At 49.5% G+C, this 54,610-nt stretch overlaps 1 protein-coding gene and 1 long non-coding RNA gene across 4 annotated transcripts; one reads left to right on the forward strand and one right to left on the reverse strand.

Annotated features, from left to right (window-relative positions):
- The first annotated feature begins 23,123 nt into the window (after nucleotides 1-23,123).
- On the forward strand, nucleotides 23,124-32,848 carry Tinagl1 (tubulointerstitial nephritis antigen like 1). 3 transcript variants are annotated; one of them, XM_048434248.3, is made up of 12 exons: nucleotides 23,124-23,275; nucleotides 23,562-24,118; nucleotides 25,019-25,082; nucleotides 28,964-29,056; nucleotides 29,270-29,384; nucleotides 30,354-30,477; nucleotides 30,579-30,729; nucleotides 30,827-31,016; nucleotides 31,108-31,153; nucleotides 31,392-31,515; nucleotides 32,108-32,153; nucleotides 32,248-32,848. In XM_048434248.3, exons 2-12 carry the CDS (start codon nucleotides 23,812-23,814, stop codon nucleotides 32,383-32,385), a joined length of 1,398 nt encoding a protein of 465 aa, XP_048290205.3. In that variant the 5' UTR covers nucleotides 23,124-23,275; nucleotides 23,562-23,811; the 3' UTR covers nucleotides 32,386-32,848. The 3 variants fall into 3 exon arrangements, with proteins under 3 accessions (XP_048290205.3, XP_048290208.3, XP_048290206.3); XM_048434251.3 differs by having other exon boundaries at nucleotides 23,178-23,275; nucleotides 23,662-24,118; XM_048434249.3 differs by having other exon boundaries at nucleotides 23,178-23,275; nucleotides 23,804-24,118.
- On the reverse strand, nucleotides 32,780-51,195 carry LOC146895193 (uncharacterized). Its single transcript, XR_015000940.2, has 2 exons — nucleotides 50,306-51,195; nucleotides 32,780-34,392 (listed from the first exon to the last, which is right to left on the reverse strand). It is a non-coding gene; the product is annotated as an uncharacterized LOC146895193 (long non-coding RNA).
- Nucleotides 51,196-54,610: the final 3,415 nt, after the last annotated feature.

A 54,610-nucleotide genomic window follows, 5' to 3' on the forward strand; every position in this document is an offset into this window, starting at 1 on the left:
TGAACCTTCTCCTCCGCTATACCTAGGAGCAGTCCTGTTTCCTTTCCTTTTCTATTGGTTTGCTTGTTAGTTTTTGTTTCACTTGGTGCCGAAACAAAGGACCAGTTATGTTCCTTTCCCTTTTATTTATTTTTCTCATTCAGCAAGAACATTCCATGTAGGGGTGGAGGAAGACAGGAAGTGGACAACGATAAAGAATGATAGGGTGTGAATTCGGAGAATGGCTGGGAAAGGCACGGTGACGGGGAGATGACGCCAATGGAGGCACCAGATAGGCAACGGCCCGGGAGAAGGCTGGCACAGAAGGGAGCAGTAGCAATAACTCGAGAATTTGGCAGGTCTGGGCTGATCCAGGAGGTCAGAGAGAAGGCTCATGAACCGCCTGCCTCAGCCGCCTGCATGCTGGGATTACAGGCATGTGCTACCACTCTGAGCCCACAATATGAGCTTTGTAAAAAAACAAACCAAACCAAAACAAACAAACAACAACAACAACAACAAAACCAAGAAAGGGAAATGTCTAACCCTTTAAAAAAAAAGCTTTCTATTTATTATTGTTACAGTTAACTGTTTCCCCAATATTACATACAGCCTGTCTTAAGAATTCCTGGAACTTAAGAATTACCTACAATCCTGATTTCTCATTCCTGAATCCCTCAATTAATATCTGCTGGGAATTTAAAGACTGAGTGTGTGTACATGCATGTGTGTGTGTGTGTTTTGAGTGTGTTCCTGTGTGTGCATGTGTGTGAGTCTGCTCATGTGTGAGTGTGTATATATACATGCGAAGACCAGAGGTAACACTGTTGTCTTTCTCCGTGTGATTTTCCACTATATTTTTTGAGACAGCATCTCTCTCTGAACCTGAGACTCATTCACTGCACTGGGCTAAACTGGCAGGCCAAAGCTCCATGGATCCACCAGTCTCTGCCCCGCCCAGTGCTGGGGTTACAAGTACAAGCCACCACCCCTGGCTCTTCTAACATAGGTACTGGGATCCAAATTCAGGTCTTTACCCACTGAGCCATCTCTCCAGCCCCTTGGGGGTCTTTTTGAACAGACCTCTGTTAACATCTGTTGAATCTGTGTTCCTCTCCCATCCCTAAGGCCACCTCTTTACTTAGCAGAATTTTGTCATCTTTTCTGACCCTGTAGGTCGGTCTCGGGCACCTATAATCTACCAAACATCTTAGTCTCTTAAAGCTGACCCTTGGGATCTTCATTCAGACTCACTATATCAGAGTCTCTGGGAGTTGAGACAGGAGACTGCATGCTTAACAAGTAGTCTGGAAGATTCTTTTTAAAACAAAAATCCAAGGACTGGAGAAATGGCTCAGCAGCAGTCAAGACTATATGCTGCTCTTGCAAAGGACCTGAACTCGGTTCCCTGAACCCATACCAGGTGACTTACAACTCCCTATAACTCCTGCTCCAGGGACATCCTATTCTGATCTCTGCAGGCACTCCACATGTGCAGTGTGTACGCACATGCGGTGCGCGCGCACACACACAAATAAAAACAAATCTTTAAAAAGTAAAAAGCAAAAACCCCTACAAATGGAATTTCATTTTTAAACATTAAATTCTATTTATTTGTTTATTTTGTCAGGAATGGGCATATACCATGACATGTATGTGGGAGGTCAAAGAACAACTTGTGGGAGTTGGTTCTCTTCTACCATCATGTGAGCGGCATGCAGCTGCTCAGGTCTGAAGACAAAGCCTGGGCACTGCCGTTTGCCCCAGATGCTCACTCTGTGTTCCTCCCAGACTCTCCCCTGTACCCAGATGCTCACTCTGTGTTCCTCCCAGACTCTCCCCTGTACCTAGATGCTCACTCTGTATTCCTCCCAGACTCTCCTCTCCCCTGTACCCAAAGAGAAACCATCCCTCCAAATTCACTTTTGCCTACGCTTTGCGTATGGTTTTGGTTTTGTACAATTTCTGTGTTAGTCACTTTCCCTGCTGGGACAAAACAAGAGCAGTTTGAGGAAGGAAGGATGTAACCTGGCTCGCAGTTCGAGGCCACCACCATCACTCGGGGAAGGCATGGGGGCAGGAGCTGGAGGCAGCTGCTCACTGCGCCTGGAGTCAGGAGGTAGGGAAAGACAGACTGCGGCTGTGCAGCTGGATTTCTCGTTTTCATTCAGTCTCGGACCCCAGCTAAGGCAATGGTGCTCCTCATATTTAGGGTGAATCTTCCCACCTCAACCCAATCTAGAAACTCCTTTGTGGACATGCCCAGAGCGCGTCTCCTAGGAGACCCTAGATGCTTCTATAGTGAAACTCTCCACGAATCCTCGCGATTCCTCTTCACCTGTTTCTTGTGGGTTCTTTTCGGACATAAATTTGTATTTTAATTTTTATGATGGGAAAGAACATGATCAGTTTTAGGACACCCTCAGCCTTCCAACCTATGGCCATCTATCCAGCCACCACAAAGGAACCACTTTTAGCCACACTTCCCAATCCCAGCTCTCTTGGCTAGTCCCTGCTGTCAGCTTGATACAACCAAGGGTGACCTGTGACCTGTCTAAATCAAGGGATTGCCTAGATCAGGTTAGTCTATGTCCGTGGGGAATAGTCTTGATTGTTGTGGGAAGGTCCAGCCCACTGTGGGCAGTGCCACCCCAGGCTTGAGTTCTTTAACAAAGCAGGTGGAGCAGGAGCATGAATCACAGAGAGGGCAAAGCCAACGCAGCGTTCCCCTGTAGTGTCTGCTCCCACCCCTGTCTCCAGGTTCTTGCCTGACTCCCCTCAGCGGTTACCTGGAAGTGTAAGCATTTCAAAACCCGTGTTTCAAAACCCTTTCATCCCCAAGTTGCTTTTGCTCAGTGGTTGCTCACAGGAACTAAGAACCAACTAGAGCGCATTTTAAACAGTCCCTGGAGAAGGCAGAGTACCAGGTCCCTCGTGATCACAAACAGAGTTGTGTTTGCTTTGATGTATCCTTGCACCTTTTTTAGCCTTCGGTTCCCTTTCTAGCTCTCTTCCTCTTCTAAATCATTTGTTAGTGAGAGCAGGCCGTTAGTCAGGATTTCCCACCATCGCTGCCAAGTGCAACCTCACCAGTGCAGGGCTTGTGTTTCCCCACCGACTTTCCTGCTTACTGGTGCATAGTTACTACAGGCTTAATCCCATTTATGGATGATTTTTTTTCCATTTTTGACAAGTCTAAGCAATGAATGCGTGTTCAGCATCAGGAAACCCTGGGATTTGTTCTCTGTCTCTCCCTCGCTCCCCCTCCCTCCTCTCTCATCGTGAATTTCTTACTGCAGATCTGAAACTGGACCTTGCTAAGGGCCTATAAATGGCATTGCTAGTTAAGACAGCAGATAAATGCTGAACTTCCTACCACTCTGCTTACCAGTCTGCACTTACATTCCCGTCAGCGATGTGCAAAAGTTCTAATTGTTCCTAAGTTAAAATTGCTATTTTTCTTTTTAGCCATTTTAGTCTTATGAAATACTAAATCATCATGCTTTTTAAAGTAATGCTTGTTGCATCATTTACATAAACTTTTTTAGGGGGACAAGGTCCTACTGTGTAGCCCAGGCTTCCTCAAATCTGCAATCCTCCAATCTCAGACCCCCGAGTGCTGGAATTCTGGGATTTGAAATATCCTAACAAAGCCGGGCGGTGGTGGCACACTCCTTAAATCCCAGCTCTCAGGAGGCAGAGGTGGGTGGATCTCTGTGAGTTCGAGACCAGCCTGGTCTACAAGAGCTAGTTCCAGGACAACTAGGGCTGTTACACAGAGAAACCCTCTCTTGAAAAACAAAACGAAGAAGAAGAAGAAGGAGGAGGAGGAGGAGGAGGAAGAGGAAGAGGAGGAGAAGGAGGGAAGGAAGGAAGGAAGGAAGGAAGGAAGGAAGGAAAGAAAGAAAGAAAGAAAGAAAGAAAGAAAGAAAGAAAGAAAGATATTGTAACAAACAACGGTGCTAATTCCTTCTCCTGCCCTGAGTGGCCATCTGTGCATTTTCTACAAAAGGTCAGACATAGTTTAAATGACTCATGGAACCCCCACAAAAACACTTCAAATAAAGGCAGGTGTTGTCTCATTGTCCTGTGATAGGAACTAGGTAGTTGGATCAGTACTACTGATGTCATGGGTTGCAATCACCTACGGGTATAGATCTGGCTGGGTCAGCTGGGATGGCCCACACAGCTGGAAGCTAGGCTTTTGATTCCCAAGTATATTAGTGTTCTCTCGAGGTACAGAGCCAAAAACACAACAACAGCAAAAATATATATTAAAAGGGATTTAGTAGGTTGACTTCACGACCTGGAATGGGCTGTGTAATAATGGCTGTCTGCACACTGGAGAGGTTCAGTCCAAGAGATCAGATGCCTCAGCAGCTCCAATCTGGTGTGGAAGACTTGGAGGACCCTGGGGAGCCGCTGGACTTCAGCTGGGAGGCGGAGAAAGTTGAGTTTGGCTGTCAGCATAGGGATTGAGCTCAGGTTGTCAGGCTTAGCAGCAAGCACTTAGACCCACGGAACCCTCTCCCTAGTCCATAATCTTAAATGTCTAGGACAAACCCCATCTACTCCTGTTCTCTCTTCTTGTTTCTGAATTAATAACTCGATTTTTCTAACATTTTGTTAAAGATTTCTGCCACTGTGTGCATGAAGGATACTGGCCCGTGGTCTGAAAATAATGGTTAGATTATGTTGAGAACTGGTCCTCCTTCAATATTCTGAGTTTGTATAAGACTGGTGGATTTTTCTTTCAGTGTTGGAATACCAGTCATGTCATTTGAGCTGGGTTGACCTTGATGGACAAAAGGCTGACTTGGGTATTCTGTTCTTCCCGTGTTGGCTATATTTCATTTAAGTTGTTTCATCATATGGCATAGTTCATCCTATTTCCTTATTATTATGTGGTGTGTGTGTGTGTGTGTGTGTGTGTGTGTGTGTGTATGGGTGTTTCCAAGGAGTCCAGAAGAGAGTGCTGGGGGCTGAAATCAGGTCCTCTACAAGAATAGCAAGTGCTCTCAACTGCTGAGCCAGCTCTCCAGCCCCCTGATTTTTTTCTCTTTTTATTCTTGTTAGAGGTTTATTTATCTTATGAGTTATATTTAAAGAACTTTAAAACTTTCTACTGGTTAATTAACTAATTCTTTATTTTATTGTTTTTTAAAGACAGGGTTTCAGACCAGGCAATGGTGGCACACACCTTTAATCCCAGCACGTGGGAGGCAGAAGCAAGTGAATCTCAGGGAGTTTGAGGCCAGCCTGGTCTACAAAGCAAGTTCCAGGACAGCCAGGACTGTTGCACAGAGAAACCCTGTCTCAAAAACCAAAACCAACCAAATAAAAAAGACAGGATTTTACTCCATAGCTCAGACTGGTCTGGAATTTATGGCAATCCTCCTGCCTCAGCCTTCTAAGTCTTGAGTTTACGGATGTGAGCCAACACATCCAGCTTTTTCCTTTTAAAGCGTATTTCCTCTTTCCACTTACTCTGTGCTTTATTTCTCCTTTTGAAGCCTTTTTATTTAACCTTTGAGACAGAGTCTCATATAGCCCAGGCTTGCCTTGACCTCCCTCCATTGCTGGGGCTGCCACTCCGCTTTCAATTTTCTCTTTCGTAATATCACCAAAGCCTGCACTACCCTGTGAGCCTGTCTTAGTTACAGCCCCTCATTTTCACATATTCCGTCTTAATTAGAAGTTCTCTCCTGACTTTGTCATGCATTATTTAACAGCTCATTGCTTAATTTACAAGTATTTAGTACTCCATTATTGTTTTCTAGTTGAACCGCATTGTGCACATAAGCTCAGTGTGTGCAGACAGTTTCTAGCCCGAGTTTGCTGACCTTCTCCATAGCTACAGAGTGCAGTCTTATGCTCATAAATCATCAGGTTGAGAATCTGCATCTGGACTCCGTCCATTGAGTCAAGGGTCTAACCCCTCTGTTCAAAATCTCTGTGTCTCTGGAGATAATCTGTTTTTTTGTTTCCTGGACACTTTTAAGATTTTCGCTTTGTGTTTAGTATTTCGTGGTTTCGCCTTGATGTGTATAGGTGCATTTTTCTTCATTAACAGATTCTGTGCAGCACTGTTTAAAGGGAGAGAGGGCAGAGTTTTCCCATGGCCCACTGTGAGCAGCCTTCCTCCCCATCAGCAATCCCGATGGGCGTGGCGCATCTATCACAACAACATAAAATACTTGGTGGGATTAATCAGACTCTTTGAATCAGGAAATTAATGTCTGGTGGGCGTGGGGGGCACTTTCTACCACTGACTTCTCCCCTTTTCCCACACTTCCAGTTAAGCCTACAACACGTGTTTCTCATTTAGTCTCCCTGTCTTATGATCTTTCTGTGTGTTATTTTAGAAGGTTCTTATTGCTGTGTGAGACAAGGGCTCACTGTGTAGCCCTGGCTGGACTAGAACCTGCTATGTAGATCAGGTTAGTCTCAAATTCACAGCAATCCTCCAAGGTGTGTGACACCATATGTGGCTCTGTGTGTGTGTGTGTGTGTGTGTGTGTGTGTGTGTGTGTGTGTATGTGTATGGGGGATGCTCACATGTAGAGATTAAAATACAATTCCATGCTCATTCCAGACTTTCCCTTCTTTTTTAAGCTATACTCCATCCACTTTAAAGATTTTTTTTGACTTTTCATTATTCTAATTATTCTATCATTTATTTCTAGAAGTTTGTTTTGGTCTATTCAAATTAACAGTCAAAGACTGGCAATAGTGGTGCACATCTTTAATCTTAGCACTCACTGTGACATGCTGTGGCTCACTGTGACATGGTGGCTCACTGTGACATGGTGGCTCACTGTGACATGCTGTGGTTCACTGTGACATGGTGGCTCACTGTGACATGGTGGCTCACTGTGACATGGTGGCTCACTGTGACATGCTGTGGTTCACTGTGACATGTGTGGCTCACTGTGACATGGTGGCTCACTGTGACATGTGTGGCTCACTGTGACATGCTGTTTCTCACTGTGACATGCTGTGGCTCACTGTGACATGGTGGCTCACTGTCACATGCTGTTTCTCACTGTGACATGCTGTTTCTCACTGTGACATGCTGTTTCTCACTGTGACATGGTGGCTCTTCTGTGTGTGTGATGAGGTTGCCATTTTATCTTCCATTTTGTGCTTTCTCTCTCATTGGTTTTAGTTTCTATTAATTTATTTATTTGGCATGTAAAGGGGCATGGATGTGTCACAGTGCACACTTGAAGGTCAGAGGCAAACATGTTGGAGCAGTTCTCTCCTTCCACCATTGAGACCCAGGAATTGAACTCAGGTTGTCACGATAATGCTGACATTTCATTCTACCGAGCTGTCTTGCTAGCCTTGCCTTATACCTTTAAAGTCTTTATTATAAAAACATTGTGTGGGGTAGTGGTGGCACACGACTTTAATCCCAGCATTTAGGAGGCTGTTGCAGGTGGATCTCTGTGAGTTTGAGGCCAGCCTGGTCTACAGAGTGAGTTCTGGGACAGCCAGAGCTACACAAAGAAATCCTAAGTCAAAAACAGAAAAAACAAACCAAAAAAAAAACAAAACAAACAAACAAACAAAAAAACCCAACAATACGTTAAACCATTGTCAGCAGAAGACATCTCTCACCAAAATTAACCAGCCCCAAAGCTCGACAAGTCGGGCTGTGTTTGTCAGCCGTCCCTTCCTCAGCCCCTAGTATCCAGCCCTTCTCTCTTTTTCCTACATGTTATCCTGTGCCCACATGTGCATCTGTTTACATATATACATATATCATGGGCTAGATTCCACATATAAGGGAGGACATGCAGTTTTTGTCTTTCTGAGAGTGTGTGACCTAGCACTATATTATATATCCTAAGTCTATCCATTTTCCTGCAGATTTTGTGTCTACACTTTGCTTTGAGACAGGATCTCACTATGTAGCTCTGATACTGTCCTGGAACTCACAGCAGTCCACCTGCCTCCGCCTCCTGAGTGCTGGGGCTACAGGCGTGTGCCGCCACACCAGGCTCCACCTTGTGCTCTGAGTTGTAGCTTGTGATCCAGGGCAGTCATCAAAACAACAGCCCCAACCTCCCAGAACCAGGAAACGTCCAATAAACGCCTTAATAAAGGAGAGCTTCCTGCTCCGTGTATGTTGGCCACCGCCTCCCTTTGCTTCTGTTCTTGGAACTCCTTGACCCTGGCTGCCCAGAACCCTGATATGCTCAACTGTCTTCTCATTTAGGAGGCGACAGGGCAGGGTTGGCAAAGAATATCATGTAGCCCAGGCTAGCTCTAACTTGCAGTATACCTGGAAGAGCAGCCTCTACAGAAATGGAGACTGGTTCCAGAGGGAAGGTCACCTGCCCAGGTCTTTCAGTCAATAAAAACCAGAAGGACTGGAGAGCTGCTCAGAATTCAAGAGCACTGGCTACTCTTCCAGAGGCCCTGGATTCAATTTCTAGTACCCACGTGGCTGTTCACAACAGTCTCTAACTCCAGGTCCAGATAATCCTCTTCTGAAACCCACCCCCTACCCCCAGGCATAGGGCACAAAAGCGCACATACATGTATGCAAGAAAAGCATCCATACTTAGAAAGCCAATAGACATGCTTTAAAAAAAAAACAAACAAAAAACAAAAAAACAGTCACGTAGTAAACGTCTAAGTGGCTTACACCGGGTCTATCTAGCCTTTTCTTTCCTAGTCCCCTGTAGTACCCTCTTGAGACTTTTTTCTCCGTACATAATGATTAAGGTGGTCCAGTCTGGGTCTCTGAAGGTCACTAGGTTCAGAAAGTCTCAGACTAGGCCTCCCTGGCTTTTGGATTCTTTGTGAGCCACAGGGCCCCACCTTCAGTTTCGCACCAGACCCGACACAGAAAGCCAGTCACGGAGAATTCCATGTCGCCCACAAGATGGCAGTGGTGTGCAGCAAGAGTCTGCAATGACTCTGCAGCCCGGGCTTGCTTCGTGGTCTTTGCTTCCCACTGCGGGAGTAAAGAGAACACGATTTAGCTTAGAATTCAAAACCTCGTTTCTCCTCCATTTTACTCCATTTGACAAACTCTGGAAACGCCTCCTCTAACACAGAGGGAAGTCATGATCTCTGCCCACCATTGAGGATCTGGGGTCTGCTAACCCTTTTCAGGCTGAGTTCCCATTGGTTCTTGTCTGTCTTTGCTCCCTATACTGTAGGGATGAACTTGCCTTCTCCATCCTCTCTTTTTATTTTTGATACAGGGTTTCACTGCAGACCGGGTGGCCTCAAACTCACGGAAGTCTGCTTGCTTCTGCCTCCCAGGTGCTGGAATTAATGGCATGCATCAACACATCAGGACCCCCCCACACTTTTTTTTTTTTTTTCAAGACAGAGTCTCACTATGTAGCCCTGGCTGTCCTGGAACTCATTCTGTGGTCCAGGCTGGTTTTGAACACACAGAGATCTTCTTGCCTCCCGAGTGCTGGGATTAAAGTCATGGGCCACCACACTCAGCTTATTTTCCCCTGAAGCCTCCCAAAGGCCCCCTCGGAGCTGCCGTCTGCTAGTCCGGGTCTCCCTGTGTCTCAGCCTGGCCATGAGTTGGCCTCTTCCCGCGGTCTAAGGGCTTCCCAGGCAGGGGAGCATTCCTCTCCACTCTGCCCCATTCTGACAGCCCAGGATCAGTAAGTTTGTGAGGAAGGAAGCTGGAGTTGGGCTGGTTTTGCGGCAGGCCTGATGGAGGTCAGAACCACTGAGAGAGCCTCCCACAGCCGCTTCTTTCTCAAAGCCCATACCTTTTGAGGTCTAGCTTTATACATGCTGCTGAGAAGATAAAGAGAAAACTTTCCAGAAAGTTCCAGGAACCACTGGATTAAAAAAAATGGAATGGCACAGGCCTGTAATCCCAGCAGGCAGAAGCAGGAGGGTCCGAAGTCTGAGGCTAGCCTGGACTACACAGGAAGCCTGTATAACCAGCTAGCCAACTAGGGGCTTACAGAGCACTTCTATAATATGCGGGAAGCCCTGAGTTCAGTCTCCCCATGCAACATCAGGCGTGTGGGCGTGTAATCCCAGAATGTGGGAGGCTGAGGCAGGAGAATCAGCAGCACAAGGATCTGGAGCAGGGGTTCAAGGGCATCCTGGGCTGCACAGTGACTTCCAGGCTAACATGGGCTACATGAGACCCTGTCTCAAAAGCAGAAATGGCATTATGAAAACACTACAAGGAAGCAGAGGTTCCTTTTCTTTAAAATTAACTTTGGAAAAGCTAGAGATGTCTCGGTGATTCAGAGCACTGGCTGCCCTTGCAGAGAACCTAGGCTTGATTCCCATTACTCACATAACGGCTCACAACCCTTTATAACCACAGCTCCAGGGGATCTGACACCCTCTTCTGGGCATAAGGCATGTATGTGGTACCCGTACTTACATTCATGTAGTCAAAACATTACATACACAAAATAAAATAAGTCTGAAAAAGTGATTTAATTTTGTAGTTAGAAAGAAAGGTCTTTCTAGGCTTCAAACTAAAACGGTTTCATTGGTTTGGGCTGGAGAGATGGCTCGGCAGTTAAGAGCACTGGGTGCTCTTCCAGAGGACCAGGGTTTGGTTCCCAGTACCCACATGGCAGTTCACAACAATCTTTCATTTCAGTTGTAGGGGATCTAATGCCCTCTCTGGCTTCCACAGACACCAGGCATGCAAATGTCACATGGATATACATACAGGCAAAAGACTCATACTTACAAAATTTAAACAAAAAAATGTAAGAACAGCAAACAAACAAACAAAAGAAAGCAATAAAACCTAAACACTAGGGTGGAAAAGCGGCTCAGTATCTGAGAGTGCAGACTTTGCAGCTATGAGGACCTGAATTCGAATCCCATTCCCAAGCAGGAAACTTAGGGCTGGCTTATGCCAGGTCTAGCCTTTTCTTCCTATCTTTCTTTCTTTCTTTCTTTCTTTCTTTCTTTCTTTCTTTCTTTCTTTCTTTCTTTCTTCTTTTCCTTCCTCTCTCTCTCTCTCTCTCTCTCTCTCTCTTTCTCTCTCTCTCTCTTCCTTCCTTCCTTCCCTCCTTTTTTTTTTTTTTGAGACAAGATTTCTCTGTGTAACAGCTCTGTCTGGAACTCACTTTGTAGACCAGGCTGGCCTCAAATTCACAGCGATCCACCTGCCTCTGCCTCTGGAGTGCTGGGACTAAAGGTGCACACCACCACTGCCCAGCCCAGGTCTAACCTTTTCTTCCCCTCTCCCTAGTAGTAAACTCTTGGAGACTTGATTTCTCCATATGTAATGAATAAATTAGCCCAGATCTGGGTCTCTGGAAGGTCTCTAGACTCAGACATTCTCGGACCAGGATTTCGTGGTCTGGAATACGTCTGTAACCTCCATGCTATGGAATTTACTGCAGCTTGCTGGCTGTGTGCCTAGCCCAAAACTATGAGCTCCGGGTTTAGGGAGAGACCCTGCCTCAAAGGAATAAGTCTCTTCCTGCCTCCTCCTCTGGCCTCTGAGTACACCTTGCACTCCAATATCTCCCCCACAAATAAACTTTTAAAATTTAAACATTAGAAAGCCATAAAGAAATGGAACTCGCTTTTATGCTCTTGAAGAAAGACTCACTCTTATGCATAAGATAATCACAAATTTAAAGTACATTTACATTCCATTTTTCTCCTATCAGACTGGCAGAAATCCAAAGTTTGATAGCATTCTTAAGCAGCATTCTCTGCTGAAGAATGTGCAGGCAGGCATGCACATCACAACTAAGGGACAGGACTGCCTTCATGAGCCCTTATGTGGGACAAGATCGCAATCTCTAGCAAAAATCTGAAAGATTTAGGGTATGGAGGCCAAATCCTGAGGTGATGCTCTTTGGCCTTCATCTCCACATGACTCCTGCACGAGGATGTGCCGTGGACACGTGAATAGAAGATTAAATTCAGCGATTAGATTCCATTACATGACCAAAGGGATCTCAAAGACAGAGCAGGTGAGGTCCCAAGTCAGTTGATGTTGAGATGCGAGAGGATCTTAGGTGGATGGAAACATGGGAGCCCCTTGGAAGCCTCAAGTTTTCGCAGCAGAAGCCATTGATATGAAGGATGAGAAGGAGCCGTTGTGATGATTCTAACTTGACTTTGAAGGGAGCAAGGACTCTGGGAGTTCCAGGCTGGTAGCCACGGCGACATCAGGAACCCAGGGTCTGTGCTTCCAGGGTGTGCCACAGGAATGAGCTGGGAGCTGCTGCCCTCCAGGGCCTCCAAACGAGAACTATGCCTTGCACGCCCCTTGGTTTTGCTCAGACCAGTCACACGACAAGGTTTTTCAGTACGGAACTCTGAGGGTTGTCTTAAAGTGCTGCATGGGGGCGGGGATTTATGCGGCAATAGAAAACCAATACAGCGCCTCTGGTCCAGCTGGGGGATTTATCCCGACAATATTCTTGTTCGCGTATGAAGCAGTGTGAGCACAATGGTTTGTTGTAGCACCGCTTATGATTCTAAAATTAACAAATGAGTCAGATGTGGTGACTCACGTCTATAGTCCCAGCGCACAGAGCGCTGAAGTGAGGACCGCTGTGAGCTTGAGGCCAGAGCGGGCTACCCCTCCAGAGCCTGTCTCCAAACACCAGCCGCATAAAAACCACCCTCCGCTCTGGGGCTGAGGGTAAAGCTCGGAGGCAAAGCGTGGGAAGCTTGTGCTGGGCTGTGGGTTCCAGCACACCACCAGACTAATGGGAACAGCTCAAATGCCCACCCTTGGGGACGTAACTATAAATTAATTCAGTGTGTATAACAGGGGGTTATGAAATGGTGTTAGGGAACCAGGGAGCCCTGGTTCACTGATGACAATCTCAGACGTGTTGCTAGCGAGATGCAGTACAGCTTGGTGCTGCTTGCTAGCTTTTCTATGGAAACGGGTGCTAGAAGCAAGCAGGCACGTTTGCACCCGAAGTGAGAATCATACCCCTAGACCGATGAGCACAACAAACAGTCACTTTTGAGGGTACATAAGCAAACCCTGAAAGAGCACAGGAATGCCAGCAGGAGGTGGGGATGAAGGATCAGAAGAAGGCAAGTGAGCCAGAGCCAGAGGAGACATTTTACTGCATGCTTTTTACACTTTTGCTTTTTTTTTTTCCCCATTGTTGACACAGGGTCTCAAGCTCTTTAGGTAGCCAAGGCTGGCCTTGAACTCCTAGATCCCTCACCTCAGTCTCCCACATGCGGCGATTATAGGCATGTACCACTGTGCTTTTGTTTTGCTTTGTTTGTTCTGTGTGGTGTGTGCGCCTGTGTCCAGGTGCTTCCCTTCAAAGGTGAGTGTGGAGGCCAAAGGCTGATTCCTCCCTCAGCTGTTCCTTATTTTTTGAGGCAGGGTCTCTCACTGAGTCCAGAGTTTGCCATTTCAGAAAACTGGCTGGCCAGCAAGCTTCCTTCCCTAAGCCCTGCCTATCTCTGCCCCATGCTGCACCACTGGGGTTACAGACATGGACCTTCACATCTGGCTCTTAGATGGTACCGGAGATTCAAACTTAGATCCTGTACTTGTGCAGTGGACACTGCCCAGTGAGCCATTCTCCAGCCGCTGGTTGTTGTTGATGTGCGTGTATGTGTGTGTGTGTGTGTGTGTGTGTGTGTGTGTGTATGGGGGAGGGGGAGATTCTGTAGCTTAGACTGGCCTTGAAAACAAGGAACCCCTCCCCCATCTCAGTCATCCACACACTAGGATTGCAGGCTTGAGTTTCTATGCCCCATTTACAGATACTTTTTGAACGATAACCCCCACTAACAGGTGGAAAATTGAAAGTCACTGTGCAAGGAAGCAGTGGGGAGCTTCCCTCCTGCTCCTTCCTGGGCCCACACTGCTCCCACCCTTTCATGTGCACGCTGATTCTGGGCTCCTGCACCCAGCCCTTGACCTCTGCCCACCCCCACCCCCACCCCACATTCTGCTCCAGAAGCTCCAGAGATAGGGCCTGTTTCTCAAATAGCTGTCTGAACAGGTCTTCTGTCTGGGACTCAGCGTTCCCTCTCTGTGAAATGGGGAGGATCATACCAAATATCTCATCAGGAATTGAGGGAGGAATGAGATAATCTGTGTGCAATGCTCAGTCTGCTGCGGGTATCCCTGGGAGATGCTTAGCATGGTCCAGTCCTCCCAGCCCCTGCAATTGCAACCAAGGGTTGAGCTTAATGAACCCTTGGATGTCCATGCTCTCTAAGCCATGGAGGGCAGAGAAGGTGCTGCTTCATTTCAGATCTGGGTTTGTGAGGCATTGATGGGGCGGGGAGACAAGTTGCTCAGTCACACTGAGGCATGGCAGTAATGCAGACAGGCCAGTACTCAGGGCTCAGATGTGCAACCAGGCCTTGGGCGGCATGTCTCTCAGCTCAGACACATCCATGTCTAAGAAGCTATGTGGGGATTTGGAAACTCTCCTTACTTTATCAGGGTCTGATGGCAGCCACAGAAAGGCTGCTGCCACCTGGCCAGGCCCCTCCACACCATCTGCATCACCGGGAGGCAGAGAGTAACACGAGTTATTGTGTCAATGGGGGTTTGTAGGAGAGTCGTGAACTGCCCGGGTGGCTAGGTCTCTGTATCCTGTTTCGGTCAGTAAGTCTGTAAGGGTATACACCTTCAGCCTCAACCTCTCAGCTGCCACCGCCCACAACCTGTCACCTTTGTCACTGCCCACAGCCTGCCACGGCTGACACTGCCCCCTACTGCCTGCCACCACCGCCACTCAGCTCCTGACCTTGAGGTTGTCCCCTCTGCACAGTGCCCGCGGGTTCCACGAAACACGAATGTTCCCAGGCTCTCTTATGCTCTTTTTATTCTTAGTTTTTACATTTACTTGTTTATCCTGTGTGTTAGTGTGTGGGGGGGGAAGTGTTGGGGAGCACACATGTGCCACAGTGCACACGTGGAGGTCAGGGGACAACTTCCAGGAATCAGTTCTCGCCTCGCACTTTTTGAGTCCTGGGGATCAAACTCGGGCTGTCAGACTGGAGAACAAAGTGCCTTTGACTGCTGAGCCAGCTCTCAGGATCCTGGACCACATACCCCGTGTCTCTTGTTTAGCTGTGTCAAGTCGGGTTCAGATACGGGAGCTTCGAGCAGACATCGGAATCTGAGTGTTTCTCTTAGCAGGAATCACACTGCTGGGTCTGTCTGCCTACCTTCTGAGGCAGCTTCCGCCCCTCTCTGCCTGGGCATCACTGCCCACCCCTGGGAGCCAGAGCTGCTGGCTGTTCAGAAAGCTGATGTGCACAGAGCACAGGGAGACCTGCGTGGGTGCGAGCAGCGTGCAAGGATCCCAGACTGTCTGCTCTAATCCTGTTTTGACTGGTGTAATCTGGTTTTAGTGGGCGTTGACGCAGGAGGTTAGCACCAACTATACTAGTTTCTGCTGTTTTCTCTGGTGGGCTCAGCTGAAGCACCCTGGAGTCTACTGCACTTTTCTGAGGTCCTGGCTAACAAGACTTGTTTTGCATTTGTGCTAAGTCAATTTTGCCAACCGCGCCTTAGAGCTAAAAATCCACATGCTCCTGTAACTGCCTTTCAGTAAGGTAACGCTGAATTTACACATGGAGAAACTGAGATACAGGGCTTCCTCTGGCTCCAGAGTGTCTGTATGATACCCCCTCACTGCAGAACGAGTAGTACATAGACACCCCGCCCCCATTCAAGGTGATTTTTCTCTTGAGAGTCTGCTGTGCAGATTGGCCACTAACTCAAGGTCTCCTGCCTCAGCTTCCTGAGTGCAGAGTGCAGGCTTCAATATCTGGCCTTGGGATGATTCAACACGTCCGAACTAGTTTATTTCCGGTGGGCTGCATTGTGCTGGTCTGTTCTTTACTTGGCCTTGATTTTGGCACATCTCAATTGACACACAAGATCTAAGGTCTCGTCCATCACTGAAGTGGGAACCGCTGGGTTAGTTTCCCAGGCTTGTTAAAATTCCACCAGCTTGGCTATTTAAGATGACAAAACCGTAGGGCCTTCTTCCTTTCTCCCCTCCTTTCTTCCTTTTCTCTTTTCTGAGACAGGGTTTCATGCAGCCCCAGGCTTGAACTCCGGATTCCCCTGCCTCCACCTCCCTAGGGTTAGAATTACCAAGTGTGCACCACCACACCCAGCTTGCAAGGGCTTTTCCCCAGCTCAGGTCACATTCTATAAGGTCAGGGGATAGGATGAGACGTGTCCTTCTGCGAGCCCCCAGTCCTTCAGGCCACGTGCGATGTTTTCTCCAAAGGGAAGAAAAGAGATGCTTCAGGGAGCGCACCCTGCCACCGGGGGCTTATGGGTTGAGATTAGGGATAAAAGGGAAAGTAACCCACATCCTCGGCGTGGGGCAGACCCTTACACTTATCAGGACTCATATGTTTGTTGATCTTCCTGGCTGGGACAACGAAGATTTCCTGGAAATGTAAGTGAGATGTGGAACCGCTCCTGTAAACAGGCATTGGAATAGTGCCAACTCCGAGGAGCCTCAGCCACAGGCTCCTGTAAACAGGCACTGGAAAGCATCAGCCCCAAGATTTGCCTGCAACGATGCATGCTGTTGATGCTGGACTTTGTGCTGCAGCGAAAGCGAGTCCAGCTGAGGGCAGTGGATAGGAGGAGTAGGACCAGGTTGAGTTGTCGGTAAGTCCGGCTACTTGGGAGGCTGAGACAAGAGAATCACAAGTTCAAGGCTGGCTCAGGCTGCAGCATGAGTTCGAGGCCAGACTGGGCACCTTAGTGAGGCTGTGCCTCAATATAAGGAGTAAAAAAGGGCTAGAGCTGCATCTTGGTGGAGAGCACTTGTCTAGCATGCGTGAGACCCTGTATTCAACCTCCGCTACCACCAAAGAAAAAGAGAGGAGGCCATCACCTCCAAGTGTCCCAGAATTCCCGGCACAGGGTTTGAAGAACTAACAATCTAGATGTGACTGAAGGTGGAGACTGAGGGGCCCTGAGGGCTCCGTTGGTTTCTAACACTCCTGGCACAGACATATAACAGAGAGAGAAAGCTGTCTTTCCTCTCTCTGCATCTCCTGGCTTCCGCCCACAAGTGGCAACCCAATCCTCAGTGTGAAAGCCGGTCTAATCCTTTGAAGATTAGCTGCTGCAGAGGTGGTGCGGTTGGGGTTCTTGGGGCACGGTCCCCAGCCCCTGCTTTGTCCTGGACCTATGGGTGGCCTTGGGCAAGTTCAAAAGTCTTTCTGAGGTTTGACTTTCTCATCTGCAAGCAGCGTTAACGATGTTAGTTAGAGAGAGATGCATCCTTGGTGCCTGGAGAGAATGACAAACAGCATGCTGTGGGATAGCTATTCACAGACAGGGGTCACTCCGCTACAAAGCCACGGGCAGCGGCTTCAACCACTCATCCTGAGTGGCCACAGTCCCAGCATGCAAGAGGGCCTGGGTTTGATTCCTAATTATCACCATCCCCAACACACACACACACACACACACACACACACACACGAACACACACACACACACACACACACACACACACACACACTCTTCCCTTCTTGGTAAACCCTTCCCTCATGTCTCCAATTCCTTCTTCTAGGCCTTCTCCATTAGCACAGAACATGGTTTTATTTCATTTTGAGACAAGGTCTCCTGTAGCCTAGCCTGGCCCTGAACTTGTGATCTACGGCTGAGGATGACCTTGAGATTTTGATCTTCCCACTTCCACCTCCCCAGTGCTGGGGTCACAGGCATGGGAGCACAGTTTTGGTTTTATAGCTCCCATATTTGGACAAAACCCTCGCTTGACCTGCTAGGCCCTTCCATTCAGTGCTAATTCTCTGGCTTCTGTCCAATAAAAATTTGCCAACAAATTGCCTCTGCTTCTGTTTTCCAAGTCACTGGCCCTACTATCCACTGGGATGGTGTACCCTCCTAGTCACACACACACACACACACACACACACACACACACACTGCCTCAGTCAGGCTGTCTCAGCCAACTTACTCCAACTTCCTTGTTGGCTAATCTAGGGCCATCTGGCCTCAGGTTACACAAACCCATCTCTCTCTTTTCTCAGTGCTGGAACTGCATCCAGGGCCTCCCATAAACAGACTGCCCCCCTCACCCCCCCCCCCCGCTGCACTCACAGCCCTCTCCCTCCTAGAAACCATCCCCTGTTGTGTTCTGTACACAAACGGGTTTCCTACACCTCCTACCGGACAGAGGTTCTGAGATGTTATCACACTATGTTGAACCTGCTTGAACTCTGGGTTCAAATCTTCCTTCCTCCTGCCTCAGCCTCACAAATAGCTGAAACCCCTAGGGAGCAGGCTTCTCTGCCAGCCCCTTCCATGGGAGAACCAAAGGCCTGGGGTTGCTTTCTCCCTTCTAATCCTGGCTATGAGCCCCCACCGGTCATCCAAGCTCCCTTCTTAGAGGCTATCCTGAGCCCACTCAGATTCAAGGGGGCTCCACCCCTCAGTGGCAGGAGAGCAGGGCTTTGGTAACCAGGCCTGGTTTCCATTCTCTCTGGTCCCTGGCATCCCAGCAAGTCTGGTCAATTTCATCTCCACGATCTGCCACAAACAGGCTCCACTTCTGATTGCCGCTACCACTGGCTCATTCCAGCCTCAGAACCAGGAGCCTGGGTTCCCCCACTGCCTCCCACACAACCTTTTAGAATCCATGCTTGGCCCGTGACAGTCTGTTCTCTACTGAACATCAGCGAGAACCTCTACGTGTTTAAACCAGACTAATTAATTAATTAATTAATATTAGTTGGTGGGTCCTCCCTAGGGAGCCCAGGCTGGTCTCAAACTTACGTTCCTCCTGCCTCTACCACCCGAGTACTTGGATTACAGGTATGTGCCATCAGTCACCTTTGCTCAGACTTAAGTCTCCTCTGTTGCAGAAGACAACCCCAGCTCCTTTCTACAGCCAGGCTGATCACAGCTCATCGGTCCCCGCCCAGGGTGGCCCTCCTGCTCCAGCACACACAGCTGCGGCCAGCCTCAGGGCTTTTGCTCCTGAGAATCTGGTGTCCTGGAATACCTGTCGCAGCCCGAGGCCTGTGTCCAGAGTCTCCTCCTGCCGACGTCAGCTCAGACACTGCCTGACCTCTGAGATCACAGTGACCTGTATGACTCCAGGTCCCCAGGGTTTATGCAGAGCTTCACATTGCTGGCATTTGCAACATGTGGTCTGCTTATTGACTGTCTCTGTGTCTATCTGCCCATCCCCTTCAGGACTTCACAGTGGGACCTGGCTCTGTGCACCTCAAAGTTCCCTACCTGCTGCAGAACCTGATACATAGCTGGAGCTCAACAAATACTTGTTGAATGAATAATAATAATGAAAAAAACCTGACGCAAGTGTTCTTAGCTATGGTTTCTATTGCTGCGATGAAACACCACGACCAAAAGCAACTTGTGGAGGAAAGGGGTTGTTCCACTTCAGCTTCCAAATCACTGTCATGGAAGGCAGTAAGGACAGGAACTCAGAGAGTGCAGGAGCTGATCCAGAGGCTGTGGAAGAGCGCTGCTTACTGGCTTGCTCCTCCATGGCTTGCTCAGCCTGCTTTCTTATACAACCCAGGACCACCAGCCAAGGGGTGGTACCACTCACAATGGGCCGGCCCCTCCCCATCAATCACTACTTAAGAAAATGCTCTCCAGGCTTGCCTACAGCCTATCTTACGGAGGCATTTTCTCACTTTGGGCTTCTCTTGGATGACTCTAGCTTTTGGCAAGTTGACACAAAAGCCAGCCACCAAAACCAGTATGACATGGCATGATACAATATGGTCCCTCGGGGTCAGTATGTCGTCCCCATGACCGCCATGCTCCACTACACCTACCGTGCGCCACTAGGCCTTGAGGAATTTTTTTTTTTTTTTCTGAAATGGTTTCAAGTAGCCCAGACTGTCCCTAAACTTACTATGTAGCTCAGGACAACCTTGAATTCCTAAGCCTCCCTCCTCTACCTCCCAATTCTCTACCTCCCCATCCCAAACCCTGCGGGCAGGTGCCACCCACCAGTTTATACAGTGCTAGGGGTCCAGCCCAGGACTCTGTGCTCACGAGGCAAGTACTCTACCAGCTGAACTCCAGGTGAGCGTTAGAAACACAGCCCTGTGCCGTGACAATTAGCACATGACAGGAAAGCTCAGCACACCGCAGTAGACCCCAACACTCCGTGATACTGCACCTGCTGCAGATCTTTGACTCAGTCTCCAGCATCATTGCTTGAAGCCCTGGACTTGTCCAGGTGATCAAGAAGTGTATAGAAACCCACTTAGCCTTGGCCGGAGTTCTGTTTGGGCTGCTCAAGTCCAGAGCCCTGGTGGAGCATGGCTGCCCAGCTCAACTTCTAGAGAAAAGGCCCTGGACTCCAGGAGCAGTAGGGAGAAGCTTGGTGTCTCTATGGAAACCAAAGGAGGTCAGGCCTCTGCTGTGGGTCCTTAGACATGTTGTCACCCTGTGGCTTCCCCTCTCCTGCAGAAAAAAGAAAGTTCAAAAAAGCTTCTGGGAAGTTGTGGTAATAGGTAGAAAATCAGGACCCAGAGAGGGACAGCCTACTTAGGGTCTCATGTGCAGGAGGACAGAGTCACTACAGAATCTCAGGCCCTCTGCCTCCTGGGAAGACCAGAGGACAACAGGGTACCTGGGAGGACTAGAGGGCAACAGAAAGGACCTTGCTGGTGTCCCTTGAATGTTGCCCTGTCCCAGTCTCTAGGACAAGGTTCCATTCTGAACAAAATTTAGAGAGTGAGTCAGGACGGTGGATGGTTCCTTGCAAAAGGAAAGTGGGGTGTCTGGCACCCCCAGGCTCTGCCTTTTTCCTCTGCTTCTTAGCCAAGGAATCTAGTGAGTCATGAGATTCCACTGAGGTGGGCTCAGAGCCAAACTCTGTGATGACAGGGATGAGGGGTGGAGGGGAGATCCGGTCTGCTCTCCTCCCTGCTCCAAGTTCCTGTCTCCTGTGCACAGACAGACATAGACGGACAAACAGCCAAACTCCAGACAGACCCAGCTAAACCACAGGCACTAGCAGACAGGTGTTCACAAGCAAAGGGGCTTTCAACCACACTTAAGCAGCAGCCGCTTACACTGGACACATGGGCAGACAGGCCCAGGAGAGACACAGGAACACACGCTGTCCACACAGCTATGGGGCACAAGTACACAGGAGCATAGCAGGCAAGCAGGTAGATTGGTAGACCCAGATAGACAAGAACTGGCAGAGAGTCAAAAGATCCAGGTACACAGGAACACAGCAAGACACACACACACACACACACACACACACACACACACACACACACACACGTCACAGTCATACAGCAGCTTACAGGGAAGGGGTTCTCTTGGGCAAAGATAGACCCAATGCTGTGGCTCCCAGTCTCAGACCTGTGAGACTGACCGGTGAAAGTAGTACCCAGGCCTGGGTTCGGGTGAAGCCAGCCTCCTCCCAGGGGACATGATGTCGGCTGGTTCTGTGGAAACTGCCTTGCAGTAAGGTGGATGGAGAGTAAACAGGAAAAGGGGCTTCCCAACCAGCAGGGTGTTGAGACCTGCCATGGTGACTAAGGATGCCTGGGGAGAGAGAGTGTTGGCAGTGCACTAGGGAGCCTGTGTTCCGGCTATGTGACCTTGGATAAGTCTGCACTCACTTGTGCCTCCAGCCCCCATCTCCAGAGTGGCCTTAAACTGGCTACAAACCTGAACTTCTGATCTTTCTGCCTCACCTCCTGAGTGCTGGGAATACAGACATGTGCCACAGAACAAGTACTTATTGTGTGTGTGTGTGTGTGCGCGCGCGCGCGCGCGCACACACACACAAAAGTGGGCAAGCATGCATACAGTCTTGCTGCCATGCATGCTCGCGTGGGCAGTCTCTATGCATTAGGAGTATGACGGCAACTTTGTGGAATCTATTCTCTCCTTCCACTGCCTAGATTCCAGGGGCTGAACTCAGGCTATCAGACTTGGTGGCAAGCACCTTTACCCACTGAGCCATCCCACCGGCCTTGTGCTTTTTATATGCTGCTGGGCTTGAATCCAGGCCTTCCTGCATACTGAACGAGCACTCTACCCAAGGAAGCTACATCCCGGTCCGAGTCTGTTCTCTTGAGCCTCGGTTCATCTTTTAGGCTTTGTCCTCTCAGGTCCTGTCCGTGCGTTGGGTGTTTCTGTCCCATAGTCATCAGGGCACACCACCAGTGCCCCACAGCAGGGGGTGATTCAGCCACAAGTACCCCCTTGTGCTGCTCTCTCTCCCTCCGCAGAGGTGACAGCTGAGGGGAGGGGACAGAGAGGACAGAGTTGCCCAGGAACTCTAAGGGAATCCTGATACTCCTGCTTGCCCCTGAGTAGGATGGGACAACTGTCCAGGTGTGGTGTCCTTCCTCCACCCAGGGAGTCCTTTGGCCCTGGGCCCATCCTGTTGGAAGAGGGAGCTTGCACAATGGGGAGGCACAAAGTGACAGCCGGAAGGCCTCAAGGGACAGAAGCCCCATTGTGTGAGGGCAAGGCAAAGGTTAGGCCAGAAACGGAAGGGGGCTCTGCAGGGGGCCCCAGCTGCCAGGGCTCTTGATGTGGGGCCCTTCAAGGCGCCCTGTGCCAAAAAGGATGCCCTTGGGCCTGGCGGAGGAGGCGGTGCTGGGCAAGGTGCCCACCGCACTGGGGAGGGCAGACCCCACAAGGGGCGGCTGGGTACACTCAGCCTCCGCAGCACACCACCTCCTGGGGAGGAGCTGCCCAGAGTGCCCTGAACCTAGGCAGTTTCCAGAATCATCCACTGGAAATTCCTGTCATTCCTGGGAGCTGCCGTGGCTCGGAGTGGCCCCCAGCCCAGGGTCACTGGGACAAGGATGTGCGCGGCTATTTTTCATCCTGAAGGGCTTGGCTTAGAGAATTTTGCCCCTAGCTCTCAGTCCCTATCAAATCCTAGACTCTGATCTCAGGTGCCTCTTAGCTCCCCTTCAGAAAACCTTGTCGACCTCCTAAAATCTGCTGGAAAGTTCTTCCTAGTATCAGTCCACAATCCTTTCTCTCCTGAGTTGCATTTCTGCTCCTTAAGGAAAGTCTTCCACTGACAAGAGACCCCCAGGGAAGACAATCACGTGTTCACGGTCCTTAACCTGCCCTCCTTGAGACCCTCGTCGGGAGCTACGGGCTACTTCAGGTACTGACCCGCGGCCCCGCCCTCCCGCAGTCCCTGCTTGGGGCGGGTGCTGCGGGCAGGGCGGTACAAAAAGCGTCCCGCCCTGCGCTCCTCACTTGACTCGGTCTGGCAGTCTCGAGCTTGGAGGCGGAGGCGCGCAGGGCAGCCTGGGTCCAGCCCACACCCCTCACCAGGTAGGGACTCTCCCTGTTCAGAGGGCAGAGGGCATAGAGAGAAGGAACATGGAGGAGGGGGCACGCAGTGCGAGCAGGACTCAGGGTGGAGAGGCACAAAAAGAGTGTCAGAGGGGCGCAGAGGACGGAAGATAGGACAGGACACATCAGGAGGTGGCTGGAGGGGGACTAGGAAGACACAGCCAAGAATCGAAGTCAAATACGTTAGAGGGGTAGAGGGACCAAGGGAAGGGGAGAAGGATGGGTGTCGGGAATGTCACAGTTTCCATTTCTTTGCCCTTGACAGTCCCTAGGTGGGTCAGGGAGGGGGACCATTTCTCACACGTCCCCTGTCCCCATGAGCAAGCAGCCTGACGTCTAGTACTGAGTTCTTTCCCGGGACTCAGGAATCAAGGTCCGACGTTTCGCTTCGCTGAGCCTCCTGGGAAGGTTCCAGGACACGTGCAGGAAGACCCACTCTTGACGTGTGTAAGGGAGTCTCCAGAACCCAACACCTCTGTCCCCTGACCTCTGTCCTCCCCCGGACAGGAGGCACCATGTGGGGATGTCGGCTGGGGCTGCTGTTGCTGCTGCTGGCTGGCCAGGCTGCCCTGGAAGCCAGACGGAGTCGCTGGCGCAGGGAGTTGGCGCCAGGACTGCACCTGCGGGGCATCCGGGACGCTGGTGGCCGGTACTGCCAAGAGCGGGACATGTGCTGTCGTGGCCGAGTTGACGACTGTGCCTTGCCCTACCTGGGAGCCACCTGTTACTGTGACCTCTTCTGTAACCGCACCGTCTCAGACTGCTGCCCTGACTTCTGGGACTTCTGCCTCGGGGTGCCACCCCCCTTCCCTCCCGTCCAAGGTGGGCACTCGGATAGCCTAGAGGGTGGACACCTTGTCAATTGCAGTCTCAGCAAGCTCAGGAACAAGGCTGATAATGGACATTTCCCGGCTTTGAAAAATGTAGGAAGAAAAATCCTCACCCTATTTATTCCCTGCCCCATTGGAAGTCGCTCCTGTGGTCTTACTTGACTCAAGCCACACTGAAAGAGAAGATCCTGTTCGGACTAAGGTGGCCCTAGGGCAGGCAGGGCAGGCAGGCTTGAGCCATATCTCTTAGTCAGTACAGGGAAGGTGGCTGCCCCGCCTGCTGACTCACCCTAGGGGTGATAGAGCACACAGGGGCGGCCAGGTTGTTTCAGCCAGGCGATTTTTACCTTAGTTAGGATTCTGCTCCTCTGAGATTGGCCATGATATTGGGTGGCTAAATCTGCTCCTGCCCTCGCCTGCACATGCGCTTTCCCTGAACGTGATCTTTCCCTGCACCTCCGTGCTCCAAGAGGGGAATCAGGAAAGTCCTTCCCACAGCCTGCTGGGGTTCCGGCTAAGGAGAACCCACGTCTGGGCTGCTATCACAAAATGCTGTGCTATCTTAAGGGAGTTGCTTGCCTTCCCTGGGCTTCAGTTTCTTTCCTCAAGCTCCTTCCATGCCCCAAGTACAAGTTCTAACTCATTTGAGTGACAAAGGGTACCAGGAATGCCATGGCTGGCATCCAGGTGAAACAGTGGACCCAAACTGGAGTTCCTGAACCGCCCCGATTTGGCAGTTGGTGTGGGGACCTGCAGAGATCCCGAGATACAGTTTGTCCTTAGATTCAGTGAGAGCTGGGATTGGCTTGTGGTTCAGATGAGCTGGGCAGGTGTTGGGCGACCTGGCCTTGAGGACCCGGTCATCTCTGCTCGACTTCTCTCCCTCCTGTAGGGTGCATGCATGGGGGCCGCATCTACCCAGTCTTCGGAACCTACTGGGACAACTGCAATCGATGGTGAGTATGAGAGACTGGGGTGGGCTCACTTTTCGTGCCACGTGGCCAGCAGGCCGGGTGCCAAACCCTGTCGCCCATTCCCGAGGATGTCCTTTTTGTGCCGTGGGCCTCAGTGTCCGCGTCCGTAATCTAGAAACTTCCAAACTGACCACGCCGTCTCATATAATAGGATTCTAGTCACAAGCCTAGGAGTGGTCAGCCGCGGTGGTCTGGCTGGGTGCCACACCTAAGCCAGGACTTTTCCCTCCACCCCTCCTGGTTTGGGCTGGCTTCCCTCCCAGCTTGTCTTACTGTCACGGGAGAGTCCAAGAAGGGGACGCCAGGAAGGAAACCTCTGATGCAGCATCCGCTGTCCTGGGTGGGATGAGGGTCAGGGATGACTGAGCTGGCCACCAGCCAGTGGCCTGCAACAGGGCCTTCCCTGGAATGTGCCCTCTCCCCACCCTTAAACCCCTGTTCCTAGCAGCAGGAGGAAGGGGGTCATGGGTATCCTATCCTTGGTCTGAGCTGGGAAGGAGAGCAGGTGGGGAACATGGAGGCCTTACTGGAAGCCACGGGGTCTCTGCTGCCCTGAGTTTGCCCCGCCCCTCCCTCTGCCTGGCCTGGGAGACTCCAGGGAGAAGGAAACTTTTTGGAATGCACTGCGCCTAGCTATTGCCTTTGCCTCACTGGGTGAGGGGTGCCAGGGTCACTGTGGGAATGGGGACCTTGTGTGCGTGTGTGCGTGGGTGTTGGCGGGTGTCTGGGTGAGGGAAGGGTGTGTGTGTGTGCTCAGAAGGGCGGGGCGTATCTGCAGAATTCTGCTGTTCTGATAGGGTGGCTGCCAAGGGGTTAACGTTTTCGCTGCTATCCCAGGCCCCTCTGGAATGCTGGGACCTGTTGCTACCAGTCTTGTATAGACCTGCTTGAACAACCCTGGGGCTCAAGAGATGGGGACAGGAAAGCATTGGCTGACCCCTTCAGGACACAGGTCCTGGTGGCTGAATCCCACTTGAGAGTGGAAGACTGTCTATGTACCTTCCGTGCTGGACATCTCTACCAGGGATGCTTCTGAAGGGCCCAAGAGCTGTTGAAGAAGGTAGAAGAAGGGGCCTCCCTACCCCCACAGGTCCCTCCAGCTCTCTTGAGCACCACCCGCTGGCTCCAGGGCTAGAGAGCCAGCCATATTGGGGCTTGGCTCCCCTGGAGGCTCCTTATAAGGTGGCATTGTAGGCGGGTGCCCTGGGTTGCCTGGAAGGAGGCTGTTTAGAATCTTGTAATAGCAGAGTTATGAGCTTGTAAAAGCTTCGTAGAATGCCTAGAATTCAAGCCTCCAGCTGATGCCTAATTAGTGAAGACCCACAGTGTTGCAGGCACCGTGTTGGGCCTGGGAGGTCCAGCTGGAAGGAGACAGGCGCAAGGCTGGACCCATGGGAACTTGTAGTTTCGTAGTGAAGAACACGGAAAAGAAAAAGAAAAAAAAAACCAAAAACCAAAAACCACACACACAAATGTTATGACAAGCTGCTATAGGTGTTCTACAGGGAGAAAGGATGAGGGGGATCCTGGCTTAGAGTGGGGAGGAGGGGAGCAAAGATGAAAGGAAGACTGCTTGGGGCTTTCTGATGGTGTGGGCAGAGGACCAACAAGGGACCTATACATGGGGGAGTGAGGGGGCACCACTTAGGGGAAGGCAGGAGGTAGGATAAGGTCTTCTTGGTGGGACCGCCAGGCAGCCGAGACTGGAGAAGGCTCAGCCGTGTCCCAGCTTCTGCGTTCCTAAGGAAAGCTCCTTGTAGACCTCCAGTCTAACTGGCATCGCTTGCAGATCTGTCTGGCCTCAGAGCATCTGGGGCAGGGACGGCTGAGTGAGCTGATCTGGAGCAGGGTGGCAGCAGAGGAGGAAGGGCAGGAAGGTGGGTTCAGGACGTGTGTCTTTGGTATGCTCTGACAGGGGACATGGAAGGTTCACCACTGACCCTGGCGCTCGACAACAGCTGGGTGCCGTGTTCTCAGATGAGGACAGTGGGAGGGGCAGACCAGGGGAAGGCTGGTTGACTTTAATCCGAGATGCCATTACGTATCCTGAGGTGTGGCCAGCTGGACGTGAGCAGAAGTGGGGGGGGGGGGGGAAAGGGTTTCTGAAGCATGAACAATAGCCCAAAGTGCCCACAATGGGTCAAGCCCTTCAGAGGCCTGCCACTGAATCTCTGGAAAATGGCATTCCGTATTGTCCTCACTTTACAGATAGGAACATAGATAGAGGAGCTGAGGCTTTTAAACAACCTTCCCAAGGCCACAAAACAGGGTAGCAGGGTCCGAACTCAGGAGTTAAACTCTAACATCTACATTCTTAGCCACTTGACTGTGCCACCTCAAGTCATTGATTGACTCAACAGGTATTTGCTACAATGCAGGTCGACAATTCCAGCTATGCTGGATACCGAGGCAGGAGGATACCAAGTCCAAAGGTAGCCAGAACTCCAGAGTAAATTCAAGGCCAGACTGCATGACTTAGTGACACCCTGTCTCAAAATAGAGTCAGAAGAGGGCCAAGGGTGTGACCCAGGGAAGAGCATTTACTTAACATCCATAAGGCCTTGGGTTCAGTCCTAAGGACAATAAACAATATGTGCTGGGTGTTCACCATGCTCTTGGTTTTTTTCTCCTAACTCCTGCAAGTGTCCCTAGAGTCTGTGAGGGGACAGGGATAAGTAGGCTGGGGATGTGGGTCAGTTGGCAGAGTGCTAGCCTAGCAGGTAAGAAACCCTAGGTTCAATCCTCAGCACCATGTAAAAGTTGGCATGGGTGGTACAGAGGCAGAGGGATCAGAAGTTCAAGACCATTCTTGGGCTACACAGTGAGTTCAAGGCCAGCTTCAGCTACCTGGTCAAGGCTGCCAGAAAACAAGGAAAAAGGAAAGCAGTATAAACACCAGTAGGACACCAGGTGTTGGTGGCTAAGGGACTCTGTCAGTCAAGGAAGTGGGCGGAGATAGGACGACCAGAGAAAGCTTCTCTGGGAGGTGACATTTGAACGAGGAATTGGAGAAAATGGGAGGGAGCCATGGAAGATGTAGTTGGAGGAGCAGCTCAAAGGCCCTGGGCAGGAGTTTGGCAGGTATGAACAACCACTATGGCTGGAGTCCAGGTCTGGGAGGAGTAAGGGTCAGACAGGGGACGGAAAAACAGATCACATAAGGCTTGTCACCGTGAAGGACTTTGGCTCTTATTCCATGGTGTGAAGCCAGTGGAGGATTGGAGCAGAGGACTGGCTTAACAGGATGGCTGTAGCCACCAATTTAAAAATATACTTTGGGGACATGGGGTGGCATTGGGTGGAGGCCAGAGGCCAGAACAAGGAGACTGCAGCTGTGATTAGGTGGTGGGACAGAGGTGGCCATGGAGAGGCTGAGGCAAAGTCTTTACCCTGAGTTTGTGTTAAGGTGTGGCTGGATCAGATGTGAGGGGTCAAAGGTGACTCCAGGTTTTGAGTCTGAGATGCAGGAAGTAACAGGAGCTGGAACTCACTTTGGCCCACATTCAACAGAACCTGTGCCGCATCCCCACACTGGTGATGCTGAGGAGCATTGAGATCCCGGGCAGCAGGAATGAAGTGAAGAACTGTAAACTTGCTAGACAGTGGTGGCGCACGCCTTTAATTCCAGCACTCTGGAGGCAAAGACAGGCAGATCTCTGTGAGTTCGAGGCCAGCCTGGTCTACAGAATGAGTTACAGGATGGCCAAGACTACACAGAGAACCCCTGTTTAAAAAACAGGGGCATGACTACAGTATAGTTGCTGGTACAGAATCCCATGCCCATGTGAACCTCTGAGGTTCCTCAGGGGACCCCAGCCCTACTCATGATTTCTTTCTTTTTGTCTGTCTTTCTTTCCTACCAGCACCTGCCAGGAGAAAGGGCAGTGGGAGTGTGACCAGGACCCATGTCTCGTGGACCCAGACATGATTGATGCCATCAATCGGGGCAACTACGGGTGAGAGGCTCTGGGCACGGCACTGGTTGGCTCAGGAGTGCACATGCATGTCCACATACATGATCCTTAGACATGGTCACTGTGCTAGGCACACACACACACACACACACACACACTGGATTTTACTTCTCTGTGCCTTGTAGCCATCATGCGTAGCCCCAGGGCTTCTGGCCTTGCTAGGTCTGTTACTTCTCTTTACCTTCTCTCCTCCAGGTGGCAGGCTGGGAACCATAGTGCCTTCTGGGGCATGACCCTAGACGAGGGCATTCGCTACCGCCTGGGCACAATCCGCCCATCTTCCTCTGTCATGAATATGAATGAGATTTATGTAAGTCCGCCCTTGCGCACATCCTCACCATCTTTCTCCCGGTGGCTTAGCACATCACGGATGACGTGGCTTATCTTGCTCTGCCAAGGGGCTATCCCCTAGGACGAGGCTGTATGTCCCTGGGCATATAGGTGCCTTCTCTGGCAGTGTTGTGATTAGCTTCCAAACCTGCTTCTGGCGGCAGCCCCTCCTGCCTTCCTCAGCCTGGGAAAAATGCTGTTGGTCCCAGTACAGCTGGGTCAAGACCCAAAGGGTCAGGGGTCACCTTGGTATTTTAGGAAACGAGGGACAGACAGTCTTCCAGTTCTGGCCAGAAAGCAACAATTCTCGGAAAAAATGCCGACTCAGTGAAGCCCCCAGGGAGGAGGGGGCTTCTGTTTTCCCACCAGTCAAAGGGGGAGTGGGGGGAGGGGAGTACTCCATGCAGCAGGCTTGGGTGGGGCTTGTGCTGTCCCTCAAAGAAGACGGAGAGAGGCCAGGGACTTGTACTCAAGGCCAGGGTGACCAGCCTCTGGCCCTGCCTTTCTCCCTGGGGCTGCTTGCTGTTTTCTGCTGTTTGTCTTGGCGACCTGCCTGATCACGGGACTTTACTGTTTCTTCTCGCTCCAGTCCTTTGGGGCTTGAAGGCCACTGCTGTGGCAGGAAGGAGGGTGTGGCTCACCAGAAGGTACAGAGAAAAGTGGCAGAAGCTGAGAGCGGGAAGCTGGTGGCCCGGGCCTAGGCGTCCCTGCTGCTGGCTAGCCTTGGTGACTCATTTGTTGAGTAGGCCTCATTACTCCTGTGTGATCCTTGGGGGACCCCACTCAAGGTCAAGTTGGAAGTAACTGGCACCCTGGCACCCTCCCCACACCCCAAGACAGCTCCAGAACCAACTGCTGGAGGCTCTGGACTTTCAGCATCCCCCAAAGCCTGGGCTCCAGGGACAACAAGGAATGCTAAGAAGCAAATGTCATCACTATTGTCTTACAGATGGTGCCGGGCCAAGGGGAAGCACTACCCAGGGCCTTTGAGGCTTCTGAGAAGTGGCCCAACCTGATCCATGAGCCACTGGACCAGGGCAACTGCGCAGGCTCCTGGGCTTTCTCCACAGCAGGTGTGTCTAGAGGGAGGAGCTAGTACCAGGGGGGAGGAGCTAGTACCAGAGAGGAGGGCCATAGCCCCGCCTCTGACAGCACCTTTTACCTATCCCACTAGCTGTTGCATCGGACCGGGTCTCTATCCATTCTCTGGGACACATGACACCCATCCTGTCACCACAGAACCTGCTGTCCTGTGATACCCATCACCAGCGGGGCTGCCGAGGTGGGCGTCTCGATGGTGCTTGGTGGTTCCTGCGGCGCCGAGGGTATGCACCAGGGGCTGTGGGCTGGAAGAAGACGAGGCACCCTTAAGAGCCTGGGCTTTCGGGTGCCAGGCATCACGGCCTTCGCTCCCTTCTTCAGGGTGGTGTCTGACAACTGTTACCCATTCGCCGGCCGTGAGCAGAACGAAGCCAGTACCACTCCTCGCTGTATGATGCACAGTCGTGCCATGGGGCGGGGCAAGCGCCAGGCCACTTCCCGTTGTCCCAATAGTCAAGTTGATTCCAATGACATCTACCAGGTCACCCCTGCCTACCGCCTGGGCTCCGATGTACGTCTAAAATAAACATGGGGAGGGGGCAGAAGCAAGAGTTGGGGGGCTTGGCCGGCTAAATCTTACCTTGATGGATCTCCCTCCCCAGGAGAAGGAGATCATGAAGGAGTTAATGGAGAATGGCCCCGTTCAAGGTAAACACCCCTAGCCTCTCCCTGGTTCGGAAGCTTCCTGCTGGAGGCTGGGCACAGGACCCAGGGGATCTCTATAGCTTTAGGCACCGGGTGCAGTGGAACAGGAGTGGAGGAGGGTCCATTCCCCCTTCCTTGCAGGAAAGCTCCTGGAAAAATCAGTCTCTAACATGAGGCCCCAGTGTCTCAGTATCAGAACCTGTACTAATGGGCCGGGCGCCCTGTCTGTCTCTGCCCACAGCGCTCATGGAAGTACATGAGGATTTCTTCTTGTACCAGAGCGGCATCTACAGTCACACACCTGTAAGCCAGGGGAGGCCGGAGCGGTACCGCAGACATGGGACTCACTCGGTCAAGATCACAGGGTGAGGCTCCTGTGCGCACACAGGACTAAGAGCAGCGGGGGTTTACACCGGGATTTCTTTGGAACTCATGGTGTTTTCTGCGGAGCTGAGGCTGCCCCTCCCCTCGTCCTGTTGCCAAAGAGAGAACTGACACAGAGAGGAGGGGCTGGTTGCAGGGGTGCATGGACAGTGGGGAGCTCTGAAGGGTGTCTGGGAACAGTGAACCGTGCCCCTTTGAAATAGAGGTGAGAATGCAAGGGTCGGGAAACACACCTTAATCCCAGCATTGGGTAGACGGTGGCAGAAGGACCGGGGTTTAGTCTTTACATAGCAACTTCAGGTCCAGTCTGGGCTATGTGAGGCCTTGTCTCAAAAAAAAAAAAACAACAAAAAAAAAAACCAACGAACCAACCAAGCAAACAAAACCAAGTAAACCCTCAAGGTTTATTTACAACTTGTCCCGACTCAGGTCAACTCAGAGTGATGGAGGCTATGCAAAGAGGGGTAGACACTCAAGTGCCTGCTGCATTCAGATTTCAGAAGCCATAGGAGTGGGTGAGGGGTGCTGAGACCTGGTGCAATCAACACCCCCTCCCTCTTGCTTTGCCACTAGGTGGGGAGAGGAGACGATGCCAGACGGGAGGAGGATCAAATACTGGGTGAGTCCCCGGTGCAAAGCTGAGCCCCACATCCCCTGCCCTCCTGGGCCCCGGCCCATCCCTGGCCTCATGTTTCTCTTCTTTTCACTTCCAGACTGCTGCCAACTCATGGGGCCCGTGGTGGGGTGAGAGGGGCCACTTCCGCATCGTGCGTGGCACCAACGAGTGTGACATCGAAAGCTTCGTGCTTGGCGTCTGGGGCCGTGTGGGAATGGAGGACATGGGACATTAATGAGGGGCAGCCACTAGGCGGGATCCACAGCTACAGAAGAGGCCTTAGGGGCCACACCTGATGAAGCCTTGGGTGCAGTCAGGGGAACCAGGTGCTAATTCACATACACACAGATCCGCTAACGCAGCATCCGGCCTGGGAGCCAGAGATGAGTGAGGCTGGAGGAGGTCCCAGACATCACAGCCAGAACTGGAGAGGGCCTGGTTTGGAAACTGCAGGGAGTATAGATCCCAGGCCCCTGGTCCACCAGTCCGAGACCACAGGAGCTAAGACACCCCACTCTCCCGACTACCTAATCCCATTCCCATTTTCTCATCTTTTTTCCTTTTTGGTTGTTCCTTCCCATCTTCCTGGTCTCCATTCTGGCTGTACCTTTCCAAAACTCCCAGTACTGTTTTCTTAGTCTTTAAATATATTTATTTTTCTTTTCACCATTTTAAAATAAAAACCAAAGTATTGATAATTACAGTGTCTTGGACTCTTCAAGGTGAGAAAACCAAGTCAGAGCTGGTGTGGCCCACAGCTAGAAAACAGAAATAAATGCCCTAAAGCTGGGAACAAGGGCACAGGCTTGTGATCCCAGCACTTGGGAGATGGAGGCCTGAGGCTCTGAGTTCTAGGTTATTATTGGGTTAGGTAGCAAATCTGCCGACAGCCTTGGAGTACATGAGATCCTGAAGAAAGAGGAAGCGGAGGGATGAGGGGCAGAGGATTGCACACCACTGGGTGACAGGCATAGGTGGATGGCCAAGAAATCTAACTGTCCTTCTATTTCTAATTGTCACTGCCCAGCCACTTGGAGGAGGGGCCTGGATAACGTGGCCTTTGACCCCCAGAGGTGGTCTGCCCTTTCAGATGCTGAGTCAGCACTGCCCAGGAAAGGCGGGAGGGTGTGGCCCAGTCTTCCAATTGATAGAAGCAATCCAGCAGATTGAGAAGCAGGACCCTCCTCTCTCCCTACTCTTGAGACAAATCCTCTCCCTACTGTATATCCCCCGGCTCCCAGTGCCTAACAGTTAGCTATATGTGACCCTCCATCCCCTCCCCTCCTTTTCTACCCCTTCCCTTGTCTTTCTTACCCTCTCCTTTCCTTTCAGTGAGAGTCATATACAGTCAGGACTGTTCTCCCATCCCAGGCTTTGGCCTGATTTCAAGGCCCCAGAGACCTGTCTAATTGACCACTTACCCTGTGCCCAGGTGGTACACACTGCCTACCCTATGCCTGGGTGGTACACACTGCCTATCCTATGCCTGGTGGTACACACTGCCTACCCTATGCCTGGTGGTACACACCGCCTACCCTGTACACACCTGCAATGATAACCCTTGGTGGATGCAGAAAGCTGCGGAGCAAATCCTGGGTCTGGAGACCCTGTTAGACTATGACAGCCCCAGAGCCTCTCTGCTCCTCAGATGACAGCACACAACCAGACTCTAAGAACTTTCTGGTCTCCAGTCCAGACACCCTCCCCTGCCACTCAATTTCAAAGTCTGGTCCTGGATTCTTTATTCTCGTGGTCCCTGTAAACGGCGACTGACACGGAAGATGCTGTGCCAGGGTCACCCCCGCCCCACCCAGCACGGATTAGACATCGCCTCTCCCAGCTCCCCTCTTCCTGCCCTTCCACCTTGTATTTGCCTTGCGTGTGCATTTGCTCTTGAAGCCCCCAGAGTCCATCAGGAGTCGGTTCCTTGTTCTTCCATGGATAGGTTCCCATGTAGCGAGTACCCCAGGCTATCCTCGAACTCTCTGTGTAGCTCATGATGACCTTCAACTGATCCTCCTGCCTCCACCTCCCAAACACCGAACTCAGCGGCAAGCACCGCCACACCCTATTGACTTTGCAGTTTATTCTTCCACCTTCCTGTTCCCTTTGAAGGCTAGTTGTGGGTCCCTCTGAGCGCAGATGCCAGTAATGCGCAAGGAGCTGTCTGGAAGAAGGGAGCTCCTAAGTCATCAGCTGAGCGAGGTCCGCACCGGGGGCCCTGGCAGCCCACAGGCATCACCTGAAAGGAATGCAGGGCAGCCCGATAAGCGGTCGCCTTTGTCTCACTTCCTGTTTGCTGGACGTCCCGAACTAGGGGCCCTGGTCAGCGTGTCCCAGGGCTCAAAGCCCAGGGCGACCTTGGAACAGTACAAGTGGGAAGTTCCAAGGGGGCGCGCAGGCCCTCTCCTCCCCTCCGAGGCTGTGGCCCAAGACGCACCCTGATGGAAAAAAACCATCCCGGAATAGCTGTAAATTTCTACCAGGACCTTTAGCGGAAACCGTGGGGGGCCGGGCAGGAAACCGGACCAGAGAGGGAAATCGGATGCGGCTGATTTGCCAGCTGAGGCTCCCCTGTGCCCCGTGGGCCCCTATGGATTTCACCCAGGTCTACCCGCACTTGTTCTGAACTGGGGGATAGTGGGAATGGAAGCGAGAGACCCCAGTTCTCGGCCACCTCTGTTCTCTACACTACTGTTGGGTGTACTGCCACGGTAACGGGTGCCTCAGTGCCCCTTATAGTGAGCCCATAGAGAAATCCTTCCCACCCCATGCCTCTGCCCTTGCTGTGTGTCCTGAGGTTAACCCCATCCTCTCTGATCTGGCCAAACGTCTTTAAACAAATAGAGACTCTGTCTGATCCACAAGGCTGGATGTAACAGGTCAGGTTTGTCTGTCTTCAGTGGAGATAATAGCGGCCATACTGCTCAGTGCTCAGAACTTTTTGGTTTTGGTCAGGGTCTCATGTAGCCTCAAACTCTCTATGTAGCTAAGAATGACCTGAACTTCTGTTCTTCCACTCAATTAATGTGGTGCTGGGGATCAAGCCCAGAGCTGCGTGTATGCTCTGCAAACACTTGACCAACTGAACTGCGAAGCTCAGTAAACAGTAACAGCCATGATCACGTGAAGGAATTGGACGTGTTCATGAAAGATTTTCATAGTGAGCTGTACATTTGTTGAGAGCTTTGCCCAGAGATGTCTGCAAACACGCGGTTTGGGATCTTTTTACATATATTACCTCACTGAAGTCTTTAAAATAAACAGTTTCTGGGGCTCAGTAGATGGCTTAGCACTTAAGGGTGAAGGGTGTGATGCTCTGCCATGGGCCCGGAGTTCTGTTTCCAGCATCAGGCAGCTCACAACCACCTGTAACTCTAGCTCCAAAGGATCCAGCATCCTCTTCTGGTTTCCTTGGGCAACCACACACATGTGGCATACACACACATACACACATGGTATATACATACACACATGGCATTTACACACATACATAGGGCATATACACACACGGGACATGAACACATACATGACATATATACATATACACACACGTGGGGCATATACACATATGTGGCCTACATAGACAAATAATAAATAAATATTTTTAAGGTTTCTTTTGCATTCAAACAGAGAATGGTACGTTGACAATCATAAGCTCAGTAAATAGATGAGACAGGATCCAACTGAGGGTACCTCAATCCTCAGTCATCTGATCTGGACTAATGATGGCAGTTAAGATGGGTAGAGAGGGGCTGGAGGGTGGGCGTGATGGCTCAGTTCACAAAGTACTTGCCGTGTAAACATAAAGACTAAAATTCTGATTCCCTATGCCCTGCCTGTAATTCCAGTTCTCCAGGGCTGGCGGCAGAGACAGGGGATCCCAGGGAAGCTAACCGGTTAGCATTAGGGAGAAGTAATAGAGCAAGGGGGCCAATGTCAGCCTCTGACCTGTACATACCACACATATATAAACACACATATGAATACACACACATGTACACTACATATATACAACACACACACACACACACACACACACACACACAAGTACTGATAGTCCAACACCCTTTCCCAGTCTCTTTACCTGCCTGGAAAACTCTTGCTCATCCTTGACAACCCACATACGTGTCCCTCCTCTTCCCTCCTGTCCTGACAGCCACCTTCCGGGGCTGTACCTGTCATCTGGATGCCACCTTCCGGGGCTGCACCTGTCATCTGGATGCCACCATCTGGGGCTGCACCTGTCATCTGGGTGCCACCGTCCGGGGCTGCACCCATCATCTGGATGCCACCTTCTGGGGCTGCACCCGTCATCTGGATGCCACCGTCTGGGGCTGCATCCATCATCTGGATGCCACCGTCCGGGGCTGCACCCATCATCTGGATTAGCCTCCTGGTACAAAGAATGCACTTGCTGACCACTTTTCCCACAACCCAATGGTACAGGATCTTTATTAGCTCAGCTCAGTCCTCTCCCACTCCCCAGCATGGCATCTGGCTTTCCTTCTGGTCTCCTGAGAGTCTCTGCAGGGTTCCAAGGCACCTGACTCTATTCCCGGCAGCCTCTGCGGAGTTCTGTCATTTCATGAGAAGTGAAGCTCCATATCCTCCTGATATCTTGCCAAGCCCTATCCCTGCCTGGTGTCCATTTAGGGAAAAGAATTCATGTGGCCTGAGCTGCAGTGAGCCAGGCTTGGGACTAAGCACGGTCCTGTTAGTTGCCTAGGTCCCATTCATGCTTGGTGAGGAAGTATGGCTCTTGAAATCCAAAGCCAACCAGCCAGGGACTCCAGGAACCTAACACAGCTGCCCCAGTACTATTAGGTGATTCTCATCCTCTCTCTCTTCCTCTGCCTTTTAACTTACGTTTATTTATCTGCTTTGTGGGTGGGTGGGTGCCTCTATGGATGTCAGAGGACAACTTGTAAGAAGTTAATTCCTTCTTCCTGTGTGGCTCCGGGGACTGGAGCTCAGATCATCAGGGGCAGTGGTGATCAGCGAGCACCTTGACTTGCTGAGCCACTTGGCAACTGACTGCCCTTCTCCCTTCTCTTTAGATCACTCTTCCAGGAAGAAGGCATGGGGCCAGTGATGGCTCCTGAACCTCTAGCCCACGGCCATTTTCTCTGGATTAGCTTAGCTCTAGTCCGGTTGTCTACCTATAGGTCAATCACCTAGGGCAAGGGACAAGGTCACAGACCCTTAGAAATTCAGCACAGTGGGAAGGGGAGCTCCCCAAGGACAGAGAAGTCTACTGTTCCCCTGGAATACTGGACAAAGGACAAAGTGTGTCCCCAACAGCCCAGGGTAGCTGTTGGGACACTGCAACCTGATGGGAGATGGGGTGGAGGCTCAGGAGGGTATGACGTGACACACTGAGACGCGATGGAGCCAGGAACAGAGCACACTGCCTGGCTTCTGCCAAACTTGGAGTTCAGTCCAGAGATATGGATTCATCTCTCTCAACTTCTCCTAGACAACTCTCCTGGCCCACGATGGGTATGCTTTTTAGAATTCCATCCACCTGGTGAAGTCACCCCGATGCTGAGGCACCAACAGGCAGCCCAGTCCCGTCCCAAGCAAGGCTGAGGATGAGCAGTCGCTGCAGAAGCATCCTGCTTCCTGCTCCACGGTCTTCCGCCATGAGCTGAGGTAGCTATCAGACCTTGTCAAGTATGTCCACTGGGGCGGCGGGGGAGGGGGGAGCTTCCTGTGATCGTGTGCTTCTTCCTGGTCTTGTACTGTGGATGGGACTGTTTGCCTTTTTTGTACATGGAGGAAACTGAGGCAGGGGTGGAAACAGGAGAAGGTGAAGTGACTCTCCAAGGTCACATAACTCAGAAGGAATGGATGTGATATTATGACGCATCTTGTTTTTGTCCTGGTTTATGACCTCTGTCCCATAGGCTAGTCACGGAAACCCATCTCTTCCTGGAGACTCTTGACTTTTTCTCCACCTTCTGGTCTTGGGGCTAGCCGTTAAGACATTGACTAACCTACCCTTATCCAAAAGTAGGTCATAAGACTCGCATTCCTGCCTCAAACTCTGGAGCAAGATGTGCCACACAGGGGCCTAGAACACACAGGCAATCTGGGCTGGCTGGGTTTTAGCATATGTTCTCACCAGCATCAGATATGCGGTGAAGGTTCCAGAAACCTAGAAGGTCAGGGGTCCAGATAGCTCCCTGTGGAGGTTCTTACATGCCTCACAAAGCATCTCTTCATCCATGCCCTCTGTGACAGCATTGTAATAGGTTACTTAGGGTGTTCCCCTAGTCTGGGGGGATGGCTCTGTTGGTAAAGTACTTGCTTTGCAAGCATGGGGACCTGAGTTCAAATCCACAGGACCCACATAAAAAGCTGAGCACCAGCACTTGAAGAAGCAGAGACAGATAATTCTCTGGCACTCACTGGCGAGGCAGCCTAGCTGAATCCATGATCTTTGGGCTCAATAAGAGATCCTGCTTCAAAAAAACGAAGACAAAGAGAGATTGAAGAAGACACCTGATATCATTCTCTGATATCAGAGAATATACACACACACACACACACACACACACACACACACAGACACACACACACAAAGTTCTGTCATGCTACTCAGGGGTTTGGCATGCTAGGAAAGTACATTGAGCTCCATTCCAGCCATTGGTGACAATCTTGATATGAAGGCCACGCTGGCTTCAAACTTCAGTGGACTTCCTACTGCAGACTTCTGCTTGTGATACCACAGACATGTACTACTGAGTTCTGCTGTGTGAACCTCTTGAGCAAATTGATTGAACCCAAGAGTGGGGTCATGGGAACCCTGTCTTAGAGCTTGTCCAACTAAAGCACAGATAAATCTGGGTATGGCAGCCCACACCTATACTTCAAGCAGTTGGGAGATGGAGGACAAAGGATTAGGAACTCAAAGTCATTTCTTGGCTATGTATTGAGTTCAAAGCCAGCCTGGACTGCATGAGACCCAGTTTCAAAAAAACAACAACAAAACAAATAAAACCACAAAATCTAAGAAAATCAAAAAACCCCAGAAGTATAGGTAAAACAACCTGAATCTGGTGATAAACATCTAAAGTGGGGTGCTGTGCTCCCAAACTATCGGAGGGGACAGTTTCTGTATGTGTCAGGTCACATTTGATCAGAGGACACCAGGGTGTTTCTGCTGAAGAGCAGCTTCCCTCCTGCAAGGCAAAAGCCCCCACACCTTGAAAGCTTTTTGAGATTTGCTTATTTCATTGTTTTATGTTCATGAATGTTTTGCCTGTATATTTGTATGTGTTCCATTTGCATGCCTGGGGCCTGTGGAGGTCAGAAGAGGGCATCGGATTCCCTGATACCGGAATTACCGATGGTTGTTAACCACCATGTGGGTGCTAGGAATCAAACCTGAATCCTCTGTAAGAGCAACAAATACTCTTAACTACTGACCCATCTCCCCTGTTCACCACTCTACCTTTGAGATTACATAAATCTGTTGTGGAATAATCCTTTATATGTATTACTCTGTAATATGTATTACTCTCATTGATTTAAAAGAGCCAACTGGCCAATAGCTAGGCAGAAAGAGGTTAGGCAGGAAAGCCAGAGTGAGAGAATGCTGGGAAGAAGGGTGGAGTCACCAGCCAGAAGTAGGAGATGAACTTACCATGCTGGAAAAAAGGTACTGCCATGTAGATAAGAAATATGGGTTAGTTTAAGTTATAAGAGCTAGTTAGTAATAAGCCTAAGCTATTGGCTAACATTTATACTTAATAATAAGTCTCCGTGTGGTTATTTAGGAGCTGGCTGGTGGGACAGAGCTGACTGTCAGGACAGAGAAAGTCCTCCAACAGAAATCCTGTGTCACTTGCTGTGCTGTGTGTGCAATAGGGGAAACTGAGTCAGCCCAAGTTTGTCATTTCTATAGTAGTGGAATCTCATTTATCAAACTTCAAAGCCTGAATCATCCACCACCCCTCAGACACACACACACAGCTACAGTTTGGTTTGGACCAAGCAGGTGTTTTGGCCTTGAGCTGTGCAGACTCCAAAGCCTGAAATCTGGGGTTCAAGGTTGCAGCTGACTAAGGTGCACTTGAGGGAAGGTGCAGTGGTCTTGACCTGGAGCTCCGGGGAGCTGAAACATCCCCTTCCTCCAAGAAGCATTTCCTCCCCACACACCCCAATTGTCATCCATTCTTGGTTTCACATAACAGACTTCCTCCATCGTAGAAGAGCCACCTTCCTCCAGCCCCTTCCTGAAGACTTCTGGGACACGAGCCAGTTGTACTCCTCTGGTCTCAGCAACATTTAAAATATCAGTACTGTATTCTTTCTTTTTTTAATTTAATTGAATTTTCATGTGTTTGGGGTGTTTTGCTTGGAAGGAGGTCTGTGTGTCACATGTGCCTGGTGCCCACAAAGACCAGAAGAGGGCACCAGATCCCCCAGGACTAGAGTTTGAGATGGCTAGGAGTTTCTATGTGACTGCCAGGACTTGAACTTGGATCTTCTGGAAGAACAGCCAGTGCTCATAACTGCTGAGCCATCTCTCAAACAGCACCTTTTGTAAGAGAACAGGAGAGAGGGCAGAAAGGGATTCACACTGGGAAGCCTGCAGCAGGTGATCCCGCAGTGCAGCCTTCGGCAGCTGAGTTCACACCCCACTGCCACAGCAGAGGGAGACAAGGGGAAGTCTCCTGAGTGGGGTCTCAGCACAAAGGCCTGACTGTTTACCATGCTTCACACACCATCCTGGCTGAGTCACAGCTGCTCAAAGAGGTCAGGGTACTAACACGGGACGGGGTGGGGGGGGGTGACAGGAAGGGGCCTTGCGGCCAAGGACTCCCAACTTGCGTGGGCTGCAGAGGCAGATCACTCCTGAGACCCTGTTTTGTTGTCTTTGCTAAGGTATTGTGCCCCAGCCTGGCCAGGAGAGGGTCCCTGTTTGGTCACAAGGGATCCTCCTCCTGATGGCACTGTTCTATTGTGTTCCCATCTGTGTCCCCTGCATGTCCCACAGAGAACCCTCTCAGGTCCAGGCAGGCCCACGCTGCAATTCCAACTGTACTGGACTGCCCGAGGCTCACTCCAAACTCCCAGCCAGTGAGGTGAGAGCGACCTTTCTGTTGCCTCTGCATGAGAGTGACCCCAGACTGAGGAATAGGAAACGAGAGAAGCTTCCGTCCAGGGTTAGAGAAATGGGGCCTAAGGGATGGAAGTAGAGCCCCGTATGATGGCCCACGCTTGTGGTCCCACCATCCAAGAGGTAGAAGCAGGAGGATCAAGAGTTCAAGGCCATCCTCCACTCTAGAGTGAATTTCGGGCTAGCCTGGGTTAGTCAACCATAACAACAATAAAGAGTGAGCCAGAGATGGATCAAGTAATCCTGAGGGGCCAGGATTATTCTGGAGCCTGCATAGCTGCAGAGACCTGTCTTCAGCCTCTTGTGACAAAGGTGAGTCACCGGGATCTGGGGAGGCCAAGAGCCACTTCAGGCCAGCAGAGCAGTGGCCACGCAGGGTCTTGGTCCTGATGGACATGGGCTTTGAGTTGTGCCTGTCCTCATTGCTGGATGGAGTGGTGGAGACCTGGGTGTGGCGGGTTCTCTAAGCGAGCTTCAGGGTGGGAGCAGAGAGTATGAAGCCTGTGTGTGTTTGGGTTGTCACAGAGTGTGTTCTCGCCCCAAGGCATGCGAAGCTAGTGACTTAAAAACACCAAGGCAGCCTGTATCACTCAGGGCCTCAGCAGGAAACAGATGGTGAGGTCTAATTAGGAGAATTTGGGCAGAATTTACTTTCAAAACATCTCCACAAAGCAGGGTGTTGGAGTCGCAGTAGGAAGGCAAGACTCTGACCCACAGCAGCCACAACTCAGAGCTGCAGGGCGGAAGGGAGCAGAGCGTCCAGACGCGGGGACTCTGAAAGGGCAATCTAAGCAGAGTTCACCTGCTTCAAGGACCTGGGGAATAAACATTTCACAACCTCCCTCCCCTCCCTCGCACTTCCTGCTGAGCTCCCTCTGACTAAATCTGAAATCTCACAGGAAGCTGGAGGGCAAGGGACTGTGTCTGCAGACCAGCAAAGGGAGCACAAAATAAACTGTGTGTGTGTTTGTATGGGGGAGAGGTGTATGTGTGTACGTGTGTGCGTGTTTATATGGGGGTGTATGTATGTACATATGTGTATGTGTTTGTATGGGGGAGAAGTGTATGTGTGTACGTGTATTGTGTGTTTGTATGGGGAGAGGTGTATGTGTGTGCGTATATGTGAGTGCTTGTATGGGGGGGAGGTGTATGTGTGTACATGTATGTGTGTGTTTGTATGGGAGAGAGGTGTATGTGTGTACGTATATGTGAGTGCTTGTATGGGGGGAGGTATAGTATGTATGTATATTGTGTGTGTGCGTGGTTTTATTTTATGTATGTGTTTGTATGGGGGAGAGGTGTGTGTGTGTAATTTTGTGTGTGTTTGTATGAGGGAGAGGTGTGTGTAGTTTTGTGTGTGTGTATTTGGTGTGTTTGTATGGGGGAGGTGTGTGTGTGTGTGCACGCACACACACACGTGCATGCTCACATATCCATACAGAGCCCAGAAGACATCAGGTATCACTATCTATCGCTGTCCACTTTGTCTCTTTGAGGCATGATCGCTCCATGAACCTGGAGCTCATATGTTTTCACTAGGCTGCGAGCCAGCAGGTCCCAGCCATTCTTCTGACTCCACCTCCCTTAGTGCTGGGGTTACTGGCATACGCGAGGACACACCCAACTTTGACAGCTAGTGCTGGAATCCAGTCTTCATGCTATACTCTCAACAGCTGAGCCATCTCTCCAGTCCCAAGAGGTAAATTTCTATTTCATTTAAACCACTGTTTCTTTTCGGCCTTTGGCAGCAACAGTCTAACCCATAGCCTAAGCCAAAGGCGCATACAGCGAAGTGCCTGCCAAGAAGCCATAATAATCATGAGTTTGTGTGCGTCTGCCAGCGTGAATCTAGCTTGGTGAGACATAGAGAGCAGACCTGGCAGAAGTGCAGCAGAACTGCCAGTCGGACTTTCTTAAAGCTAATGGGTCAAGCTGCAGCTTGGTAGTAGGGAGTGCAGGAGTCTGAGCCCTGTCATGAAGGAACTTGATCTATCAGGTGCATTTACGCCCAGCAGAAAACCCATCGCTCATGCTCTCAGTGAGCGCAACACTTTCTTGTTTTTGAATTACTGCACACTTGGAGCCCAGCTTGGAGGCTCATGTCTCTAAGCCCAGCATTTGAGAGACTGATGCAGGAAGTGGTGAGTTCAAGGCCAGCCTGAACTGGATGATCATCTCAATAAGCCAAATCAAACAAGCTACCAACACTGGATACTTAGAAATAAAGGAAGTAAAAAAAAAATTAGATTTTAACATGGGGCCAAGGGTGTAGTTCACAGGCAGAGTGATTGTTTAGCATTACTTAGCATGTTCTGGGCTCTGGGTTCAATGCCCAGTACTGCAAACAAAATAAAGGAACATAAACACAAAGAATCAATACCATTTGGTCACATTTTCTAATCCCAATGTGATAAAATTTGAAATCAACTTTAAAAAGTTGGCTAAGAAAATTTAATATGTTTGGTAACTTACAGACTCATTTCTAAATTATGCATGGGGAAAAGAGGATATTATAGGATATTATAATGGAGACTGCATGATATTCAAAATGGAATAACAATAAGCTAAAGTGGAACTTGGAGGAAAAATTATAGCCTTCACCATGTTCATTAAAAACACAAAGAATTGGCAACAAATGAACTAAGCTACCAACTCGAGACACTGGGAAGAGACAATTAGAAAAATCCAAAGAGAGAGTAACAGGAAGGAAATCGTAAAGAGAAAACAGAAAGTGACGACATAGAAAACAGCAAAAAGCTGAGTCTATTCTTTTAAAAGTCTTAATAAAATAAACAATCACAAGTACAGAACACAGGCTGTTGGGAACTGAAGGAAGCATGCGGTTGGGGATGTGACCAATGTTGCAAAAATCACTAGAATATATGCTGGGGACCTGAAGCCCTAAGAAGTCAGACTAAGAACGAGAAGATGCCAGGAAGTACAGTCAGAAGAAGTAGCTGGAGGGAAGAGATGGAGAGCAAAGAAACACTGACCGTGGGAGAGCCAAGCTAGTTTGGACTTTAAAGGCTGCTTTAGGGGCTGGAAAGATGGCTCAGAGGTTAAGAGCACTGATTGTTCTCCCAGAGGTCCTGAGTTCAATTCCCAGCAACCACATGGTGGCTCACAACCATCTGCAATGATATCTGGTGCCCTCTTCTGGCCTGCAGTCACACATGCAGACAGAACACTGTAAAGAAAATAAATAAATAAATAAATCTTTAAAAAATAAATAAATAAAGGCTGCGTTAAAGGAGAGCGGCAATCCCGGCATGTGAGAGGCTGAAACAGGAAGCTCTTGAGTTGACCGAGGAGACTGAAATAACACAAGACTATGTGGTGTCATCTGCCTGTAATACCACCTCACTCCAGAGGCTGACATGGGAGGACTGTAAGTGTGGGGCTAGCCTGAGCTACTCTCTCAGTGAACCCTGTTTCAAAGGAACAATCAAAATGAGAGGGCTGGGTCGTCATCAGTAGGGCACTCACCTAGTGTATGCCAGACCCGGGTTCAGTCACCAGCACAACGAAAACAAAGCTAAGTAAGTCTAAAAATCTGGTAAACAGTAAGACAAGAGGCAGGAAACCATGGTCCAAGTTCAAAGGCTGTTCTCCAGCTGCTCCAGATGTGGACCCACACTCTGCAAACGAGACCTAAGGATGAGTAATGACAGAAAGAGGATAGGATGCATTCTAAACCCTCACAGAAGAGAGAAAGGAAGGGAAGAAAATCCAGCCATTAATGATGCAGACAAGAGCAAAGGAGAATTAGCTGGCTGGACCTCACCGTTTGTTCTGTCCAATAGAATAGAGTAGGTGCGAGGGCACGCACGTCATTTCCAAGTAGGGCGGGATTTCTGGCCTCTCTCCTCAGAAGGCTTCTATATCCGGCTTGATGATGTACCTGACTTTAATTTTTTTTTATTTGTCAGTTTCTTTAGTTTTTGAGACAGGGTCTCATGTAGCACAGGTTCGCCTTGAGTTTGCTGTGGCTGGCCTTGAACTTCTGAATCTCCTGAATCTTTGTTTTGAATAATGAGATTTCAAGTATGTGCCAACTTACCTGGCAGTGGCTTCAAATCCTTGAACACAACTTTTCCTCTACAGTGTTGGGGACAAAATGGCTGCTATAGTGGTCTACCACTGAGTCATATCCCTAACTCTCTTATTTATTTATTTGTTTGTTTATTGAGACAGGGCCTCACTGTGAAGCTCTGGCTGGCCTGGAATTCATTCTGTAAGTAGACCAGGCTAGCCTTGAACTCAGGAATCTACCTGTCTCTGCCTCCTGCATGCTGAGATTAAAGGTGAACCACCTTTAATGAACCACCATCCCCAGCAATTTTTATTTTAAAATTTGAAATCTTTTATGTTTATTATTTTATATATATATGAGTATTTTTCTGTCTAGGTACCACATGTGTGCCTCACCAGAAGAGGATATCCAATTTCCCTGGTACTAATGATGGAGGAGGGTCGTCTGTCTATGTGTTACTTTCATTGGTTAATAAAGAGATTGTCTTGGCCTTTGATAGGACATTAGCTTAGATAGACAGAGTAGACAGAACAAAATGCTGAGAGAAAGATGCAGAGGCAGAGAGCCGCCGCCATAAAGCTGCCAGGTCAGACATGCTGTGGGCCACACTGTAAGTGCTGGGAATCAAGCCCAGGTCCTCTGGAGGAGCAGACTGTTGAGCCACCTAACAGCCTGCTCCCTTTATTTTAATGAGGGTTCCTATCAATTGTTGCAGATATCCATAGGTTTTCTAAATAGGCCATACGATTAAAAAATTGTAAGAACTAATGTAGTTGAGACAGAGCCTCAGGCATCCCTGGCCAGCTTTAAACTTACTCTGTAGACAAGCATGACCTTGAACTTCCAATCCTCCTGCCCCTATCTCAGTGCTGGAATTCCAGGCACACATGTCATCATACCTGGTTTTATGAGGTACTGGGGATCCAGTTGAGGGTTTTGTGCTAGGTAGGCACTATACCAACTAAGCCACACACCCAGACTCCTAATTTTATCAAAATTTTCTTTCTAAATGTTTTTTCTCCAAATTGTTCTATGTAAGAGAAGGATGCTGGTCTGTAACTCCATCGATGTCAAGGCTTAGAGTGACAATTTCCTAATTGTTAAGATTTCTAGAACCCCTGGAAGAAGCCCAACTCGGCCATTATGCATTTTTTTAAAGATTTATTTATTATGTCTACAGTGTTCTGTCTGCATGTTTGCCTGCAAGGCAGAGAAGAGCACCAGATCTCATTACAGATTGTTTTGAGACAACAAGTGGTTGCTGGGGATTGAACTCAGGACCTCTGGAAAAGCAGCCAGAGTTCTTAACCTCTGAGCCATCTCTCCAGCCATGACAAGCTCAATAAAGGCCTGAGTCTCAGCAGTTTACCCTGGTTCCAAGAAAGACCACAAACTGAGACTATCCAGGCACCACCAGGAACAGACCATCCAAAGGAAATTCCTAACGTTCCAACCGGCGTAGATAGGATCACCTGCCAGCACACACCCATCGCTTTTCACCAGAACACCACTAGATAAATGTCAGTCAATCAGAGGTCCTGAACCTTAGAAATCCCTCACCCCCATCTTTGCTACTACAAAAATTCAGCCCCAACTGAGCTCGGGGCTCTCCGATCACTCCAATATGCTGGACACATGGAAGACTGAGTTTGCAACTTGTGTAAGACAAAGGCTCTTTGCTTTTACATATATGACTCGGTCCCCTGGTTGGTTTTGGGGGGGCTCCATGAGCTGGGTGACACTGGTCATTAAGCATTTTTAATAGTTTGGGATGTCTGCATCTATAATCATCATTGAAACTGGTCTCCAACCCCCACCCCTGTCCCACTCTGCCATCATCTGGGCTGGGTATCAAGGCCGCACTCAGCACATAAACACAGCAGGCACTTTCCCCTCTTTTTTCTATCATCTGAGGCAATTTGTGTAAGATATGGACTCTCTCTGCTTTGCTTCCTGAATATGTACCTGAGCCCATGGCATTTGGTTGTCATAGCTACGTGCAATTCCCCCAAACCTTCCCTTTCCAATGACAAGATTTGCCACCAGGTCAAGTTCTCAGTGTCCTTCTGCTTAGCCGGCGGAAGGAATCTCTCCCAGTAGGCTTCTCAGCTCCTAAAATCATGCTGGTCACTTCCCTAACATGGGCAGACACGCTAGAGCAGTGGAGGGGGTGGCAGACCGAGGACGAGACCATGGCTCACTGCAGGAGAGACCGGGTCAGGCCTGGGACTGAGCTTCCTCGTGTTCTCTCTCTCACTGTCAGCCAGGTCTCCCGCTTTAGAACAGTGATAACAAAAGGGACATTTTGTCTTCTGTCATTACTCATTCACTTTATTTTCCCGTGTGTCAGAATCTGGGCAAGGAGAAGGGCTATTTAAAGGAGATCTTCTCGGTGAGGAGAATCAGCTCTTAGATAACTGATCAGCTGGTGATCCACGCAGTAAAAGACCAGAGACACGCCCTCCCAAGAACGGCATAAGGGTGGCATTTACTGGTAGATGAATGAATTCTATTATTCATAGAGTTATAGTATTGTTTAAATGTGGATTCGAAGATAGAGCTAGAGGGCCAGGGGTGTAGCTCAGTTGGTAGAGTGCTTGTCTAGCACGCAGGAAGTACTGGGTTCAACCCCAGCATGGTGTGAAACAGGTATGATAATCACTGGGATTAGAGGTGAAATTAGGAGGATCAGAAGTTCAAGGTCATTCTCACCTGCATGGGGAATTTAAGGACAACTTGGGTACACAACACTGTTTTTAAAAAAAAAAAGGAAGAAAGAAAGAAAAAGAAAAGAAAAAAAGAGATGGCCCAGCATTTAAGGACACTGATCTCTTCCAGAAGACCTTGGTTCCATTCCCAGAATCCACATGGCAGTTCATAATTGCCTGTAACTCCAGTTTCAGGGATCTGACACCTACATACAGATATACGTAAAGGTAAATGAGTGCACATGAAATAAAAATAAATAGATTTTTTTTATATTTTATTTATTTATTATGTATACAGTATTCTATCTGTGTGTCTGCCTGCAGTCCAGAAGAGGGCATCAGATCTCATTTCAGATGGTTGTGAGCCACCATGTGGTTGCTAGGAATTGAACTCAGGACCTTTGGAAGAGCAGGCAATGTTCTTAACCGCTGAGCCATCTCTCCAGCCCAATAAATAGATTATTAAAAAAAAATACAGGCCGGGCAGTGGTGCTCTAATATCAGCACTCAGGAGGCAGAGGCAGGCAGATCTCCGTGAGTTCAAGGTTAGCCTGGTCTACAAAGCAAGTTCTAAGATAGGCCCCAAAGCTACACAGAGAAACCCTGTCTCAAAAACACCAAAAATAAATAAATAAATAAACAAACAAACAAACATACATACATGTGAACAGGGGGATGGGAGACGGCTTGGTAGGTAGATTCTTGCCCACAGTAAGAGAACCTGAGTTTGAATTCCAATCACCCATGTTAAAAAAGCAGAGACAGCGGTATGTGCTTATAGTTCCCATGCTAGGAAGACAGAGACAGGAGAATTGCTGGGCTTCCTGTCAGTTGATCTAACTGGATAGATGAGCTCCCTGTCTCAAATCCTAAGATGGAAAGCAACTGAAAAAGATATCCACAGCTGGAGACATGGCTCAGAGGTTAAGAACACTGGCTGCTCTCCCAAAGGTCCTGAGTTCAATTCCCAGTACCCACATGGTGGCCCAGAACCATCTATAATGAGATCTCTTGCCCTCTTCTGGCAAGCAAGCAGAACACTGTATACATAATAAATAAATAAATCTTTTAAAAAGGATATCCACATCTACCCACACATGTGCATATACATATGAACACAAGCATCATCCCTCACCACACACACACACATACACACACACACACACACATACACACACAGAGAGAGAGAGAGAGAGAGAGAGAGAGAGAGAGAGAGAGAGAACATAGCAATAGCTAGGTATTCTGGTAAACACACTGGCAATCCTAGAACTGAGAGGTAGAGCCAAGAAGATCAAGAGTTCAGTCATTCTCAGCTACATAGCAAGCCTAGACTATATGAGACAGTCTAAAAATAAATAAAGAGAGAGAGAGAGAGAGAGAGAGAGAGAGAGAGAGAAAGAAAAGAAAAGAAAAAAGTAGAAAGAACAGCTACATAGATATGGTTTTGGTAAAACAGCAAATGTATAAATTATGGGATAGTCACTTCAGAGAAAAATAATACCATGAGTAGTTATAAAGAGTAAGAAGATGTGACCAGTGCTGAGACACGGTATGAGAATAAGAAAAGTCTGGGGGCTGATGAAACAATTCAGAGAGCTAAGGTGCTTGCTGCCAATCCTGAAGATCTGAGTTCAATCCTCAGGACCCACACATCGGAAGGAGAAAACTGACTCCCAAAAGTTGTTCTCTGATTATATGTGCCCTGTGGCAAGGGCATGCCTACACACATATACATGCACAAACACATGCACACACACACACACACACACACACACAATAAACAAACAAGTAAATGTAATACAAATACTTTTTAAAGAGAAATATTTGGGAAACCTCTTTGTAAAAGTTTGTTTAGCACATAGCAAGTCAGCATGAGCCTTCAACTTCCTCCTGCCCCAAACACAAGAGTACAAACACACATACAGAGACAGGGACAGGGATGCATTCTAAGATGAAACAGAACCTCCCTCCTCTTCCTCTTTCTTCTCCTTTCCTCTCTCCTCCTCCCTCTCCCTCTTTCTCTCCCTGAGTGGTTTTTCTCTCATGAGGCTGGTGTTCCTAGTGTGAGTGTTGGTATCCCACAGGGAACCCGGATAATTGCCTATAAGCAAGCTGGTGCCCTGTGCCTCAGCCGGCTAGAAATCCTCCCCCACTTTGGATTTATGAAAGACATTTGCTCACACACGAAGATTCAGAAGGCCTCCTCCTTCCATGCAGGTCTTTTAAAAAGTTGTTCACAGATGCACCTAGCAAAACAGACATGATGGAAGAATGAGAGACTTACCGCGGGTCCAAGGTGCTGGCATCAGTGGAAGTCAGTGGAATATCAGAGGTCCTCAGAGCCTCCATCAAAATTAGAACAGGAAGTCTGGGGATCCAGAGAAGAAAATCTTCAAGACAGAAGTGGGCTTCAAGCCAGGCGGTGGTGGAGCACGACTTTAATCCCAGCACTCGGGAGGCAGAGGCAGGTGGATCTCTGAGGCCAGGCTGGTCTACAAGAGCTAGTTCCAGGACAGGCCTGAAAGCTACAGAGAAACCCTGTCTCGAAAAACTACCAAAAAGAAGAAGAAGAAAAAGAAGAAGAAGATGAAGAAGAAGAGGAGGAGGAGGAGGAGGAATAGGAGGAGGAGGAGGAAGTGGGCTTCACAGAACGAATACTGTAACTGAGATTCGGGCAAGTTCCAGTGACTGGATGTGAAAGGCTAATGTTTCCTCTCTAAAGAAGCAAAGAGAAACACAGTAACTCTGAGAGAGAGAAAGAAGCTGTATAAGGAAGTCATGACGCAAGTATGAAAGGAATTAACCAGTCACATGACTTTGAATATTGAAGGGAATGTCGGAGAGCACCCTTGAACTCAGCGCCTTGAGTGTGTCCCTTTAAGAGGCACTTACGTCATAAGATCACAGCTCCTTTTCTATAGTCCCTATGTGCTGCTTGGCTCCAGAGAGGACCATGCTTACACAACTGTATTTTTTAAAAGCTTTATTGATTTTCAATATTTGAAATTCAGAGATAGATGTCTTAATTATGGACACAAAATTGGATGCAAACACAGTTAGCAAGGGCTTGAAGGGGGAGGCGAGGGAAGAGTGATGAACGATAGCTCATTTTATACGCGGGGGAGTCCAGAAACACTGCATAAACCTAATGGTGCTGAGGGCTAAGGATGTGCTCCAGTGGGAGAGGGCTGTGGAATATTTAACTAGGTAAAGACGTGTTACATCTGCTTATGCTGCAGAATATGACTTTGATTGTGTAAAGGTGTGTTGTATTTGTTCCTGCTGCCTTTGTTAACGATGTAAAGATGTTACATTTGTTTTTGCCGCATTTGTTTAATTATGAAAAAGTGTGTTGCTGTTTCGCTTTGCCTGCCTAAGGCACCGGACTGGTCTAATAAAAAGCTGAATGGCCAATAGCTGGGCAGGAGAGAGAAAGGCAGGACTGGTGGGCAGTGAGAATAAGTAGGAGGAGAAATCTAGGCTTGAGAGAGAAGAAAAGGAGACAAGAATGAGGGAGAAAGAGAGTGAGATGGGGTAGGGGGGAGCAGACAGACAGACAGACATGGAAGAAGCAAGAAAAGTAGGACATACAGAAAGAAAAGGTAAAAAGCCTCGAAACAAAATGTAGATAAAAAGAAATAGTTAATTTAAGTTAAAAGAGTTAGCCAGAGCCGGGCAGTGGTGGCGCACGCCTTTAATCCCAGCACTCAGAAGGCAGAAACTGGTGAATCTCTGTGAGTTCGAGGCCAGCCTGGTCTACAAGAGCTAGTTCCAGGACAGGCTCCAAAGCTACAGAGAAACCTTGTCCTGAAAAACAAAAACAAAACAAAACAAAACAAAAAAACTAGCCAAAAATGAGCCTAAGCTTGGCCAAGCATTCAAAACCAATACTAAATCTCCATTTCATGATTGGGGAGCTGGTTGGTGGCCCAAAAGAAAAACCTGGTACAAGAAAACACTTGATTAACACCTGAAAGCCCTGGGCTTCACATTCAGCACCACAACAAAGCAAAATGAAATTAATGTACCAGAAAGAAGTGTGAGGAAATGTGTACGGAGTCAAATATGGCAGGAAGTCGCCGCTGAGAAAGCTGTCACAGTGCCGGACACTGCCGGCTCTTCAATAACCACCTCTGACTTCTCTGAGTCCTCGAACATTGATGCTGCAGCTGGGCATCAGCTGATTTGTCTCTCTGGAGAAAAAGCACATTTCCCAGCATCCCTTGCAGCTTCATTCAGGTAATCAAATTCAGGCTACCCAGATATCTGTAGAAATGACACTTCTTTTCATTACTTTGAATATGAATGTTACAAGCCTTCTCTGGCCCAGGCTGAGCTTTGTCATAAGTAACAGTAGACAGTGAAGGTGCATGCGCGCGCGCGCACACACACACACACACACACACACACACACATACACACACTGACTACCTGTTAGGCACTTTCCTGAGGGCTTTGCACATTTTTAACTCACCTAACCTGTTGATGTGTGTTCCATCTCTATGACAGACTGCAAGCTTATGGCTTATAGGTACATTTATGCATTTATTATGTATCTCTCTCTCTCTCTCTCTCTCTCTCTCTCTCTCTCTCTCTCTCTCTCTCTCTGTGTGTGTGTGTGTGTGTGTGTGTGTGTGTGTGTGTTGGTGCTCATGTGGGCCCTGAGAATTGAACTCAGGCTGTCAGGTTTGGTGGCAAGAGTCTTTACCCACGGAGCCATCTTGCTGGTCTGTGCCATAGTTTCAAACAGGCCTGGAGGGCAGATGTCTAAAAACAGTGTTCCTTCTTCAGACTTGGTGGGGTCACCTGCCTTCACTGGCTCCCAATACCTTCTGCCCTCACGTGCTCCCACCAGCATACCCTGACCACTCTGACTTCCAGCCTTTCTGCAAGGACTCTTGTGATTATATTAGGCTCATCAGGACAATCCAACACAACCTCACCCCGCTGTATACCTTTAATTGCAATACTTGACAGGCAGAGGCAGGCATATCTCTGTGAATTCCAGGCCAGCCTGGTCTACGAATGGAAATCGTGTTTCAAATAAAAACAGAAACTGTTTTGAAACTGGGTCTCATGTGATCTAGCTTGCTCTTGCCCTTGCTATGTAGCTGAGGATGACTTTGAACTTCTGATCCTCCTGTCTCTACCTCCCAAGCGCTGGTATTACAGTTGTGTGTCATCCTGCCCGACTTATGCCATCCTGGGGATCAAACCCCAGACTTTGTACACACTGAGCAAGGACTCGAACAGATGAGCTACATCTGCAGCCCTCTAGAAAATATTCGCCATTCTTGCAAATATTCCTTTTGCTATAAACTTTAGCAACCAGGCTATAGACACCCGTGTGTGTGTGTGTGTGTGTGTGTGTATGGCAGGGGTGACATTTTTCTTTCCACCACAACCGGATACAGTGTTTTTCCATTTAAAGACAACGAAACCCAAGCACAAGGAAGTGAAGTAGCATCCCAGGGTCACACAGCAGGCAAGTAGCTGATCTGTGATTTAAGTCCAGTGTGGCTCCGGTCTCTCTGAACACAAGCCGGACTCCCCACTCTCCCAGTTGAGTGCCGGTGTCCTGGTAATGGCAGAGCTGCCTTACCAGAGTTGGATGGCCTACACAGAGTCACTGTCATCTTTCTACACCAACGCCATCTGCTATGTTAGCTGCATTCAAATGCAACGGTCCGGAGCTACTCTACTCAATTAAAAATGATTTTACTTTATTTTCTTCTGAATAGTTTAAAGGAGAGTGAATTCCTCATTCATTTCAAGTGTCCCGGAGTTGCAGGGCAAGACTGGCGATCTGTCTGCATTATACCCTGTTGAAGCCATGCAGGGATTGTACTGCCTCTAGGATTGACAGAGTCCTAACTCTTCAGCCCAAACTGGAGGCCAGGCCTTTACCCATCCTATCCCTACTCCCTTAAGTTTCTCTGTGTAACCCTGGCTGCCCTCGAACTCACAGAGATCTGCCTGCCTCTGCCTCCTGAGTGTCCAGACTAAGGTCTGACATCTTTTTATTCCTCATTGCTCATTTTGGGAACACCCTGGGGGCCAAACTAAATGTCAGTCTGAGAACCCTTGAGCTAGCCCTGTTTCCCTCCTCTGCTCATGTTGTCCCCAGTAGCTGGACCCCCTCCCGCTCTTCCTGTCTCACTCCTGCCCACCCCTTCTGTCTTAGCTACTTCCCTACTGCCTTGACAAAACACCATGGCCAAAGCAATTTAGGAAAGAAAACATTTTTTTGGAGGCTTAAATCTGAGAGGGGTGAGTCCTTGATTATCATGGCAGGAGATTTGGCAGCAGGCTGGCAGGCATGGTGGGGTAGCTGAGTGCTCACATCTTGAGACAACACCACAAGGCAGAGACACTGGGAATGATTGGCAACGATGTCTAAAATTTCAAAGGTCACCCCCATCCTGCCACACCCAGTGACACACCCGCTCCAACAAGGCCAGACCCCTTAACCTTTCCCAAACAGTTCTGCCACCTGTGGACCAAACATTGAAATATATGAGACCATGGGGACTATTCTCATGCAAACCAACACTGGTCTCACTCAAACACCACCTGCAAACTGCCCGTC

Source organism: Myodes glareolus, chromosome 3 (genome assembly GCF_982192425.1).
Source record: "Myodes glareolus chromosome 3, mMyoGla1.1, whole genome shotgun sequence".
Classification (NCBI taxonomy): Eukaryota; Metazoa; Chordata; class Mammalia; order Rodentia; family Cricetidae; genus Myodes; species Myodes glareolus.

What these genes read in the sequence shown, in the direction of transcription:
- Tinagl1 (XM_048434248.3), top strand. Translation starts at nt 23,812, where the DNA reads ATGTGGGGATGTCGGCTGGGGCTGCTGTTGCTGCTGCTGGCTGGCCAG. An exon ending in ATCAATCGGGGCAACTACGG is followed by an intron (nt 29,057 to 29,269) that starts GTGAGAGGCTCT and finishes TCTCTCCTCCAG; the next exon opens with GTGGCAGGCTGGGAACCATA. An exon ending in CTGGGCTTTCTCCACAGCAG is followed by an intron (nt 30,478 to 30,578) that starts GTGTGTCTAGAG and finishes CTATCCCACTAG; the next exon opens with CTGTTGCATCGGACCGGGTC.